The 72,089-nt window shown below is 42.1% G+C and overlaps 1 pseudogene; it reads left to right on the top strand.

Annotated features, from left to right (window-relative positions):
• Positions 1-25,416: 25,416 nt before the first annotated feature.
• On the top strand, positions 25,417-67,545 carry LOC127028053 (N-alpha-acetyltransferase 35, NatC auxiliary subunit-like; annotated as a pseudogene).
• Positions 67,546-72,089: the final 4,544 nt, after the last annotated feature.

The following is a 72,089-nucleotide window of genomic DNA, read 5'->3' as shown; positions in this document are numbered from 1 at the left end:
CCGATTGGCAGATCCTCTAGTGTTGACTAACCAGGTGGCCTTTGCTAGATGTGTATCCCAATGGTTGAAGGTCCCACCACCCATTGCTCTCAGTGTAGTCTTTAACAACCCATGGTATCGCTCGATTTTCCCGGAGGCTGGTGCATGGCAGGGGATGTGATACACCCACTCAGTGCCGTGCTCTTTGGCCCAGGTGTCTATGAGATTGTTCCAGAAATGAGTCCCCTTGTCTGACTCAATCCTTTCTGGGGTTCCATGTCGCCATGAGACTTGCTTCTCAAGGCCCAGGATAGTGTTCCGGGCGGTGGCATGGGGCACGGGATATGTTTCCAGCCAGCCGGTGGTTGCTTCCACCATTGTAAGCACATGGCGCTTGCCTTGACGGGTTTGTGGGAGTGTGATATAGTCAATCTGCCAGGCCTCCCCATATTTCTATTTCAGCCATCGTCCCCCATACCAAAGAGGCTTTAACGGCTTGGCTTGCTTAATTGCAGCGCATGTTTCACATTCATGGATAACCTGTGCGATAGTGTCCATGGTCAGGTCCACCCCTCGATCACAAGCCCATCTGTATGTTGCATCTCTTCCTTGATGGCCTGAGGTGTCGTGGGCCCACCGAGCCATGAATAATTCACCCTTATGCTGCCAATCCAGATCGACCTGAGCCCCTTCAATCCTAGCAGCCTTGTCTACCTGCTGGTTGTTTTGATGTTCTTCAGTGGCCCGGCTCTTGGGTACGTGGGCATCTACATGACGTACTTCCACAACCAGGTTCTCTAGCCGGGCAGCAATATCTTGCTACAATGGGGCAGCCCAGATGGGTTTACCCCTGCGTTGCCAGTTACTCTGCTTCCATTGCTGCAACCACCCCCACAGAGCATTTGCCACCATCCATGAGTCAGTATAGAGATAAAGTATTGGCCATTTTTCTCGTTCAGCAATGTCTAAAGCCAGCTGGATGGCTTTCACCTCTGCAAACTGACTCGATTCACCTTCTCCTTCTGCAGTTTCTGCAACTTGTCGTATAGGACTCCATACAGCCGCCTTCCACCTCCGATGCTTTCCCACAATGCGACAGGACCCATCAGTGAACAGGGCATATTGCCTCTCATTTTCTGGCAGTTTATTATACAGTGGGGCCTCTTCAGCATGCGTCACCTCCTCCTCTGGTGATATTCCAACATCTTTGCCTTCTGGCCAGTCCGTGATCACTTCCAGGATTCCTGGGCGACTGGGGTTTCCTATTCGACTTCATTGTGTGATCAGTGCAACCCACTTACTCCATGTAGCATCAGTTGCATGATGTGTACAAGGGACCTTCCCTTTAAACATCCAGCCCAGCACCGGCAGTCGGGGTGCTAAGAGGAGCTGTGTTTCAGTACCAACCACTTCTGAGGCAGCTCGAACTCCTTCATATGCTGCTAATATCTCCTTTTCAGTTGGAGTATAGCGGGCCTCAGATCCTCGATATCCCCGACTCCAAAACCCTAGGGGTCGACCTCGGGTCTCCCCTGGGGCTTTCTGCCAGAGACTCCAGGTAGGGCCATTCTCCCCGGCTGCGGTGTAGAGCACATTTTTAACATCTGGTCCTGCCCGGACTGGCCCAAGGGCTACTGCATGAACTATCTCCCGTTTAATCTGTTCAAAGGCTTGTTGTTGTTCAGGGCCCCATTTGAAATCGTTCTTCTTCCGGGTCACTTGATAGAGAGGGCTTACAATCAGACTCTAATTTGGAATATGCATTCTCCAAAAACCCACAACACCTAAGAAAGCTTGCGTTTCCTGTTTACTAGTCGGTGGAGACATAGCTGCTATTTTGTTGATCACATCCATTGGGATATGACGACGTCCATCTTGCCATTTTATTCCTAAAAACTGAATCTCCTGTGCAGGTCCCTTCACCTTACTCTGTTTTATGGCAAAACCAGCTTTCAGAAGGATTTGGATTATTTTCTCCCCTTTCTCAAAAACAACTTCTGCTGCTGTGTTGCCCCATACGATGATGTCATCAATGTCTTGCAGGTGTTCTGGAGCTTCACCCTGTTCCAGTGCAGTCTGGATCAGTCCATGGCAAATGGTGGGGCTGTGTTTCCACCCCTGGGGCAGTCGATTCCAGGTGTACTGGACGCCCCTCCAAGCGAAAGCAAACTGTGGCCGGCACTCTGCTGCCAAAGGGATTGAGAAAAATGCATTCGCGATATCACTTGTGGCGTACCACTTGGCTGCCTTTGACTCCAGTTCATATTGAAGTTCTAGCATGTCTGGCACAGCAGCACTCAGCGGTGGCGTGACTTCATTCAGGCCACGATAGTCTACTGTTAGTCTCCACTCTCCATTAGACTTTCGCACTGGCCATATGGGGCTGTTAAAGGGTGAGCGAGTCCTGCTGATCACTCCTTGGCTCTCCAGTCGACGAATCAGCGTATGGATGGGAATCAGGGAGTCTCGGTTGGTGCGATATTGCCGCCGGTGCACCATTGTGGTAGCGATCGGCACCTGTTATTCTTCAACCCTCAGCAACCCCACAACCGAAGGGTCCTCCGAGAGTCTGGGCAAGGTGGACAACTGTTCAATTGCCTCTGTCTCCAAGGCAGCTATACCAAAGGCCCACCGGTACCCCTTTGGGTCCTTGAAATACCCTCTCCTGAGATAATCTATGCCAAGGATGCATGGGGCCTCTGGGCCAGTCACAATGGGGTGTTTCTGCCATCCGTTCCCAGTTAGGCTCACTTCAGCCTCCAATACAGTTACCTGTTGGGATCCCCCTGTCACCCCAGAAATACAGATGGGTTCTGTCCCTTTATAGCTTGATGGCATTAGGGTACACTGTGCACCGGTATCCACTAGAGCCTTATACTCCTGTGGGTCTGATGTGCCAGGCCATCGGATCCACACAGTCCAGTAAACTCGGTTGTCCCTCTCCTCCGCCTGGCTGGAGGCAGGGCCCCTCTAGTCCTGGTCATAGGATTCTCCACTCACCTTTTGTAAAAATGGATTAGAATTCCTTCTCGTAGGATCAGGAGTAAGATCAGCCCTTCCACTCTGTCGGCCACTCCGCTCGCAGTGCTCACTGGAGGCTGAAGCAACTATTTTCCTGGAAGAGCCCACATGTGTGATTGTTTTTCCTCACAATTCATGTACCCGTGCATCTAGAACCAAGGTAGGTTTTCCATCCCACTTCTTCATGTCCTCTCCATGCTCACACAGGTAAAACCACAGGGTACCCCGTGGTGTGTACCTTCTCTCTCCTCTCTCTTGCCCAGAGGAATACCTACTCCTAATAGCTGAGATATTGGTCCGTACAGGTGGGCGGCCAAACTTATCCTCAAATCGCTGGAACTCTTGGGACCATTTCTCGGCTAGCGTGTCTGGCAGTTTCTCCACAGCCGCGACGAGGGAGGAAGTGAGACTTTCTTCGTATTGCCGAAGTCGGCCAGCCAATTCATCCACTGTTGGTCCCTCTTCTTCTTTCCAGTACATTACTGCCAATGCATTGGCAGACGACGATGGTGCGCTCCGTGTAAACTTCCGCCACATGGGTTGTGTGCAGTGGACTTCATCTGGATCTGTGGGTAACTGCACATTATCCAGGTCATAATAAACCATCTCCCACACGGCTAATTCCCTCAGGTACTGGATACCTTTCTCCATGGTGGTCCACTTGCCTGGTTGACATATGACATCTTCCTTGAAGGGGTACCTTTCCCTCACGCCTGACAGAAGTCACCTCCAGAGGCTGAGGGCTTGTGTCTTTTTTCCAATTGCCTTGCCCCCTTCCCTAGAAAGGGATCCCAGTTGTTCCTCTCATCATGGAATGACTTCTCTAAACAAATTTTCACCATGGATAGTAACATGGAAATACCTAGAGAGTGATTCCTGAGATGAAGATGCCAATATACATATGTAAGAACAAATTGATATTAAATAGCAATAAGTGGGATCAAATTGATTTAAAAACTAGGAGTTGTGGAATTAGGTTGCATAAAACATAAGAGTATGTTCCATCACAGTCAGCTATTCAATATTTTTAATATATACCCAATAAAATATATTTTTTAAATAGTCTTTTGGGTTCCCTTTAGGGCACCTTAACTTAGTAAAAGATACATCAATTGCTAAACTAATCAAGAGGTATAAAAATAAAACACTCATTGGCTTGATATTACAGGCAAAAAGCACTATGTAAGCAGTGCCTCTCTATCATTAAAATTGTTGAAGGCAAACAAGACAATGGTTAAAGGATATCTGGGAAATAATAGTTACATCTGTGAAAATAAGATTTTTTTTGCTTGCTATATGCTAGTTATAAGGAAAATCCTTTATGGTCCCTGTGGGGTTTTTTTGTTTGTTTTTCCCCCCCTCTAGTTTTCTTGTTATAATTGGGGACAATTATATATATACATTATATATATACATAATGGAGACAAACTTTTTAGCAGGGCCTGTTGCAATAGGACAAGGGGCAATGGTTTTAAACTAAAAGAGGGTAGATTCAGACTAGATATAAGGAAGAAATTTTTTACAATGAGGGTGGTGAAACACTGGCACAGGTTGCCCAGAGAGATGGTAGATGCCCCATCCCTGGAAACATTCAAGGTCAGGTTGGATGGGGCTCTGAGCAACCTGATCTAGTTGAAGATGTCCCTGCTCACTGCAGGGGGGGAGTTGGACTAGATGATCTTTAAAGGTCCCTTCCAACCCAAACTATTCTGTGATTCTATGAATTTCCCACTGTTGTGAATTCTATTTTGCGTCAAAATAGTTCCACTTTGTTTCCAGAGAGATTCACTCTCCAAATATATTTGAACTATGTGTTTATATTATTCTCTCAGAAATGTACACAGAGGTAGCCAATTCTTGAGCAACATGATAGCAGATGAAATTCAGTATTGACAACTGCAAAGTAATAATGGGACAACTTAAAATTCTCTAAGTGATATATTCCGAACTAATTGTATTCTGAACTAATTCACTTGAGCAGATGTCATTGTGGACAGCTGAATGAAAACATCTGCTCAGTGTACAGCAGTAATCAAAAAGGTAAGGAGGATGTTAACCTGTGCTGAAGAAAGGGATGGAAAACATAATTGCAAATATCGGTGTCGTGTACATAAGTGGTATGTCATTCCTTGAACACTGCATGGAATTTTCACATTCTGCCTAGCTAGTTGGGCTAGTCAACTAAAGAGTTCTGGGAGGGGGGCTGGTTTTTTGTTTGTTTTTAAATGGGGGGAATGGTGCATCAACTTTTAACTTTCACTGAACAATATGCCATCCTACAGGAATGAAATTTAGTATTGAACTGTGTGTGGGGGGCAGAATGAAGGACTTGTGTTCAGTTATATAAAATGGGGTAAATATTTTGATTTAGTGTAAAAACATCCAATTTTGTTTTTTCAAATCAAAGCTTTCTGTTCAGCAATAATTTTTAAAATATATCCTCTTCGGATCCCATTTTCAGAGAAAAATTAACATTAGACTTTTTTTTCCCCCAAAGAATAGAAATTCTGGATTTTGCTCAGTTGAGCCTTGTAGCATCTGGTATTAAACCATGTTGGAGATAGGATACTGGATTTCATGAACTGTACTTATGAACCAATGGGAGCAACCCTAACAAAATAGATATGCATATTAGTAGAAGAGAAACCTGGGCTGTGTCTCTACATTTTTCTTGCTTTGCATTTTAGATTTCTTTTAAGTTCATGACAGCCATTTGAAGTGATACGCTGCTGTATACAATAATTAGAGTATAAGTTACTTATAAAAATTAAATAGTAATCTTTTTGCTACTATTAAAATAGTACAATTGTGGTGGGTTGACCCTGGCTGGATGCCAGGTGCCCACCAAAGCCGCTCTATCACTCCTCCTCCTCAACTGGACAGGGGAGAGAAAATAAAACGAAAGGCTCGTGGGTCGAGATAAGGACAGGGAGATCACTCACCAATTACCGTCATGGGCAAAACAGACTCGACTTGGGGAAAAATTAATTTATTTTATTACTAGTCAGATCAGAGCAGGATAATGAGAAATAAAACCAAATCTTAAAACACCTTCCCCCCACCCCTCCCTTCTTCCCAGGCTTAACTTTACTCCTGATTCTCTATACCTCCTCCCCCCGAGCGGCGCAGGGGGACGGGGAAGGGGGTTTGGGTCAGTTCATCACACGTTGTTTCTGCCGCTCCTTCCTCCTCAGGGGGAGGACTCCTCACACTCTTCCCCTGCTCCAGCGTGGGGTCCCTCCCACGGGAGACAGTCCTCCACGAACTTCTCCAATGTGAGTCCTTCCCACGGGCTACAGTTCTTCACGAACTGCTCCAGCATGGGTCCTTTCCATGGGGTGCAGTCCTTCAGGAACAGACTGCTCCAGCGTGGGTCCCCCATGGGGTCACAAGTCCTGCCAGCAAACCTGCTCCAGCATGGGCTCCTCTCTCCACGGGGCCACGGGTCCACAGGTCCTGCCAGGAGCCTGCTCCAGCGCGAACTTCCCACGGGGTCCCAGCCTCCTTTGGGCATCCACCTGCTCTGACGTGGAGATCCTCCACGGGCTGCAGGTGGATATCTGCTCCACCATTAACCTCCATGGGCTACAGGGGGACAGCCTGCCTCACCATGGTCTTCCCCATGGGCTGCAGGGGAATCTCTGCTCCGGTGCCTGGAGCACCTCCTCCCCCTCCTTCTTCACTGATCTTGGTGTCTGCGGAGTTGTTTCTCTCACATCTTCTCACTCCTCTCTCTGTGGCTGCAACTGCAACTCCCCTGTAACTTCTTTTCCCTTTCTTAAATATGTTATCCCAGAGGTGCTACCACTGTTGCTGATGGGCTCGGCCTTGGCCAGCGGCGGGTCCGTCTTGGAACCCGCTGGCATTAACTTTATCGGACACTGTCGTGGTTTAACCCCAGCCGGCAACTAAGCACCACGCAGCCGCTCGCTCACTCCCCACACACACACTGGGATGGGAGAGAGAATCAGGAAAAAAAAACCTCGTGAGTTGAGATAAAGACAGTTTAATAGGACAGAAAGGAAGGAAAAACAATGATAATGATAATAATAATATGACAACAGTAATACTAAAAGAATTAAACTATACAAAGCAAGTGGTGCACAATGCAATTGCTCACCAGTCGTTGACTGATGCCCAGTTAGTTCCCAAGCAGCGATCTGCCCCTCCCAGCCAACTCCCCCAGTCTATATACTGGGCATGATGTCATATGGTATGGAATAGCTCTTTGGCCAGTTTGGGTCAGCTGTCCTGGCTGTGTCCCCTCCCAGCTTCTTGTGCCCCTCCAGCCTTCTTGCTGGCTGGGCAGGAGAAGCTGAATAATCCTTGAATTAGTATAAACACTACTTAGCAACAACTAAAAACATCAGTGTGTTATCAACATTCTTTTCCTACTAAATCCAAAACACAGCACTATACCAGCTACTAGGAAGAAAATTAACTCTGTCCTAGCTGAAACCAGGACAGACATAGGGGAAGCTTCTAGCAGCTTCTCACAGAAGCCACCCCTGTAGCCCCCCGCTACCAAAACCTTGCCACGCAAACCCAATACAACAATCAAAATCTTTTCTAATATAAGTTACCAGCTACTATTTTCCTTTTTGGTTTTTTTTGGCAGCCAGAAATGTGAATCACAGAATGGTTGAGATTGGAAGGGACCTCTGGAGGTCATCTTGTCCACCCTCCCTGCTCAAGCAGGGTCACCTAAAGCCAGTTACCCAGGACTATGTCCAGACAGTTTTGAATATCTCCAAGGAAGGAGACTCCACAGCCTCTCTGGGCAACCTGCTCCAGTGTTTGACCACTGTGAGGAACTGAGATATCTGTTAATTGTCTCAAAGCTTGGAACTGAGATAATTGTCTCAAAGCTTGGAACTGAGATATCTGTTAATTGTCTCAGAGCTTGCTTGTGTATGCTTGCCTGATAAAACATGGCGGAATTGCGAAACCTGACACATTTCAGCTTTCGAGGAAACTTGTATCAGGCACCACTGAGACAAGATACCCAGGCTGAGCCGACTGCCCTTATCAGGCACCACTGAAACAAGATACTCGGACTGGGCCGACTGCCTGCCAGGAATGTGCACTGTTTCTTGCCGATGGCCACGCGAAGGTCGCGTGATAAGCAAGACCTGAAGCGCGTGAACAGTGCATGAGATGTATGCGCATGTACCGGGCTGTGCTCTATAAAAGACTGTGAGAACAAAGCTGCGGGGTGCACCCACCACCGAAAAACTGAGGACCAACGGGACGCCACTGGATCCATGGTGGTGACTATCCTTTGCCTGTCTCTCTGAATGCTTGCTTAGTTTCCTCCTAATATTTCCTGCAGCTCCATTCTTCTGTACTCATTCAAATAAAAAACGGCCTGATTGGTGGCATTTGACCTCGTTTGTGTCTTAATCTCACTCTTGGGATCATTACGAACCTCTCCCGAGCCTGGAAACGGATCGGGACCCAACAACCACCCTCACAGTATAAAAGTGTTTCCTGATATTCAGATGGAACCTCCTGTGTTTCAGTTTGTGCCCATTGCCTCTGGTCCTGTCACTGGGCACCACTGAAAAGAGCCTGGCTCCATCCTCTTTGCACCCTCCTTTCAGATATTTATATACATTGATGAGATCCCTCCCTAAGCCTTCTCTTCTCCAGGCTAAACAGTCCCAGCTCTCTCAACCTTTCCTCATAGGAGAGATGCTCCAGTCCCTTCATCATCTTCATGGCCCTTCACTGGACTCTCTCCAGTATGTCCAGGTCTCTCTTGTACTGGGGAGCCCAGAACTGGACACAGTACTCCAGGTGTGGCCTCATCAGTGCTGAGTAGAGGGGAAGGATCACCTCTCCCGACCTGCTGGCAATGCTTTGCCTAATGCAGCCCCCAGGATACCATTAACCTTTTTTGCCATAAGGGCACACTGCTGGCTCATGTTCAACTTGGTGCCCACCAGGACCCCCAGGGCCTTTTCTGCAAAGCTGCTTTCCAGCTGGGTGGCCCCCAGCATATATTGGTGCATGGGGTTGTTATTCCCGAGATACAGGACTTCGTACTTCCCCTTGTTGAACTGTTCCTCTTGTTCCCCTTTGCACTTCCCCTCGTTGAACTTATTTCTATTTGAGATTAACACATAAGTCTCTACATTGTTTCATGTTCGTAAACAAATTGAGCTTGAGGAATAAAATATGGAAGTTGAGATATGGTTGTCATGACAATTAAATTAGCAGCAGTTCTTGTTGAACATAAGCAGTGGATGAGAGCTTGGGCCATATTCCACAGACTAATACATGAAAAATATTTTTCTTCTTTAGAGACAAAAGTCATTTATACATTGTATTTCATTACCTTGGCTGAGTTCCAGAATCTGGGTATAGTGATATCAGTGGATATTATTTAAAACATTAAATTGAACTGTTAAGAAAAAAAAATATGAAAGAATGAGATTACTAACTTAGACACCTCCATCTAAAAAAATGATTGTTTTCAATTTCATGGACAAGAAAATAAAGTTATAGAAGGGTCAAATGATTCACCCACTACGTCATAGCATAGCTGGTATAGAATCCAGTTGTCCTGTGTTATAAAAATGTGCCTGCCTATTCTCCCCTCAGTGGGGTATGCTAAATAGCCATACAAAACCTATGTAATCATTATTTTGATGTGTCTAAATATTTAGTGTAGGGGGGAATAGATTAATTCTCCACAGTGTTTAACTTGAAATTGGAATGGATATCAGAGGAACACAACGACGCATTAAATTATCATTAGAGGTATCATAATTATGTTTTCAATTATCAAGGGAAGACATAGATAGCAAAACTGGTAGACTGCTTTACTGTTTCAGCAAGTATATGATATTGGAAAAATGGACTTCAAGATATCATTGACTAGTTTTTGGCAGATCCAGAATGTATTTCTGAAGTGACAGTGACCATATGACCCACTGTACAGATGGAAATGCATGCAATTAAGCATTGTTCCAGTTAAATAAAACATGAAGGTAAATTGCCCCTCCCCAACTGTATCAGTAGATTTTGTCAGAGACAGTTGTGCTAATGGCCTATTCCTGCAAACTGTGAATGCCAACCTTTGAGTAATTTCCTAACTGACTTTTGTTTGCTCTGATTATAGCAAGAAGATAAATTTTAGTTGCAGGATGATATGCTCAGTAAGTTTGAGTTGCATTTAAACAAGTTTAAAATAATAGCATGTGGTGGAATTGATTTGATTTTTTCTGTTTCAACATCCCATGAATAATATTAAATTCTTTTCTATGGTTATACCACCTTTTTCATTAGCTATATGTAGAGCATGCAGCTCTGAAAAATTTCAGTGTATAAATAGTGTTGCTGAGAACCTAACTAAACCTCTAAGAGCCAGCAACAAAATGTGGAACTGTACCTTGCTGGTAAAAGAAGTGCATGTAAAAACTGAGACGTGATGGAGGGAGAGGGCTGAGGAGAAAGAGTGTGGTTCGAGATTTTGTTTGTTTTTTTCTACAATTTTGAATGCACCATTAGAATTTAGAATTGCTCAAGGGTTCTTTAGGCTAAGTGAAGCAGAAAAAGCGTCAGACTAAATGTACTTTTGTAAACACAAAAAGAAAGATCTCATCCTTGGGGAAGGGAAAGCCTGGTAGCCATTAGCCCACTGCATCAGTCAGTACTGATATTTGACTAAATAGGGCTTTGCAGTTAACCAAAACTATTACATTTTGCCTGAAACAGTGGCAGGATAGGAAAAAAATAAGTAAACATATATAGGTCATTAATATGAATGAGGCATTCTTTTTGCATGCGTTCATGAGCCATCCAGATAATTGAAAGCAAAAACTAAAGAAGATCTGTCTCTCTAAAGAAGATCTTTTTAAGATCTTATGTTACAGAGTTTTTTCTGACAGCCTGAAGCATTGCTGCTTCATATTTCGGGACAGCTAATGGGAAGCTTTTCTGAAAATGTACACATTGCTGTGCTCCAAAACCATGCAATTGTGCATTTAGTCCCTCCCCCCACCGATGTCACTTTTCTTTCCTGTTTGTTTCGCCGGACATGATGCTGTCCTCTGAATCCAATATTGCAGAAAATTGTTTTCAGCCAAACAGCAGCAGTTGTTAACTCACTGTTATCTCAATTCACTGTCAGAAGATCTAAATGCCTCTTCGGAGCCCGGTTGAGAGTATTTAAATGTTAGCTTTCAGAAGCAGGGTGTGTGGGATTGGGTTTTTTTTTTTTTGAGAGGGCAGGGGACAGAAATAAGAACAAATCTAAAAACAACTGCTCAGAGGAGATGGGCAAGGATGATGAGCTCAGGAAAGAATGTAAGAAATGACCACCAGTTATCATAAAGAAAGCTAAACTTAACACAAGGGGGGGCTGGAGGATAACCATTGTTTTAGATAAAGGGCTGTACCACTGGTTGATCAGGCTGTATAAACAGACTACCCTGAGATAATTAATAATGTCTTTCTGATCTAGTTAGAGCAGCGGGGGTGGGAGGAGTTTATATGTGGCTCAGCAAGTCGTGAGTGGTCGGCGAGTGGTGAGCAATTGCATTGTGCATCACTTGTTTTGTATATTCTAATTCTTTTATTATTATTATTGTCATTTTATTATTATTATTATCTTTATTATTATTTTCTTCCTTTCCATCCTATTAAACTGTCTTTATCTCAACCCACGAGTTTTACGTTTTTCCGATTCTCTCCCCCATCCCACTGGGTGGGGGGAGTGAGCGAGGGGCTGCGTGGTGCCTAGTTGCCGGCTGGGGTTAAACCATGACAGGCCACAATCCCTTCAGAGGTATACCTGCTGTGGCAGAGACATAACGACAGCCACAGATGCTTCGAGATGTACCTGCTCTGGTGTGGACTTATTCACAGCCACAGACACTTCGGGGTGTCCTGCTCCCGCGTGGACTCATCCACAGGTCACAGTCCCTTCAACTCGAGTTCACACCGGAGTTCCAGCCTGTCCAGTACAGCAGCACAGAAACAGCAGTGATGCCAGGGCCATCTACCAGCCCAGGCACACGGCCATTGCTGTTATCAAAATGTTCCCAGGCACAGCAGAGTAAGATGAGCAGCAGTACAGCAGTACAGCAAGCAGCGAAAGCAAAAAGCAGCCACTAACGAGCACTAGGCTCTAATATACAGTAAGGCAAGCAAGCCCCATGGCAAGCACAGGAGCCTGCCAATTAATAGCTAAACAGCAATAACAGCTATAAATTTGATCTAGCACATTCCAATCAAACCTGTCGTTATCTCGAACCCTTGGAGCCCCACGTTGGGTGCCAAAAAGGACTGTCATGGTTTAACCCCAGCTGGCAACTAAGCACCACACAGCCGCTCGCTCACTCCCTGTGTTGGGTTTGTGTAGCAGGGGAGGGGCTACAGGGGTGGCTCCTGTGAGAAGCTACTAGAAGCTTCCCCGGCTCCAACCCGGACCCGCCTCTGGCCAAGGCCGAACCAATCAGCAACAGTGGTAGCGCCTCTGGGATAGCATATCTGAGAAGGGGAAAATATTGCTAAAAAGAAGGGTGGAGGAAGATGGAGGAAGAAGAAGAGCTACAGTAAAAAAAGGAGAGGAAGAAGAAGATGGAAGAAGAGGAGCTACAGTGAAGAGAGGAGTGGGATGTGAGAGAAACAACCATGCACACACTGAGGTCAGTGAAGAAGGAGAGGGAGGAGGTGCACCGGAGCAGAGATTCCCCTGCAGCCCGTGGAGGGCCCCACTCCAGAGCAGGTGGCTGGGCCTGGAAAAGACCGTGAATCTGTGGGAGAGCCCACGCTGGAGCAGTTTGCAGAGGACTGCAGTGCGTGGAAAGGACTTGAGTTGGAGAAGCTCATGGAGGGCTGACCCCCGTGGGAGGGACCCCACGCTGGAGCAGGGGAAGAGTGGGAGTCCTCCTCCCCCTGAGGAGGAAGGAGCGGCAGAGACAATGTGGGAGGAACTGACCGCAACCCCCATTCCTGCCCCCCTGCACCGCTGAGGGGGAGGAGGTAGAGGAATCGGGAGTAAAGCTGAGCCCGGGAAGAAGGGAGGGGTGGGGGGAAGGTGTGTTTTTAAGATACGGTTCTATTTCTCATCATCCTACTCTGAGTTGGTTGTTAGCAAATTAAACTGATTTATTTTTCCCCCAAATCGAGTCTGTTTTGCCTGTGACCATAATTGGTGAGTGATCCCTCCCTGCCCTTGTCTCGACCCACGAGTTTTTCTGCTGTATTTTCTCCTCCCCATCCTGCCTGGGGGGAGGAGTGAGCGAGAGTCTCCGTGGTGCTTTGTTGCTGGCTGGGGTTAAACCACGACACTCCCCCTCAGCGGCATGGGGGGAAGAGAATTGGAAGGGTAAAAGTGAGAAAACGCGTGGGTTGAGATAAGAACAGTTTAATAATTGAAATAAAATATTAATAATAAATTGTAACGAAAAGGAAAATAACAAAGAGAGAGAAATAAAACCCAGGAAAGACAAGTGATGCAAATGAAAACAATTGCTCACCACCAACTTGTTGTCCCAAAAATCAGGCTTCTTTCACCCGGTGTGCAAAAAAGCCGATTAACACACAGAGTCGAGATATTTGTTTATTTCATGTCTGCGCAGAGATGGGTGCTAGGTGGTAACTCCACAAAGCTAGCACACCCGGTTAACACACGGTAAAGCATTTTATACCTTTCAAGCAACACTTATCAGTATTTTTACAGTTTCGCTTAGTTACTCTCGTTCCTATTGGTTCTCGCAAGCCTCATCTCCACTTAAAGTCGCAGCGTCCTCCTTTTTTACTGCGCATGTTCTGTGAGGAAGGGGCTTCTGTTGGTAGGGGGCTCTCCCTACCTAAGGGCGGGTTTTCTAGTATGTGAATTAGGATAGTTCACTCGCAGTTCAAGTAGCTCTTTGATTGCCCCTGTGCTTATCTTGGTATGTCTTTACCCACTGACTTATGGTGTCATCTTGTTTCTCTTCTCAAGGTCACGCCTCCTTAACTAAGTAGCATCCTTTGTTTTTGTTTCTCGCATATCTCCAACAATTCCCCCCTCTGAGACTTAGATAAATAGTTCTTATTTAAAATAAGTCTCACTTAGATATTTTCATTCTAAAATATCCATCTCTGGGAGATTTCAAAATGTTCCAAAACTGCTCATAGGTTCCTTCCCATTGACATATGTCTTGCTGGAATTTTTCCCTGTCCTTTATAGGGAAGTTTTCAAGTTTGAGGGATTTATCTCCCTCTGTCATGAGCGTGCATACCCTGGGCGATTGCATTAGAGCAATTTGCTTCATCATGTGCCAAACCTTAAAATACAGTATGATTATAAGCAGTAAACATGTTAGTGATAACAAGATCACACCAGGGTGTAGCACGAGATTAAGAATGCCTGTTGCCTTGGGTGACCATCCGAGGAGGGCTTCCCACCACCTATGTTCTCCATCTTTCTTCACCCGGTCCAAACCACGATGTATCTCTTCTGTGTCATGGTGAACGGTGATTGAAGCCCTTTGTCCCTCTTCTCGGGCACGTTCCAGCAACCGGTGTAGATCATTATGTTGTAACAATTTTTTCACCAGTGTGAGATCCATCCCAATGGGAGTAAGCAATAGATCCTTAACTAAAGTATAATTGGATTGTATTAGCTGATAAGTCGTAACTGGAGCTGAATAGTTGAAATCACATCCTATAATGTTAGTAAAGTTACAAATGCAAGTATTTGAGTGATTATTTATCCCGACAGTAATATTATCTACAACTATAAAATTACATAGAGTTCTTATACACACACATCCTTTCCCAATATATATGAGTACAGTTCCAGGGATTTCTTTCAGATGCATCTCAAAGTGACAAACATTTTGCCCAGTGTCAAGACAAATGTCTTGAGCTTTGATGGTATTACTTTCGCAAATAAATCCCTGTTGTTCCCGTACCACACATGCATCAACTTCAACAGTCTGCCATCTGTTATTGTCTCGTTGGGCCCATACTCTATGCTCTAATGGATAGAGTACAGTCCCATTGTGATTTAATCCTAACGCGATGATCGGGTAGATGGTTTTTACTGATGCATTCTGTATGGTTACAACAAAGGCTGTGGCTTTGTTATTGGTAGGATTGTGAGTGAAACTGCCCAGATACCACCATGACTGGAATTCTCTTTCAAATTCGGTTGCCTTTTCCCAGATTATTTCCCGAATTTCAGTAGGTAAGGTGCCATCTTCACCTTCTCTTACAATTGCTGCTATTGTATATTGCACCCACAGTTGAGCCTGGATGCAACTAAGAGCTAGAGAAATATTGTTTTGGGCTATACCAAGTGCATCTATGATTATTGGTGGTCCTTTTCATTAACCCTTTCCCATTGAGGCAATATATCAGACAACAGCCATTGATGAGTTCCTAAGGGAGGATCGCAATGGATGTTCTAATTTGTTTAGATCATGTGTGGCTGTACTAAGTTTGTTTGCAAGTACTTCAGCATCTATGCTGTTTAAGACTCCCAATCCTGTCCCTAGGATACCAGTTACATCTCTTTTTACTCGATTTGGAAGGGTAAGAGACTGCCCATGTAACCATGCTAACCATCCTGTATAGGACGTACTTATGAATGGTGAACAGGCTGGTTTAACTGCAGAGATATTAATCTGCATTGATAGTTCTACCCGTTTGAGGGACCATGATGGATTAAACAAAAGTCGTTGTTGTCCAACCCTTTTAATGACATGTGGTCCAACTCTAGCTATCTGGGGGGTTATTTCCTTTAGTAATATCCTAATTACTTCCCTAGCCCCATTGTTGCAACAAGGGAAAGTCTCAGGCCATCCGGAAAACGTATCTACTAGAACAAGTAGATACTTACATTGTCCACATTTTGGTAATTCAGAGAAATCTATTTGCCAGTATTCCCTAGGGGTTATTCCTCTTTTTTCATCACCTGCTGGCGGCTTTCTTTGTATTTTGGGATTATTTACACAAGTTCTGCATTTTTGGCCCTACAGCGTATCTCTCAACACCGCTTATCATAGCATTGGCTCCCATGTGAGTTTCTTCATGTAGTTTCTTGAGGAGAGCTTCCATCATTTCCTTTTAATTTCATCAAAACTACTCCGACACTCTGGAGTCCATTCTAACAACTTCCCACAAGGCCCTTTGTGGCTGCGTATAAGGGTTTGGTTGTAAGTCCAAAACTGGGGATCCATATCCGGCAGAATCCGGCTATTCCCAGAAAGTTTAGCAGGCTTACTGTGGCTTCCGTACAAGTCTGTTCTGTATCTGCTCCAATTAAGAGATCATCCACATACTGTAAGAGAGTAACATTATCATTATTAGTTCGCCATTGTTCTAATTCTTTGGCCAGCACTTCACCGAACAAAGTGGGACTATTTTTAAATCCCTGGGGAAGAACGGTCCAACACAGTCGTCCTTTCCTTCCAGTAGTCGGATTCTCCCATTCAAAAGCAAAGAGTGTTTGGATCTGTTCATCCACTGGAATGCAGAAGGCGGCATCTTTTAGGTCCAACACTGTAAAATAGGCATTGTTTTCGGGTACAGACGCTAACAAAGTATAAGGGTTGGACACCGTAGGATGTATGTCTTTGGTTATCCAATTTATAGCCCTCAAGTCCTGCACTAATTGGTAATCCTGGGAGTGAGGCTTTCTCACCAATAAAACCGGTGTATTGTATTCAGATTGACATTCTCTGAGCAGTCCATATTGAATAAAGGTATTTATTAGGGCTTCGAGGCCCTTGCGAGCTTCCAGCCTAATAGGATGTTGATGCACCCTTACTGGTTTTGCCCCCTCTTTTAGTTCTACTTTAATCGGACTCACTTTTTTTGCTTTACCTGGGGTTTTTTGAAGCCGATACCAGGGGAATTACCACATTTAATACAGCATCTGGAATATTCTCTTCAATTTCTTCCGGTGTTTCATCTGTCAGCAAGCAGATCTGAGCTCTCCAGGCGGTTTCAGGTGGGATATGGAGCTGTACAGCATTCTTAGAAAAGGTTACTTGTGCATTTAGTTTGCATAATAAATCTCGTCCCAGTAAAGGTAGGGGGCATTCTGGCATGTATAGAAACTCATGAATTAATTTAGCTCCCCCAGTTGTGCATTCCATTGGTTGTAAAAATGGCCTTACTGTTCTTTTTCCTGTTGCCCCAACAATAGGTATAGTTACTTTACTTAGAAGTCCTTTACAAGTGGTGACTACTGAATGAGTAGCCCCACTGTCAATTAAAAAAAATCTATGGTCTCGTTCCCCAGCTTAACTGGAACCAGGGGATCAGCTGGGAAGATTTTAATGTTCTCCCCCGGTCCCCTTCATTCATTGTCTGAATCTTCTAACAAGATTAGCATTTTCTGCATGATCCCGTTCCTTTGGCCCCTCTCGTTTCAGGCATTCATTCTTCCGGTGTCCCTCCTGTTTACAGACCGCACACTGATTTAGCCCTAAAGGGGTTCAGTTTTGCGGACCTCTTCCCTGCATTATTCCACCGCATCCTCCTCTTCCTCTACCTCTTCCTCTACCCTTCCCTCTGACATCATTTCCATTTATCGCTGCTGCCAGCAAAGATGCTTGCAACTTTATTTTGTTCTGTTTTTCTTTTCTTTCTCTCTCATCTCAATTGTTATAAACTTTATATGCTATTTCTATCAATTGTGAGATCGACATTCCCCCAGCTCCATCAACTTTCTGCAACTTTCTCCTTATATCCTGAGTCGACTACCCAATAAACAACATGTTGAACATCCTCTGATTTGCCTCATCATCCGGATTCAAGTCCATCCATTTTCTAGCTACCTCACATAGCCTTTCGTAAAAGGCTGATGGATTTTCCTCCGGACCCTGCCTTACCTCATAAAGCTTAGACACATTCTTCGGTTTAGGCACTCCATGCTGAACCCCATATAGTATCAGCTGCTGATACTGCTTCAGTTGAGCCCTCGTTCCCCCCCTATTAGGATCCCATTCTGGGTCCCTTTTAGTAGGTGGGAACTCCTCAGAATCTTCTTGCCTGTTTCTCCTTCCCCCTTCTTCCCTGGCCCTTTCAATCACCATTCTCTTTTCCTCTGCCGCAAAGAATGTATTTAGCAGAGCCTGTATATCTCCCCAATTGGGATTATGTGTTAACATTATAGTTTCTAATAGTCGATGTACTCCCTCAGGGTTTCCCTTATAGGATCCAACAGATTGTTTCCAATTTAACAGGTCAGAGGTAGCGAATGGAACATGTATAAAAACCGGCAGTCCTTCTGGTCCCACCGCCTGTCTCAGGGGAGCCTGTACAACTGGTTGAGCGTGCCCCCTAGTCCAACTGGAAATGGGGCTAAAATTCTCATTGCCCGATTGTAAATTAGGATCGATTGGCGATTGTCTGGCACTAGTTTTGTATAGAGGTGGGGCTGTCGGGACTAACAGTTGCACATCCTCCTGCTCTTCTCCCCCTGCAATCTTTCTATCATCACAGCCTATGCAACAACCGCTCTCCTTTTTCTCAGAAGCTGTATACATCACTAGGTCAGTCTTTAGCTTACATTTTTCCCGAATATCAGATTTTCTGTACAAAGTCATAAAGGCATCAACATAAGGTACTTCATCCCTTTTCCCCATCCGATGGCAAAACGACATCAATTGTCATATAGTATTATAGTTTACCGATCCATTTTCTGGCCAGACCTCATCATCACCCAATTTATAATTTGGCCACCATTGACTACAATATCTTTTCATTTTATCTTTAGTCATCGGGTCTCTCCCAAACTTATTCCAATTTTTCAAAATACACCCCAAAGGGCTACAGGGAGGAATCGTGGATTGGCTTGATCCCATTTTTACCGAATTACCTATTTGCCAGCTTTGACTCCCTTGGTCAGTAATTTCCACTCTGACCCCCCTTGGTCAGTATGCGCACTCAGTTCTGACCCCCCTGGTCAATTAAGGCAACCTTTGCCGAGCGTCTATGTGCGACTTTACCCTTAACCTTCCATGGGAGTCATTGAATTTGTAATTAAATTTTATACTCACCAATCCAAGGATTCATTCCCCTTTCACCCTGATACAAATATCTCTGGTTGGCGTTGCATCTTTGAGTCGCTTGTCGCACTGACTTCGGAGAGAATCTGGAGGAGTCCCCAATCAATAGGTCGGTGCACGCTGGAGCTCGGTCCGGTCTGGTCCGGTCCACTGTCAGGGACGGCAAGACAATCCGGGCAAGGCCTTATGGCCGTCCCATCTGGGTTGCCAAAATGTTGTCCCAAAAATCAGGCTTCTTTCACCCGGTGTGCAAAAAAGCCGGTTAACACACAGAGTCGAGATATTTGTTTATTTCATGTCTGCGCAGAGATGGGTGCTAGGTGGTAACTCCACAAAGCTAGCACACCCGGTTAACACACGGTAAAGCATTTTATACCTTTCGAGCAACACTTATCAGTACTTTTACAGTTTCGCTGAGTTACTCTCGTTCCTATTGGTTCTCGCAAGCCTCATCTCCACTCCTTCTCGCAGTGTCCTCCTTTTTTACTGCGCATGTTCTGTGAGGAAGGGGCTTCTGTTGGTAGGGGGCTCTCCCTACCTAAGGGCGGGTTTTCTAGTATGTGAATTAGGATAGTTCACTCAAAGTTCAAGTAGCTCTTTGATTGCCCCTGTGCTTATCTTGGTATGTCTTTACCCACTGACTTATGGTGTCATCTTGTTTCTCTTCTCAAGGTCATGCCTTGTTAACTAAGTAGCATCCTTTGTTTTTGTTTCTCACATTCACCTTGTCTGATATTGTTGGAGATATGTTTCACTTAGTCTTTTGAGAACTTCCATAGTTTCCATGATCTACATCCATTTTATTTATTCTACAGGAAAACAACCGAGATTGGTATGGAATAAAACCAGAGAGGAACAAAACCAGGAATTACTTGGAAAAACTCAGACCTGAACTCTGCAGCTCATCCTTACAATTTAGCAAGGACTTTGAAGAGATGTCACCACATAGCTATCTAGTGGTTTAGTATTTCTCTTATAAGTACTCTTTATGATAAACATTCAAATAGCATATTAACAATCATTTTCACAATAAGACTGAAGTTCCTATTGCAAGAGTTGCTATATTACTGCAGTAGGAATAAACAGAACTAAAATGTTACACAATCATTTAAATACTGATGCCTGTAAATGTGGAATTTTCCACTTACTAGAATTGTTGTGGCTGGACCAAATTGGATTTTTACTGTTTTGGGGAAGTCAGGAAGGCTCTAAGATAAGAGGCTCCTAAATAATGTCACTAGGACGGTTCAACCTTAGAGAAAATAGTTACGCAGAACCATAACGATAAAGAAATTTTAAAACAAGCGCCTCAACCAAAACAGACTACCCTTGAAGGACATGATATACATGATCTCAGAACTGAGTATGCGCAAAAGCAGAGGTCAGCCAGCAGACACAGTGAGGAAGAGTATCTCCTTCATCCAGAGACCCCTGATGACCACCCGGAGACATAAACAGACATGTGCAAGAGACATTTGCATATGATAATGAGTTCCCGGAAATCTGGTGAATATGTATAATGAGTTCCTGGAAATCTGATGAATATGTATGTAGAGCTTGCATATAAAATATGCAATTAACCTGACCGGACACACACAATAGGAGGAGATATCCCCTGTGTGTCCAGTGCTGCAATAAAGAATACCTGCTTAATAGTCCCTAGACTATTGAGTCTTTGATTTCAGCCTTTCATGGCAACAATACAAAAATAAGCCCAGTACACAGCCATTAGCTATTGTAAGCACATAGTTAGAAGAGAATCTTATAAAAGAATTTGAAAGGAAAAAAGGCGATTTCATAAATTACTGAAAGAATAATTCTCCAGACAACCACCCAAAGAAACAAGAAAGAACAAAACTGCTTGGAGCAGCAGTAGGTTGACAAGCATTGACACTGGCACTTAAGCCTTTTTATCTTCATAGTCTCCATGTGATTTCCACGTACATCCTTGAAAGCTACTATTTTTCTCCTATAGGTTTTACCAATGGGACATGTGTACTTACAGTCACCAGTTATCCAGTTTTCTGTATCAATCGTTTTCCCTTTCTATGGGTAACAGTGCTTTTCCACACTGCATACACTTCAGTTTTACCTGTTTGAATTACACTGGTCAACCTATAAAGATGGTCAGAAAAAAAGCCACTTTAAATATTAGAAGACTCTTCTCCAAACATGAGATGTCCATCAACACTGCATAAAACTTCTACACTGTGAATGCCTCTCATTTTTCTTCAGAGAAGGCAGGTATGAAAAAGGAGTCAATGAATTCAGTGTCCATGTTGGATTACTAGTTTCCTTAGTATAAACTGAGTATTAACAGGAAATGATGTTATATGGGGGATCACTGTTGTTTATTTGATTACTTCATTCCCAGTCATAAATTTCAAGATGAAAACTTTATAACAGTCCCCATTGCTCTTATGAAAGATATGGTATAGTAAAAACAAAGGTGCTGTTGTTGACAGAATCACAGAATGGTTGAGGTTGGAAGGGACCTCTGGAGGTCATCTGGTCCAACCTCCCTGCTCAAGCAGGGCCACCTAGAGCCAGTTACCCAGGACTACATCCAGACAGTTTTGAATATCTCCAAGGAAGGAGACTCCACAACCTCTCTGGGCAACCTGTGCCCAGTGCTCAGTCACTCTCACAGTAAAGAAATGTTTCCTGATGTTCAGACAGAACCTCCTGTGTTTCGCCTCTGGTCCTGTCACTGGGCACCACTGAAAAGCGCCTGGCTCTGTCATCTTTGCACCCTCCCTTCAGGTATTTATATACATTGATGAGATCCCCCCTGAGCCTTCTCTTCTCTTTTTGTCCTTTCTTAAATATATTTTCAGAGGCACCAACCACCTTTGCTGATTGGCTCAGCTTTGTTCTATGGTGGGTCCATTGCAGAGCTGGCTGTGTCCAGCACAGGGCAGCCCCTGACCTCTCTTCACAGAGGCCACCCCTGCAGCCCCCTTGCTACCAAACCCTTGCCATGTATACTGAGTACAGGTAGCTAGATGATCATTACAGATTATTATATGTTTTATAGTCCTTCCCTCTTGAAGAAATTAAAGATGCAGTTCTCTAGAAATTCAGCATTCTTTCTACAGAGCAGAGTGCTGGTCCAGGCACCACTGTTTTCCATATCAGAGGAAAGTAGACATAACCAGTTTTTATTTACAGCTGTTTAACCACCATCAGGTTTCATCAATATGTTAGCTAGGTTCAATAACAATGACTTACTTTTTTCACTATAACCTTAAGATCATTAGAAGATATCTATTACATAGAGTTGTATATCTTCCTAGGAATTAAGTAACTATAGCACAGCTGTGAACCACCAGACATGTCAACAGCACTTGAACTAAATAATTTTTTCATATAAAGTAGATGCTGTCACTAGTTTAACAAGAGCTCACGCAGAATTTTCTACTTTTGTTTGTGACAAACGCTCTGTATTTGGAGCACGTTCTTCAAAATAGAAAGGGTGATGAAGTCAGTACTTCCATTTTAAATCTAACTACTTCCTCATAACTTTGGAGGCAAAAGCTACTTAAGCTAGTCAATTCAGTTGGCAATGCATATTAACAGCTGTCTTTTACGCTGGTGGTTTGTCAGAAACACTGAAAGCATTCAGTTTGTGCATTCTGAAAGAACAATAAAGATTGAATCCACTGTAAATGGCACTAAAAGTGTGGTTCCCTAAGACATCTTATTAAAAGTGTCAGCTAGTTTCCCACTTGCAAAAAAGAGCATCAACATATCTGAGCAAACTCCACAGAGAAACATAGTTACATAATCTGACAAATGTTTCATTAAAATGGGGAGGGCAAAAGGAATGAGAAGAAACATCAAACAGAAAAACTGCCTCAAGTCTGTTTTCAATTTGGCAAATTGCTAGAACTACCAACATTACTGTACCACATTGTCTACTGACCAACTCAGCCCACTACCACCAAATCCAGAAGTCACCATATACCCTCACAAAACTCTAATTCATATCAGGATACAAACAACCAGAAAATGAAAGACAAGATACTGAATTGCAGGGCTGAGAGGGCCTATCAGAGATCCCTACAAAGACAAAAAACACAGCATCACTAGCAGTGGTTGACTTAAACAGTCCCCAAAGAAGGAGATTCTCTGGTTTCATTAAGAAACATTTTATATGTACTCTACTAGCCAGAAGACCTTTCCCCATATCTAACCTACAATCCTGTAGCTACTAGTTGAGCCAGTTTCTTTGTAACCTCACTGGGGAGACAGAGAGGGCAGATCTCTCCTGCCCTCTTCAAAGCAGCCTTCACATGATAGAAGACATCAGATCCCTCCTCAGTCATCATTTTCCTAGCCTGAGCCAGTGTGTCCTCAGGCCCCCTGGTTTGGGGGGTAAGAGGACTCTCACCGTTCTCCTCTGGGTCCCCCTGGCCTTTCCTACAACCAGTGCCCAGAGCCACTGTGCTCTGCACTCAGGGCAACCTTGCCAGCACCAAGCATAGCAGAGTCATTGCTGCAGGGGCTTAGTCCCCCTCAGACTCAGGCACAACCCCAGACACCATAGCGACCCGCAGCAACGACAGCAGTCGCAAGGCACCGTTGCCCTCTGCTTTTCTCGTGATAATTCCAGCTCTCACGCTACGCACTACCCCCAACTGCAGAACAGTACCAGAGGCGCGCGCATGCGCATTTTTTGAACTAGGGGGGCCTCTCTCCTAAAGAGGGGGAAGGAGGCGTAGAAGGGATTTGTGGCGCGTGCGCCTGATCCTCAGGTTAGGTTCGGGTTCTTGGGCTGGTGTTGGCGGCAGATCTGCACCTACGTCGCGGCGGTAGCAGTCCAGCCATACTCCGAGGGCAGGAGGAAGTCGGCCTGCTGTGTGGAGACCGAGGTGATGGGTTGGGTGAAGACGTGTTGGGCTGTTTCTCAAGTGGAAGAATCCTGTGGTGTGTGCGCGCGCGTTCCTTGCCTCGCGTCGGGGAGAAGGGAGAGTCGCGTCTCCGCCGCTGGTAGCAGCGCGATCTGCCTCCCTCGGTCTTACCTTGCCTTACTGGGGCTCCAGGTAGAGCGAGCCTCATAAAGGGAGTCAGGGTGCCTAGAAGCCTTCGGCGGCGGCCGGCGTGCTGGTGCTCTGCGGTGGGGCAGACGGGTGTCGTGCTGGCCCCTCCTTTGCGGTGGGGTGGAGGCGCCGCCCGGCCCGTCAGCAGGCGGCCCTGGCACGGTACTGTGCCCGGCTCCAGGGTGTAGGGGGAAGGCTATATGGCTACTCCCGGTCCTTTAAATACGGCCTGGTGAGTTGCGAGGCGGTCGTGCCGTGTGTGTGTGCTGCGGCGCTCCCGGAGTCGAAGGCAATGCTGGGAAGTGGGGACAGGTGATTGCGGGAAGGGGGAAGTTCGAGAGGGTCTACCTTTGCTGGCTTTAATTTTAAGAAAAGATAGCGTACTTTAGTTCTAGACTTTTTTTTTTTTAATTAGTTTTCTACGTATTTCCTTGTCCCAGCTTGTTGAGACTGGAAGTTTTTGTGGTCATTTGAGAACTATTGAAGTATAGACACGAGAGGAAGGGAAACTAAGTATTACTTAGGTGAAGGGACTTCTAGTCTCGTTGTTCAAAATCTGATTTCCCCCTGCTCCCCTTTTGGTTTTGTCAATTGCTGTATGCCTGGGAGGCTTAATGTAATGGAGGCCTTTGATTAAAGGTATTTAAAGCTCTTGGGCCTCATCGATATGTCTTGCAGGATCAACAAAAATAAGATGATAGTTGATGCTGATATTTCAAAGGCAAAGCATAAAATTCTTCAGGGCTGCTCCATACGCTGTGAAAGCATAAAATCAGCTTGAAATAATCAGTGTAGTTAGCTTAAAAACTATATTTCAGACTGAAGTTGCTTAATATTGCTGTGGTAATCCTGGTGTTGCTTTATGCTGAAGGAGTTGGAGGAAATGTACTCATTTTCAAAATTTTGTTTTGATATGCTTTGGGCTCATAACAACCTTGTGTGTGGTCAGTTTTATAGCTCCATCTTTTTAATGTAGTGTAAAACACCCCCCCCACCCCACAAAAAAAAAAATTGTGATATCTACATCTGTTGTAAGGGAGGGTTTTTTTGAGGTTGTTTCCTGTTTTATTTCTGTGTTGACTGTGCACTTTTTTTAATGGTTCTCTATTGCTAAAGTTTTGCTGTCCTTGGCTTTTGAGGGTTCGTAGCCAAGAACCTAGTTGTAGGAAAACTGAATAAGAAAATATTTTAAAAAAAATCTTTTAGGAATAAGTTTTTTGGGCTGGTTGTACTTAACAATAGCTGTTTAAATGAAATCAGATAAGTTTGTTTCCCTTTCCTCATTATTACAACCCTTTCTGTAACTTGTTCATAATGTGCAGTGTCTTTTGATATGGATTTAAAGGTGCAATATCATGATTATGAAAGCTTCAGTAGAAGATGATGATTCAGGATGGGAACTTGGTATACCTGACAAGATGGAAAAGAGTAATACAAGCTAGGTAGATATAACCCAGGATTTTGAAGAGTCTTGTAGAGGTGAGTTGTACTACTTGTGTTCTGAAGAAAAATTGGAATCTTTTGGAGGACTAAGCATAGTTCTTGAGATCTTTTAGGCAATAGTTTGACCCTGGTTCAAGCTCCACATGAATGGACCAAATTGATTCTGGGTTTGCCTGTATTAAACTTGGGAATGTCAAAAGAACCATGCCTTGCTTCCCCTTCCAAATTATAGAAATATATATATATTTCATTCCATTTTTCTCTTTGCAAAGATTTCTCCCCTTCTCTTCTGCTAAACAGAAACCTTGTTCACTTAGGACCCAATGATTTGTTAATTTAATTGGTCAGTGCATCATTTTTAGTCTTTGAAATGAGACTGAGCTTCTGAGATGTAATGCATTCCAGTCACTTGGAAACAGTTGCTCTTCTTTAAACAGTGTCTTTACTAATTAATATTATTATTAGATATTACTTAGTGTTAGTTTACTCTGATAGTGACTTTATTTTTTAACTGATTTTTATGACTATGTTAGGGGAAAAATAAATATAAACCTGCAACTTACTACACACAATAAGTTAGACAATGATAAACACAATTTCCATATACTACCAAAGGATTTCCTTAAATTAATGATATAGGGCTTGTATACCCATGAAGTACAAGTAAAGGCTCCATGCAAAAATAATGAGGGAAAACAAGCCTTTCAATAAACACCTCCCCTGGAGAGAAAAAAAAAAAAAAAAATTAGATGTCTACTTAAAGGAGCCTGAAAACTACTGTCCTGTGTTTCAGGCTATTCAGAAGCTATTGTTTGGTAATTTTAAAACCCCTTCAACTGCTGGAATAAGAGAGGAATGAGGAAAGACTGTGAAGAACTGTTTTCTTAGCCTTTCAGTCTTGAAAGCACTTTATAAGTGAAAGCAAATAAAGGTGTAGTAGAAATGTCTCTGGTCTGCTTTGCACATCTTGTTCTCTTCTAGCATGAGACAACTTGGTGAGTGATAGAACTATCTTGGAAAAATTGCTTTAGAAGGATAATGGTAACTTATCCTGTTCTGTTCCTTTGTAGAACTGAAGTTGGGAGAGCTGCTTCATGACAAGCTGTAAGTATGCTATTGGGATAGTTCTGGTTCTTTATATAGAATTAGTGCATATGTATTAATGTTTACTAATGAACAAGTCATGCAGTACCAAATAAGCTTTTTTAAACTTCTACTTTAAATAAAATAGTTGAAATAATTTGGAATAACATTCATCCTTAGCAGTACATACATGATGCATCTGTATGAATGCTAAATGTTTTTTTTGTGGTGCCAGTATAACATTACCTTTGCAGTTAATAGATTTAATACAAGCACTAGAATTTCATAGTGTATCTAATCATCAGTTGTGTTGACACTGCTGAACTGTTTTACGTGATCTTACTTTTACACACAAAGGCTAGAAAGACTTTAAGGTTTTCATTCAGTTACCTTAAATGTCACCAGCAAGTTTAGGATAAACAGTCCACGTGGCTTAACATAACTCTAAAATGTAATGCCAAAATGGAAACTGAGTGCTCTACAAATCAAGAAAAGTATACTTAAAAAGCACGTGCTAAGATTTTGCTGATTTTTTTAATTATTTTTTTTAGATACTTTAATCTTGCTTCATTTTAAAAATAAAATAACTTGTTTAGCCACATGGGTATGTTCATCTGCAAAAAGAAGAAATGTTGACTTAAGACTAATAGCTCAGAAAACAGAACCACATTGTTAAATGCAAACTTGCTTAAAAACACTGGTGCAAGGATGTCACCAAGTAATTATTAGTCATGTTGCATAATCTCTAAAAAGATGCTATGTCTTATGCGGTTTATAGATAAAAGCATGCACAGATCTAGTAGCGGGGTATTTGGCTAAGAAGCGTTCTTCAGCTTAAAAAACAAACCTATGAATTTTTTCTCTTACTTTTAGGCATATCTTTTCTTAGATGCTTGTTGAGAGAACCTCAGACTCCTGAAAACCATGACCTCTCAAGATCAATAATAATGTTTACAAGTCTTAGTTTATTGTTTATAGTAAGAATACAGTGTACTCAGGTTGTCATCATATGTTCTTCTACATTTGTTGATACAAAAAAATTCATAAACCAAATTATTAAATTTGGAACTCTTTGTATTGGTGTCCTTAGTTTTGGTCTTTTTGAAGCCATGTCTGCAATTGAAATGATGGATCCCAAGATGGATGCTGGTATGCTTGGAAAACAAGTTAATAGAAAGGCTCTTAACTTTGAGCAAGCTATCAAGGTTCGTGTGACTTCCCTGGTTTTGCCTTTTCATTGTCTGTGTTTAAAAAAAAAAGTTTATACTTAATTGTGCTTAACTGCAATTTGATTAATAAACATTCTTAATATTTACATAAAATGGATTTATTTTTTTTAATAGCTAAGTAAGAAATAGTCTGTGGTGTTTGCTGCCTTAGTATCCTTGGAATTACTAGGTTACAAACTCTTCTAGTGAAAAGTACTGTAAAATTGTTAGATTATTAATACTTCAAATCCATTTCAGAAATGATGCTATAAGTTGTCCCATGCTTCTCTAAAATGTGTCTTTTATATGAAAATGTTTAGGTTAGCCCCCCTTTCAGCTGAAGGGAAACCAGCTTCTCTACAAAAGCTGTAAATTAACGCTTTTTAATGTGACTGACAGTTCATTAGCATTGAGCAGAAGCCAACTAATTTAACAAAATTATAGGATAACCATTGACAGTAGTGATTAACTTCTGATGCATGGTCAAAATGAACTGGTGAAGAGAGGTTGAAAGACTCTCCATCTGTTACTTTGGGGAAAAAATAGTATACTCAGGAAAAAAAAATCTTTTTTTGGAATGGATTAAGAGAGAAGCCTTTGTAAAATAATAGCTGTTTAATTCTTGATGCAGATTTGCATATGTTGAGCAAATTAATATTAAAGTAGGGTAGCTGCCTTCTTGGTCCTGACCTTGAAGGCAGTAAAACTCTGTACAAGTGTCTGCAATGTAAAAAGTTGCCTTCAAAGAATGGGACCTATGTATTATTTAATGTTTGATAGTTATTATGACTATACATGATGTTTTGTGATTTAATACAGTTTCTAATTTGAGTAGCCTATAAAAGTCTCTCTTTGAATAGTCCTGTTTTGGTCAATGTTCAGCACCATGATGCAAAAGCAAATTTTTTCAGAATTCTTGAGACAGATTATGAAGCTGATCAATAAAGCTAATGCTGTACAAATGTTCTGAAGTCTTAAATCAAACTTTAACTTCTTTCTTGGCTATACAAATAATAATTGGCATTTTGCCTATTAGCCCTCTTTTGTGTGTGTTTGTTTCTTTTCTAAGGATGGCACCATTAAAGTAAAGGATCTCACTTCACCTGAGCTGATAGGAATAATGGATACATGTTTTAGTAGTTTGGTAAGAATTTCACTGCTCTTAAGGTTGAATGTTTATGCTTTCAAAATGTTATCCCTTAATCCAGTTTAAAAAAAACAACCAAAAAAAACCCAATTAAAAAAAAACCTCAAGGAAAAATGATCCACTGAGAAAGAATCCACAGAAAATACATACTTCATATTTTAATTTGCATTTATAGGATATTATAAGATGCTGTAATTTTGAGTTTGTTTTGTTTTTTTAATTCTAAGAAATCATCATGGGAAAAATGGTAGCATTTTTGAATAATGTAAAAAGGTTATAGAACTCTTTTTTTTTTTTTGTATGATATCTGATTGCCTTTTGTATGTTAGGGTTTATCTGTGTGGGAAAGTGAGTGCATAGTAACCTACAGCAATCCATTTCTCATTTTTGTACAGCCAATCTTCACTTTGAGCTGGCAGGGACATTTTGAAGAAAGGAAGTAACTAAATCCATTTAGAAAGGAAATAGCTAAATTGTCAGTTATTTGCGAATTGTGGTGCTTTGTGGGGTGTTATTTTTGGGTTTTGGGTTGTTTGGTTTTTTGTTATCATTTACCGAGGAAATTGATATATATGAAATATGTTTGGATACTCTTTAACATGACATCCATAAAATTTACTTCAATTTGTAAAACATCATTTAGTTTATTTGCAAAAAGCCATATAAAGGTCACTGTATTTGATATGGTATAACATAATTCTTCTTCTTCCCTCTAAAAATATGTTGGGTGTTTTTTTGGTGTCTTTTTTTTGACTGGTCACTTTAAAAATCTGATCCTTCTGTGTTTCATGATATTTCAAGATGGAAGCCATGTTTTAAATTACTGAAACTTTCCCTGTAGTTCATAGCAGCATGACAGTAATAGAGGGGACTGTGAAAAGAAGCTATGAAGTTGTAGAAAAGAACATGCAGAATATTGCTGAATTGTTTCATAGCCACATGCATTTTTGATTCTTTATTTGTATAGAGGAAGCTTACAGATCTGATGGTCTGCTAACTTAATGTCACGTCTATGCCACAAAAATTGGAGCTGAACTTTGTGGAGGAGGCTTACCCAATGTGAATTTGATAGTGTTTAGGGTTTAGTAACTTACTGACTTCCACAGACAGCAAATGGAGAACAGTTAAAGGGCAAGAGACCTTTGGCCCTTTTCTGTAGATGGAAGGTTGCCATGATACAGACTTCCTTAAAGACTCACTGAAGCAGGGCAAGATGGAAAAAGAATGGGGATATAAAAATGAGAACTTGGCTCTCATAAGTAAAGTATTTAATTTTCTTTTTCCTAGATAATATGGTTAGAGGGACATTCCTTGGCACAGACAGTATTCACTTGCCTTTATAGTCATAATCCAGACTTCATAGAAGATCCTGCTATGAAGGCTTTTGCTCTGGGGATCCTAAAAATCTGCGATATTGCCAGAGAAAAAGTGAACAAAGCAACTGTTTTTTGAGGAGGTATGTTTCAGTGTATATCCTACACTTAAATTTGTAACACTATGTAGGCTCCTTAACACACAAAAGTATATTACAGGAACTTATTACTGTTTGATTTGCAGGGTACTGCAGGAGAAGCAGTGCATCCTCTTAAACTATTAAACTTGATCTCTTAAAATGCAGTTTTCTTTGAAGATGTTGCATGCTCTTTTCTGTATTTTGCAAAATATTTGAGCAACTTTAAAATATTTTAATTGGGAAACTGCAAATCTTGTTGCTAACTACTTGAAAATAGACTTTTTGTGAGGTTTTCTTTTTTAACTTTGGATTTTCTACTTTAGATACACATGATTATATTTTGTCTAAAACATCCTCTTGATGGAATGAGAATCTGGTTTTCTGTGACCTTGGACGTGTCACTCCTCACTGATTCTATATCTAAAATTGATTAAATAGTACTTTTCATCAATAGTTCTTGAAACATTTTGATAGGGCAATGCTAGATAAGAATTATGATATAAGTCTTGAAGTGCCTACTGGCATTAAGGATTTAGGCAGAAAATAATTGCCCCAAGTTGGATTTATGCAGGAAAGTTACCCAAACCATGGGTGTGTTCAGTTTTATTCTGCATAGCTGAACTTCTATCTTATGCTTGGTGTAGTTTTAACTCCCCCAAGCCCGCCCCCCCCCCCTTCTTTAAACTGTAACAATTACTGTTTATATTTCATAAACATGCTTTTCCAACTTTTAGGAAGATTTTCAGTCAATTACTTATGGATTTAAGATGGCCAACAGTGTGACAGATCTTAGAGTTACAGGTGCAATTTGTGTGTGTCTGTCCATTAGTCTTTCTCTTTTGAGCGTGTTGGTTACTTTTAACCAAATCTGATGAATCAGTAGGAATCTCAGGTGTTAAGTTTTCTCTTAGTCTTATGAAAACTGATGGCTTGGTAAAAAGAGACCAAATTATTTTTCTTGGAAGAAAAGAGTTCAGCTGTTTTTTCTGGGGTTTTTTGTTTGCTTGCTGCTTTGTTTTTAAATGCCTAAGAAACAGAAAAGGGACTTAAAAGATGTGACAGCCAGGTGGTTTGGGTTTTTCCTTAGGAAGCTTAGGATCATCCAGGACTGAGATGGATACAAGCCATTGGTGAGTGTCTTGCTTTAATTGTGCTTCTCTGCTTTGTGATTTGTTGTGATCTGAACAGATTGCTTTTGAGGAAAAAGCAATCCCATAGTTCTAAAGCTAGGGATGTATATGTTATTACATATATACATATTTACATTAGCTTGCACCATTTTTTGATACATATTCAAGCTTTCCATTAACTTATTTTTAGAAATTATTAGAACACTTTTTAGCTTTTGATTCAGTCAATCTGTACTCATATGTGTGTTTGGTTTGGTGGTGTTTTTATATATATATATTAAAAAAAAAATATATATATATATATAAAAATCTAGTCTTTGGCTAACAGATATTTAAAGCACTTCAAAACTTGATTTACCCTGAAAACTTTTGCCACTAGTTGTGCAGGTGTACCTAGGAATGCTTCTCATCTTATAATTGTATTGTAACTTTTCCAGGTATGCTAAAAGATGTAGAAGATGACATGCAAAGAAGAGTGAAGGTATTTGTCACCTTTTCACCTTTGCCTTGCCCATTGTATTTGAAGTGTGCTTAACATTTGGGGGGTGGGGGGTGAAAAATGCAGGGTTCTTTCTGTCAAATGATGGTGGTGGTAGGGTGTTTTTGTTGTTGTGTGGAGGTTTTTTGGGGGGGGTGTGGCTTGGGTTTCTTTTTGGGAGGTGGGTGTTTTGTTTGGGGGTGGTGATTTTGGAGTGTGTTTGGTTTTGGGGTTTTAAGAATTGCCATAATGGTTTGTGTAAGATGCTGGTAGTCTGCCTTCTAACTAATGATGTTGATCTCTTCAGACTTTTCTAAAGTGATTAATAGTTGTTTTATTAGTAATAGGTGGAATGATGATTGAGTAGATAACACTGGACTGGGACACAGAAAGCATATATTTAACTTCTGCCTTCTATGCAAATATATTGTGTGATTGTAAACTGCAGCAAAGGAAGATTAAGTGATTTCTTTACTATGTAAAATGTTCATACAATTTACTTGCCTGTTCTCAGAGTGGACTGGAATAGGTTTCATTATTATAGGAAAATTTCAGGTCGTTCAAGTACCTAGATGATAAATTAAGAGGCTTTGAAGAGGAACTGATTTTTAGGGATACTTCATAGACAGATGTTCTGGAGAAGAGGAAAAGGTGTGGTCGTGGGCGTTTTTTGGGGTTTGGTGGTGGGCTGTTTGTTTGTTTTGTACCAGTAGCTTCCCTTTTGTAACTTTTAGTAAGTTATTTCAAATTCCTTGATTTCTTTAGAGCACTCGAAGTTGACAAGGAGAAGAGAGAGATCCAGAAGTTGAACTTGAAGTAATGAAACTTTTGCAATTTTTTCCTGGATTTCATTAATTAGTACATCATTACTTTAATTGGTGGTTCCCAGCTGGTGAGAAATGTCATGAATGTCGCCACTGCTGCTGTATCGGAGCTGCTCTAAACTTTAGTGCCCTGAGCAAAGCCTGGGCTAGTAGGTTGGCTTTTATGCTCTGAAGGGGCAGGAGTTCTGGATCGATCCCAACGGCAGAACAGTGATGCTGCTGCAGTGCTGCCACTTATCCACCTACCTCAAGAAAAAGTCATTAACAAAGTTGAAGGTCTTACCTATCCTGTCCTTTCTTCCAGCAGTTCCTTCCCAGCAGCTTTTACTGCTGCTGGCAACCTCCCTTTCTAGGGAGAAAGTAGGAAGAGAAGGTGGAAGCGGTGTAGCTGCTTCTAGAGTGGTAATTGTTGACTTCACAGGGTGTGGGTTTCCTCTCTCAATAACGTATTTTCTTCAAAAATTACTTTTAATATAGATCTTCAGCAAAAAAGAGAGAAAATCAGTTTGGTTTTAATAGTTTGTGGCAGTTCACTTCAGCTGAGATTCCAATGGCATTGGCATAGGACATACCTATCTAGCCAGTGGTTATGCTTTACTCAAAATATGTCTTTGTTTTTTGTATTTTTGTTAGTGCTTTTCTGACAGCAGTACAGATATCTTTAACTTATGTGGCCCAGTTTTCTTCAGAATCAGAGTAGACAATATATTTTTAGAGAGCATTTGATAAGTCTATAAAAGCCTTTTTTACTAAGTTTCAGGGTTTAACTTGTATTGCTTACTAATGTGAGAAATGTGAATGTAATTCGTGTGAGTAAAAACAGAATAGAAGAGGGAGGATTGGTTCATGTAGATATGAAGACATAGTTGAGTGAAAGCACCATTGTTTTAATGCAACTGCGGACCCTGAGGGGGAAGATTGTGTAATCGCAAACTGCAGAAGTTCCTTTATCTATGGGGTTGTAAGTTTCTAAGTGGTACAAGCTTAAAACCGGTTGGGGGATGATTGATTACCAGAAGGAATGACAGAAGACACGCGCTGCACGAGATAAGAAGGCGAAGAGTTCAACCTTAAAAATCTGTATAAAGGTCGCTGAGGAAGACTCTTACTTCATCCCAAGACCCCCGCCCAAGACCACCAAGAGGCAGTGCGCATGCGAAAGGGACTTGCAAAACTCATTTTAATACGAAGCGAAGGACAATTTGCATATCGCATCACCCTGTTAAATATGTAAGAGTATAGGCTATAAACGCTATATGCTGCTGTCTGTAGGTGTGCGTGTTGGTAGAGCCCAGGCTCCCCGCGCACCCAGCGCTGTTTGCTTGCCTTTATTCGCTAATAAACCAAGTTCCTGTTAATGTATTATTTCGGGACTCGGTCATTTATCACACTAATCTGCCATTTGGTGTTTTGTTTGTGTGGTGTGGTTTTTTGTTGTTTGTGTTGGGGTCTTTGTTTTTGGGGAGTGTCTTGGTTTTTTTGTTTGTTTTTTGTTTGTTTGTGTGGTGTGTTTGTCTTGGGTTTTTTATCATTATTACAGCATCGACAGTGTTTAGCAGTGTTCAGCAGAGTCAAGTTTACCCGGGTACTACTGACTGTTCTTATAGCATTTACCAAAAAAGAGGTATATTCATTTGATGCTTCTGTCCTCACATTGCAATTCTGTGAAATATTTATTTTTTTTTCTAAGGCAAAACAATTATTCTGTAGACTTGAATTGATGTTGCTGCACATAAATGGTTGAGTAAGGCCTTATAATAGCTGTCATCCAGTTTTCTTTCAGTTTTTAAGAAAATGTATGGAAGGACAGTAGATGACATCAGTATGGCTGGGGGGGGAGAGGATTATGGAACACTTAAAGAAAAAAATACTGACTTTTGTATTGTTTTCACATGTGCAAGTAAAACTTTTATTTCTGAAGTTCTGTCTCTCTTTTTTTTTTTTTTTTTTTTTTTGCTGAGTTACCCACATGAAAAGAAAAGCTAAAGATTCCCTAGAGATGGAGAAAATACTACCCAATATCAGGTATTGAATTTGTATCTAGACTTCATTCTTCGAAGGAGAGGAACATAACAGCTCTAAATGCGGTTTACCAGCTCTTTTGAATCTGAGATTTCCATAAGTGTTGGGGAGGGGAGGGGAATGACTGACTGCTTTTTTTTTAGGGCAAAGAGGTAGGATCACATGAGTGGGACAAGACAAAACTTGCTGTTTAAATGGCTTTTTCTTTATACAAGGGCAAATAACTGTATCTTGCTTACTGTTTTATTTCAGTTCTCATAAAGAAACAAAGTTGCTTGCTGCCTTAGACTTCCTCACGCTCATATTTTGCTGTTGGAACAGCTATGTACTGAACAGTTTAAAAGACATTGATTAAGGTGCAAGTCAGCTCTAAATATCATTGATAGGCCTCAGTGTTGAAGAAAAAGGGATTGAGTACTTGAAGAACTGTATTCTGAGTGTAACCATTTGTAACATAAAAATCAAAATGTGACATGGAGGTGAACTACATTGATCTATGACCAAATTCCCATTTGTTTTACCTGATTTTGCACAGATCAACTAATAGCAGTTATCTTAGTTTAGCTAGAGTCTGATTACTTGTGTTGTAAGTTACTTATTTTGCAGGCTACTTTGATTTGATTTAGATTTGCTTAGCAGCCTATTCTTGTAGTAGACCTGTGAGACTTATAATAAATTATGCAGAGCTTAACTGCAGCAGACTGGTCTTGTTCAGCTTTTATTGCATCTTCAGGGGTTTTAAAAACTTTTTTTTTCCTCCCCCTCCTTAAAGACTTGTTTTGATTTTACTTCAGATGTTAAATATTTGAAGTTCTATCGGGGCTGCTAATCTAGTATTTTTTTTTTAAAACAGAATTTTCATTTTTACAGAAAGCAATTTTAAACAGTACCCAGTTATGGTAACAGACTTCTGTTTATATGACATCAGAAAATTCAGCATGTCAGCAGATCATAAATCAAGATTTCTATTTGACTTCTGGGATTTTCTAATGTTATGTAGTTAGTTGGTTTCCCTTGATAGGGTATGTTCCTTCTATATTCTCAATTCTGCTTTTTGTAATGATGAGAGATTTTTTTTTTTTTCTTCCCATTTAGAGTACTTCATTTGGCAGAAGAGTATTTTCTTTTGGTTTTGGAGAGTTGGGAAAATAAAAATGTGGAGAACTTGCAGATAGTATATTACTAGATTTTCAGTTATAATTGCTGTTAAGGCTTATCTAATTTAAAAAAAATTATTATATATGTATAGACATATAAAGTAAAAGAACACTATCACACAAAAATCTGTTTGTTCAAAACTGGTTGTGTACAAATACTAGAATCCTGATATAATACTTTTCTGATACTAAAATCAGTTCTGTAGTTAAAATATATCCATAACATTGTCGTGGTTTAACCCCAGTCAGCAACTCAGCACCACGCAGCCGCTTCCCCCTCCCCCTCCCAGTGGGGTGAGGAGGAGGAAAGCAAAGGAAAAAAAAAAGTAAAACTCGTGGGTTGAGATAAGAACAGTTTAATAACTAAAGTAAAATATAATACTAACAATAGTAATAATGAAATATAATAATAATAGTAATGAAAAGGAATGCAACAAAAGAAGGGGGGGGGGAAGGAAAAAAAAACCAGTGATGCACAATGCAATTGCTCACCACCCGCTGACCGATGCCCAGTTAGTTCCCGAACCGCGATCCGCGCCTTCCGGGCAGCTCCCCCCTGTTTATATACTGGGCATGACGTTCCATGGTATGGAATACCCCCTTGGCTAGTTCAAGTCAGCTGCCCCGGCTCTGCTCCCCCCCAGCTCCCCGCACACCTGCTTGCTGGCAGAGCATGGGAAACTGAAAAGTCCTTGGCTTAAGATAAGCGCTCCTTAGCAACAACTAAGACATCAGCGTGTTATCAACATCATTCTCACACTAAATCCAAAACACAGCACTGTACCAGCTACTAAAAAGAAAGTTAACTCTGTCCCAGCCGAAACCAGGACAAACATGAATAACAGTTCTCTGCATTTCAGATGAGTGCAGTTGCAGAAGCTCAGAAACTGACTCAAGCAGCTGACCTGCTTTCTGCCATCCACAGTTCATTACATCATGATATCCAGGCACAGAATGATACCACTAAAGGAGGTATCAAACTTCATTTCTTAAATGTACTTTCTTGATTAAACCTTATCTAAGTGTATTTTAAAAAAAAAATAAAAAATCACTGTATACTTTGAACTAGTAATACTTTTTATGCAAGCTGTTACAGATTTGCATTGTTTGATCTTAATTTTATTTCTCTAAAAGCTGGTTCTCCCGAAAGCAGTATGGTCACTTCAAAGCCAGAGATGTGAAGTTCTAAGTACATTGCACTCCAAATCAGTGTGGTGATTTTTTTTTTCCAATTGAGTGATTAATGTGACCAGAAACTAACTGTCAGTTAAAGAAGTAGTTTTGTTTGGTGTGTGTATGTTTGTTTTGTGTTGGTTGTGTGGGTTTTTGTTGATTTTGTTTGTTTGGTTTTGTGTTGTGTTGTGTTTTGTGGGTGTGTTGTGGTTTTTGGTTAGTTGGTTTTTTTTGGGGTGTGTGGGTGTGTTTTTTGGTGTGTGTGGGTGTGTGTGGTTTTTTGGTTTGTGTTTTTTTTTTTTTTTTTTTAGATCATCCTATAATGATGGGCTTTGAGCCCCTTGTTAATCAGAGATTGCTGCCACCAACTTTCCCTCTATGCAAAAATTATTAGAAGGGAAGAAATGGTCAATTATTTCTCCAAACTAATAGACAGAACAAAAACTGTATGTGAAATAGTCAACTAATTTTCACTGTATATTGGTAAGCATGAATACTTCTTATTTATATTTCTTATTTGTAGCCAAACATAAAATTTTAAAATCTGAATAGGGATAAAGTTAAGCACCTGCTTATGTCCTTCCCTGAATAAGGGATGCTGCTCTCAGTTAGGGCCTATGTTTATTAGAAGAGACTTAAATGTTTGAAATATCTTCTATCACATACACTCTGACTGACAAGAGTGCCATGGTTACATCAGGTGAAGTTCAAAGAGCAAGCAAAAAATCTTGTTTTGAACATATTTTCTGTTACATTAATAAAGTCAGTGTTTGCATGAAGCATCTGGTAGCAGTTAAATATTGCAGTTCTATTATGTGCCTGGTTCAGTTTTGTTGTGACCATAACAGTTTCACAGTATATTCTTCCATATTATCATCCTTCTAATTGTTGCATCTGAAAAAGAAAATTCAGAAACCTGATGTTCTGTTCAGTAAAGGATAATTGCAGAAAAAAAAGCTTTATAATATGTTTTGTTTTGCACAAATTATGCTTATTTTCTTACAATTTGTACAAGCTATGCTCTGTGTGTATATATAGATATATTGGCACAGTTGTGTATATAATGTGTGTATAAAATATATAAATATTTCATTTTTCCTAAATGTAAATTAGGATTTCTTCTATGAATTTAGTGAGCAATCACCATGCGTTCTTTCAAGATCTCTGTTACAGGCAAGTCCTAATTTATGTCCGAGTAAAATACTTACACTTTCAATATAAATACGAAATATGCATTCATATTCTAGTTGCAAATGTTTAAATTATTTGCATATCATTGAATAATACAAATTGGAAAAAAAAAGTTGATCGTTAAGTATCAGGTAATGGAGGCTTACATTGATCTACTTTTTTTTTAACACTTTAAATGTTGTTTAGATTGTGTTAATACACACTAATTAAAACAGTGTTAAACTTGTTTCTCTGCCATAAAGTTGAGCCTGTATAGACATTTTCATACTGTTCTCAATATACAGGCTGCTTCTATTGCTACATCAGTAACTGATGGTTAGTGTAGAACTGAATGCTACTTTACTTCTCACTGCCTCACTTAACTCTGAATTAAAGAATATATTATATAGTTTCAAGGTAAATGCTGCTTTATAGGAGGCTTTGAATAGGGTATCCCTGGAGGTTAGAACTTTGTTTCCCTTTGATCCTGATTAGACCATGTATTGAGCTGATGAAAAATAACTGTTGGCAAGTAAAATGTTGTCATAGCATGTGCATGTTCTGACTTCCCGCTACATGTGGGGTTTGCAATCCTATGGGTGCCTGGCAGCAGAACTTTTTTTTCTAACTGCTGAAGAACCATGCAAGAAAGGGACACTGCACTTGTGGAGGAAAGTGGAACAAGCATCAAACATGGCCAGTGAAAGCAGCAGTATCTATGGGGTTAGAAGGTCTGTGTTAATCTGGGGTGGTTTTTGGTTTTTGGGGGTTTTTTGGTTGGTTGGTTTTTTGTGTGTGTGTTGGGGTTTTTTTTTTTGTTTTTTTTTTTTTTTTCCAGATCTGCCTCTATGAAGTTTCCCTGGAGGCAGATAGTCTGATTTCTTTTAATCTTCAGAAGCATCTGTCTGATTAATCATCTTAGAAGTCCAAAAAATAAAATAATTTTGCATGCACTCTTATGCAAGTAATAGAGCTGTGTTATGGGAATACCACACAAATGACTGATCTCAGTATGCCCCATTCCAGAGTCTGCGACCTTGTACCTAGTTGAACCATATTAATTTTTAAAGTGATCTCATGTGTTTCTGAAGTAGTTATAGGTACTGTAAGAGCTTTCTATTAGTAATTTATAAAGCATTAACCTAAAGCATATTTCTAAAAACACATTTTCACTTTCAGACAATTTTTCTAGTAGATAACAAGGTGTTTAGTGCTCACCGCATGCAAGACGTGGTTAAAGATGCTTTAAGATCTTTTGTCAGTCCTCCAGTACTTTCTCCAAAGTAAGTAAAACTTGAGTTGGCTTGCATGTGTTTACATATCTAATGAAAAATATTTCTGTTTACAAAAGTGAGGACAGATATATAAAGAGCATATACATTTTCTGTTTATTAGTGCTTATGTATGAAGGAGTCAATTGCTGTTGCTGCACTCATGTTTCTTTTTTAATTTTGTGCTACATAGACTAGTGACACTTATACATATGTATATGTGGATATTTTCCTTTTAGGTGTTGCCTTTATAATAATCACCAGGCTAAGGACTACATCGATTCCTTTGTGACACATTGCATTCAGGTAAGTGTTCATTCCAATTACAGCATATTTATGCATATATGAGCACTTTCAAGATTTGATTACCTTTTGAAAATAAGACCAGTTTTATTTATTAGATACCAAACATAAAGGCAAAATTGCATAACTTGGCTATCTTAAAATGTTTATACTTTTTAAAAAGCCAGTAAACTAATGCTGTTTGTTCCCTGTGTTATAGTCCCAGATTTTTCACTAACAAATATCACTTTATTAGGAATCTGCAGTCACTACCTCTGTTATAGGGTAGTTTGTTATTGCAAAACAAATGCATAGCACTAATAAAAACACAATTATCTTTACCTTCTCTCCATTAAAACTTTTTTTAAAAAATAAATAATTAAAAAAAGTTGAATTATTAAATGCTGCACACTGAAAATCTAATAAAATGGATGCAAGTATAAGAATTCTCTCTTCCCCCAAGTATTCTGTCCTGATCAGATTCCTCACTGGATAGTCACTCAATCTAATGTTGACTTGTGTACAGAGAAGCAGGCTCTTGTATCACTCGGAGAGCTTGCCTGTTAGCATGCACTCCCTAAGGAACCCATCTCCTAATAAGCTGTATGAATCAGGTGCCTAAATAAACATTGTAGTACTCTTTCTGTAGTCTCAGTTGTGTTGAAAATGTAAAACTACACTTTCTTTCAGCCATTTTGTAGTCTGATTCAAATCCATGGACACAATAGAGCTTGTCAGAGAGATAAACTGAGTCACATTCTTGAGGAATTTGCCACTCTCCAGGATGAGGTAATGTCCTAGGCAGGAGGCCAGCAAACCCTTCGTTCCATTATATGTTCTTACCATAGTGGAGCACGTAGTATTAGATTCTAGATGAATGAAGCAACTCCTCTGTTTGTCCTCCCTAAAATCTTTAGGGCAAGGATTCCTAAAATGCAGACCAGGAAGTCTATAGGATGCATCCAAGGATGACTTGTTACATCTATTGAGCTATTGCATTTCTAGATTAATTTTGTTGAGTAAGTAGACTGGGAATCCTGCTGTGGTGTCTGTAATCCAATGCTAATTCCATTCCTTGTGCTCTGTCCTTGTAACTGTCAATCTGTATAATGTAAGCAGAGAGGTGAATGAGCCTTCTTTACAAAACACTTGTATGTAGCTGTAAATCTGAGTTTTTACTTTTTTTTTTAATTGCTATATGTTATAGCAATTTATATTGTAAAGTAACTCTTAAATATGTGCTCCAACTGTTTTTGAATGTTGCTCTGGAATGGGTGTTGAAAGAACAGGGAGAAAGGTACACTTCCACTTGCTGGAAATGTATTTCTCTGGCAGTAAGGGTATGAAATAAGAAAATACTTTCCAAGTTGTGCATGATAAGTAGAACATTAGAGGAACTTAGGTGTGTGGAGGAGGGTGTTGGTTTTGTGTGCTCCAGGTTTGGTTGAGAGTTTGTTGCAGTGCTGCAGCCAAGAGACACTGTGAGGGTTGGGGGAGGGAACACACATGAATGACCCATCCCCTCTGTAACAGGTTTTATGGGTGATGTGTTCAGGACTATTGACAATATTCCAACTGTGGGAGACTTCATATCTTCCATACAGTTACTTTTTGAGACTGAAGAGGTCTTACCAATACTTTAGCTTCTCTGGTGGGCCACAGTATGATTCTTATTTTACCAAGCCTGTAAATTTTTATTTATTTTTTAATCTACGTGCAATGGAAAAAAGGTTATATGTTGCTGCTGTAGTAAAATGCATAACATCTTGTTAGGGTTTTTGAGGTTTCCAGTACTCACGTGACTGCTATCGGACAATACTTTTTAAAATGAAAGATTTCAATAAAGCTAATGCTATTGCTGGTCAATAAAATTATCTTCCTATATTACTGTATAGAATATTTGTTCAGCTGAATTGATTTCTAGTCATATGAATAACCTGTAGTAATTGATTCAGATTTGTGACAGTTCTAGGCTATAAAGGGTGACAATATCTGGAAAAAAATAATTTTGTCTTTTTTAATCTGGAGCATGGGTTTACTTAACAGAAATAGAATACAAATTGGGTCAGATCTTATTTTTGGCAGAACTTGAATGCCGTCTCAGCCATATGTTCTTTTCTGTCTGTTACTGAATAATTGATTTTGCGTTCTTTTTTTTTTTTTTTTTTTGGTAGGCGGGGAAAGTAGATGCAGCACTTCATAGTATGTTACTGAAGCAGGAACCACAAAGGCAACATTTGGCTTGCTTGGGCACCTGGGTCCTTTATCATAACCTTCGTATTATGATACAGTATCTTCTGAGTGGCTTTGAGTTGGAACTTTACAGTATGCATGAATATTACTACATATATTGGTAAGAGGATGTTTTATTGAAAGCTATTGGGGAAGGGGTGTTCCCACAGAGCTCTAGTTGCAAATATTTAGAAGAGGGACTGCAACTACTTATTTCTAATCTCAAACTTGCTCAACACATTATTTAGTCAAAATACATTCTTTTTCACTTTAATTTATTTTTCATAATAGATGGCTTGGTCCAAAAGAGAAATAACTTTAGATGGTTCACTTCTAATTCAGCATTCAAAAAATCAGTGTTGAATTTTTCTATGTTAAAGTGCTTCTGTACCTGTAGGGATTGATTCACCATCCTCTGCAGGGCCCTTTGCAGACAGGATAGCAAACACGGAATAATGAGCAGGAGGCCACAAATAGCACACAATAAAATTAGCCCAATCTTTATCAAACCTTTAAGCCAACCACTAATTCCTCAGCCACTAAAAAGACTTTCTATCCAACCCCATCCATCATCAACTTGCAGCTTTTTAACTCCCTCTTTTCAATTGTTGAATGCTACGGTGAATAGATTCCGAGTGATCGGAGAGATTCATACAACACATACCGTCAAGGTCTTCACACCCGTGCCCCTGTGCTAAAAGCAGAAATATAAATGTGCTGATTACCATTAAAATAAATCAAATACTTTCTACCAAAATATACAATGTGCAGTAATATATCCACAGCAGTGCTTACAGACTAGACATATAGACACCTGCGGCCTAGCGAGGCCTGATACACCACTCCTTACTGTCCCAAGCAAGTCATTTCCCATCAAAACAGTTTGTGCTGTCACTCAAAATGTCTTCTGATGTCTCGGCAGGCCCTTCAGGGTCTTTTGCGGTTGTCTGTTGTTTGCCTGGTACCGGCAGCTTTGTGAGCGCTGGCCGTACACACCGAGCTGGAACCCAGCGGGGCCCGTGATCTGTCAAAACACAAGCATACCCTCTCCCCCATGTTATTAATGTAAATGGACCTTCCCATTTACCATTTAGTAGGGATTTCACCATGACAGGTACATTTTTATCTCGTAATGTTTGCTGTGATGCCTCCCCTAAAGAGTGAAAATGGCAGAGCATCGCCGGTGTCTCAGTATGAGGGGTAAAGGACAGATGATTCAACACATATATTGCTTTTGCTAAGCGTGTCTGCGGGGAGTCTCCAACGGTTCCCCCTTTTTGTTTTAACAACATGGTTTTGAGCACACTAACTGTGGGTACTGCTGTCGAATTGGCGTCAGTGCAGTGGCAACATATTGCTGGCTAATGGTGGGTGAATTTTTCATTCCCTGTGGCAGTACTGTCCAATGATATCTTTGCATAGGTTCCTTACAGTTCTCCGTGGGTACTGAAAAGGCAAATCTAGATGCATCTTCCACTGCTAAGGGTATGGTAAAAAAACCCAATCCTTTAAATCGATGATAATAATATTCCAATTCGCGGGGATCATTGCGGGAGATGGCATACCCGGTTGCAGTGAACCCATGTCTTCAATTACTGCATTGATTCGTCGCAGATCATGTAGCAGACGCCACTTCCCACTTTTCTTTTTAATGACAAACACTGGGGTATTCCATGGGCTAGTTGTCAGACATTCACTGCTGCCGCAAAGGCCCCAGCAAGGGCTTCAGTTTGGTGCGAGATAGAGCCAACTCTATTGCAGACCTCGATCATCTGTATGATACCGGCCCCTTGTGATAGGGTTTGTAATACTCGTTTACAGTCTACATTAGCGTTTTCAACTGCTAGCTTAAGTAACAGGGCTTCCTTTGCCTCGGTGTTATCAATCTGCTTATCGAGAGCGTCTCTCAAGCGATCAATAAATTGCATGTAAGGCTCGTTCGTTTGTTGCATAATACGGGTAAAAAAAAAATTTTTTTTTTTTTTTTTTTGCGGGAGAATAATTTTTCTGCTTTCCCTGTCTCTGGTACTTTAACCATGGCTTGATAAGCTAATCGGGCAGTCAAACGCAAAATCGCGGGGTCAAGTCGTGCCTGTAATTGCAGATCATCTAACAGTGGCCGCCCTAGCAGCTGGGGTAAGCCTGCTCCATGTAATGGATCATTCGGCTGCTTGTCTAAATTCGCAAGTGCTTCCTGGGCACACAGATCCTGCCACCGTTGTGCAAATAACAGTTTCTGAGTTGGCGTTAAAATCATGGCAGCTAATTGGCATATATCATAAGGAGTAAGCAATTGTCCTGTAAAAACATTTTCTAACAGACTCTGCGAAAAGGGGGCAGAAAGTCCATAGCTCACAACGGTTTTCCGCAACTCCTTGATTAAGTCCCAATGGAACGGTTGCCACTCATTTGGTCCTCGTTCCCGCACCAGGACAGGAAAGGACCAACTCACTGCCTCAAGGTCGCCTGCCTTAATCGCCTCCTCCCTTAGCCTTGCCCACCGATCTTTAGGATCAAAGTCCATGCCGTCCGATGTCGTCTCTTTCGGCAGGGCGGGAGGGGATGGCTACAGGTGCTGGCGTAAAACCGGGCAATTGTCCAGATGCATCCACAAGCTTACACTGCTCACCCTCCGGAGGTACTGAGGCAGCCTGTAAATCTTGGGATTTAGGTCTGACAGTGGAAGCAGTTTTTTCTCCCCCTACACTCGCTGTCATTTCTTCGGGGGGGGGGGGGGGGTCTGGGGAGCTATAGCACTCGCGGCGGCAGCGGCAGCTTTTTTATCTGCCTTAATCTGGCGTAAATTATCTGTCACTACACGCCAAGTGGTCATAATTTGAGCTGCCGTAAGGTCACCTCGTGAGGCTGCTTCCCAGATTAGCGTGCCGGCTTTCTCCCAATTATCTACATCAAATACTTCATGCAACTGAGTGGGAGCTCCGTGCACTTTAAGCCACACTAACAACATTTTCATAGTCTGTTCCTCACATTTGATTCCCCGCTTAGCTAACAATTGCAATAACAGCTGCAAAATGGACGCTTCTTCTACAGACATGTGCGCCCCCATTTTAAAAAATGCTCCAGTTGCTCACCTTTATTTGGTGACTGAGACCCGGGTCGTTCAGCTCCTCCACTGATGTATTCGTCCAACTGGAGTCCCTACTGACGTACGTTCCACGCTTTAGTCTTGCCCCACGTTGGGTGCCATTTGTAGGGATTGATTCACGGACTCTGGTGTGGGTAAAACCAAAGACCTTTATTGTTTACAAATTTGTGCTTATATAGATTCATTAGCTGTCCACGCGCTCAGGCTTGTTCCTTGATTAGTTAATACTTTCTGTTCACGTGCCGCAGCTAAGCTTCTGATTGGTGCTGTCGAGCAAGACACGTCTTCTGGCTTCGGTCCCATATCTGTGTTCCAAATTATTTCAGTCTTCAGCTTCTTTTCTGCGCGCCTGCTTCATCACTTACTTACTCCCTCATTCTATGTCTTTCAAGGCTATGTCTAATTGTTCAAGGTTGCTCGCAACACTCCCTGCGAATCCCACATGTACCTTCTTTTCTTTTTATGAAGCTACTAATAAACTACTAGGTAAGCTGTCATCAATTGTATTTGAAAGATTAGACCAGCTTAAAAAACTTCAATTTCAGTGCATCTCTTTTCCTTATGTACCAAAAGCTTAACTTCACTGTACTTCAAATAATGTTTCTACATTGTTTCATCAGTGGATTAAACATTGAGTGGGAAAAACAATATTGCCAGAAGATGGCAAGTTTATAAATAATTTTAAATGTCCATATTTCCCCACACCATTTTATTAAAATCACTCTTCATCAGAACTGTCTTCTCAAATGTTTTTCTCCTTCCTGTGAGTGAAGAACAAAAAAGAGGGAAATCTGCAAATGAAACTTACATCATCATTTCTCATAACTTTTTTCTGAATTATGATTGTGTATGAAGCATTATTTCTTAACGTGCTTCAGATTTGTAATTTTTCTACTCCTTTATTCCCTTTCCTTTTAGTTTTAAGTCAGGCTAGATATTTATTGCAGGACCTACTGCCACTCAGTAGGAAATCTCTCTTAGAGAATTCTTAAATTTTTCTCTTGGATCCACATGCAATTCTCTAATACTTAATGTTCCTGTGGGCTTGGCACTTTGATGTGATAATTCATGGTTTACTAATGATTAAAATAGATCAATAGTAACCTTGTTTCCCAAAACAGTAACTCATAACAAAACTAGAAACATAGAATTAAGATATACCTCTTTAAAAAAAAAAAAAAAAATGCTTGTTTTACTTGGGGGGGAGGAATTCTAGAAAAATTTGATCCTATTATGGGTTTTGAAAAAGTAAGAAGCTTGCATACCTTGCTGTCTAGGGTTGACTGTGTATGGAGTCTGTTGTTTTTTTTGTTTAAAACCAAAAAACCCACCAAATAAACAAAAATAATCCATGGAATGGGGAATAATTGGATAATTGGTTGATGTATGGGCTGGATGAGCAGACAGTGAGGTGGATTGAAAAGTGGCTGAATGGCTGGGCCCAGAGGGTGGTGATCAGTGGCACGGTCTAGTTGGAGGCCAGTAACTAGCGGTGGTAACACAAGGGTCAATATTGGGTCCAGTCCTGTTAAACATTTTTATTAATGATCTGGATGATGGGGCAGAGTGTACCCTCAGCCAGTTAGCTGATGACAACAAACTGGGAGAAGTGGCTGATACACCAGGGGGTTGTGCTGCCATCCAGAGGGAGGGACCTCAACAGGCTGGAGAAATGGCTGCAGTTCAACAAAGGGGAAGTGCAAAGTCCTGCACACATGGAGAGGAACAACCCCATGTGCCAGTACATGCTGGGGGCCACCCAGCTGGAAAGCAGCTTTGCAGAAAATGACCTGGGGAGGCTGGTGGACACCAGGTTGAACATGAGCCAGCAGTGTGCCCTTATGGCAAAAAAGGTTAATGGTATCCTGGGGGCTGCATTAGGCAAAGCATTGCCAGCAGGTCGGGAGAGGTGATCCTTCCCCTCTACTCAGCACTGATGAGGCCACACCTGGAGTACTGTGTCCAGTTCTGGGCTCCCCAGTACAAGAGAGACCTGGACATACTGGAGAGAGTCCGGTGAAGGGCCATGAAGATGATGAAGGGACTGGAGCATCTCTCCTATGAGGAAAGGTTGAGAGAGCTGGGACTGTTTAGCCTGGAGAAGAGAAGGCTTAGGGAGGGATCTCATCAATGTATATAAATATCTGAAGGGAGAGTGCAAAGAGGATGGAGCCAGGCTCTTTTTTTCAGTGGTGCCCAGTGATAGGATCAGAGGTAATGGGCACAAAGTGAAACACAGGAGGTTCCGTCTGAACATCAGGAAAGACTTTTTTCCAGTGAGGGTGGTCAAACACTGGAGCAGGTTGCCCAGAGAGGCTGTGAGTCTCCCTCCTTAGAGATATTCAAAAGCCATCTGGACATAGTCCTGGGCAACTGGCTCTAGTTGGCCCTGCTTGAGCAGGAGGATTGGACCAGATGACATCCAGAGGTCTCTTCCAACCTTAACCATTCTGTGATTTTTAGCCATCCACATCCTTCAAAAAGAGAGATTCAAATGCCCTGAATGAAAGTTGCCCCTTATCATTAGCTCTTTGAGTAAAAACTTGCATTGAGTGAGCATGTGTGCATTATGAATAAGTTTTTTGCTCTGTAACAGCTGTGTACTGTTTCTGCTATAGGTATCTATCAGAGTTTCTCTATGCCTGGTTGATGTCAACACTGAGCCGTACTGACAGCTCTCAAATGGCAGAAGAAAGAATAATGGAGGAACAACAGAAAGGCCGTAGTAGTAAGAAAGCAAAGAAAAAAGGTATCTGAGGTGTGGAGTGTAACTTGGACTTCTCTCCCATGCATCTATGCAGAATTAAGAACTAATTTTTCAAAGTAAATGGAGTCAATACTGGTGTGGGTAGGAAAAATGTCCTAAAGTTTACATAGACTGAAAGTAAAACATTTCAACTAAAGATGTCTTAGTCTCTGCATAAGAATTTTCCCTCTTTTTGTGTGTTGGGGTTTGGTTTTTTGTTTTAAAATAGGTCTTTCAAAAAAAAAAAAACCCAAACTAATTTATGTTCACAGCTCCACCAGTTGTATTGTTGGATGCTGTGAGATGTAATTAACAGGCCCAGAGCAATTGCCTCTGAAAAATACTGCTATTTACAGTCTAGAATTCCTGTGGAAGCATGGTTTGTCTGACTGTAGTTAGATCCAAAGATTAAACTTTCAGCATATTTCTGTAATTTCTCTTTGGCTCCAGAAGGTGTTTAAGCATGTTTCTTAGTCTTACAATGGTGAATTGCTCCCTTTGAATTCAGTGGTAGTACTGTGCAAAAGCCTCCTTTTTAGGTATCTCACACCTTCTTTGGTGTATATGTGTCGTGGTTTACCCCCAGTCAGCAACTAAGCACCACGCAGCTGCTTGCTCGCTCCTCCCCCCTCCCAGTGGGATGGGGAGGAGAATTGAAAAAAAGTAAAACTCATGGGTTGAGATAAGAACAGTTTAATAACTACAGTAAAATAAAATATAATACTAACTAAAAATAATATAATAATAATTGTAATCAAAAGGAATATAACAAAAAAAGGAAAAAAAAAGAAATAAAACCCAAGGGGCAAAAACTAGTGATGCACAATGCAATTGCTCACCACCCGCTGACCGATGCCAGAGCAACGATCCGCCCCTCCCAGCCAACTCCCCCCTGTTTATATACTGGGCATGACGTTCCATGGTATGGAATAGCCCTTTGGCTAGTTGGGGTCAGCTGCCCCGGCTCTGCTCCCTCCCAGCTTCTTGCACACCTGCTTGCTGGCAGAGCATGGGAAACTGGAAAGTCCTCGGCTTAAGATAAGCGCTCCTTAGCAACAATTAAAACATCAGTGTGTTATCAACATTATTCTCACACTAAATCCAAAACACAGCATCGTACCAGCTACTAAGAAGAAAGTTATCTCTATCCCAGCTGAAACCAGGACAGTATGTATAAGATAAAATGAGAATTTCCCTTCCTGCATCATGGCAGATCAGCTCTGTTTTCAGAGCTGTAAAGCTGTGACCAAAAAGACTGCCAAAACCAATGTTTAAATTGCATTTGATACAAATTTGCCATGTTGAAGAGGCTGCTAAGACTGTGACATGTCAATGTTACCTTAGCATTAACATTGCAAACAAATGAACTGCATGCAGAAGCTGTACTACTTTGCTATTCCTTCTTTTTTGTATGTTTATCTTTGTCATCCCTTCAAGGGGAACAAACAATTATATATGTACAGCTCTAGATAATTTCAACTAAATTATCTCTAAAATTTCAGAAAATTACTACCATATTCTATACTATCTTAAAAAGGTGCCAAATGTGGGGGCATTTTGGCACTAATTAAACACTGGAAGATAAAGGGGAGCTTAAAGGAATATTAGGATAAAAATCTTCCTTGTTATAATGCTTTAACCTTCTAGTCTTAAATGTTTGGTTTTTTAAAACAAACAAACAAAACCCCTAAAACCCCAAACAAAACAAAAAAAATGCTGAATTAAGCAAATGGGCCTCTCAACTAAAAGTTCTAAACTTAAGATTATTGCTTAGTGTTGTATAGTGGCAAGACATGTTAATACTCTTGACTGTCTGGACCAGTCTATTTCATCGAAGATTGTGGTGTTCATGTAATTGTTATTAAGTATGTTTTGAGATATTGTGCTTAATAGGGAGTCAGGTGAGCAGACACGCATGTCCATGCTTTTTTATGCTTCAGGTTTTTTCCTGAATTCTGGTGATATTTTACAACTAAATAACTTTCTAAAAAAAAAAAAAAGAAATGTTTTTATCTGTAGTTATGTGCATTTATGTTGAATAAAACAAAACAATCTTTTTATGTGAAATTTGCAGTTCGCCCTCTCAATAGGGAGATCACCATGAGCTAAGCATACCAAAATATGTGTGCCGGGATGTACAAGGTAACTTATTTGTGCTTGCTGAACTCAACAATGACTTCAAATTTTTTAATAGGAATCAAGTGTACATTGCATGCCCTCTTGTTTGTATTGGGAGTGAAAACGAAGTTTAAGTTTGGTAAACTCTCTATTTCCATTATAGCTAAATCATGACTTTCATCTTGCACACAGTAAAATATAATATAAAGCTAAGATTTTTTTCATTATATTCTCTTTTCCTCTCTTTTCCTCTTTAGACAATGATCGCATTTGACATAGATGGCAAAGTAAGAAAACCTAAGTTTGAACTGGATAGCGAACAAGTTTGATACGAGCACAGGTTTGCTCCATTCAACAGTTATCACGCCACCCCCAGTGCACTACTTGCAGTTTAAAGTGAGTAGTCTTAAAACATGATGCCACTCATGCTTTTATAAAAAAATCATTCCACCTATTTTAGACACTGTTGTCATAGTAAAAAGGGCCTCTTAACACTTCCAAGTTCATATTAAGGCGTAAGTCATCACGGCAAGGACTTCTAGCTTTAGTTGCATGTTTGTATATCATCAGGAAAATATATTGCTTTGAATTCTTATGAAAATTAGACTCTTATGTTTAAAAGTTGGACTGCTGTGGCAGTTTGAGATACTTGTGTTGGTTTGCATGAAAATAAAGTCCATTGACAGACTCTTTGGTTGTGGTGTATGTAGCACAATGTTTTTATTAGTGCAGCAAGCAAACAGGAAAATGAAATAAATACAAAAGTAACTTGGAGTGTTAAATCACAGAAGTGTTGGTTGGAAGGGACATGTGGAGGGTTATCTCATCCAGTCTCTTCCTTGAAGTAGTGTTACAGATCAGGTCAACTGTGGTTTTGTCTAACCTTATCCATTTACTTTTTTTGTTCTGGTTACTCTTTGAATAACCTCATTCAGTGCTGCACTATTCTTCTTTTCTCCTAGTGTCCAGTCTGAATCTCCCAATCCACAATTTGTGGCCATTTCCCACTAGTTATATTGTCTGCCACCATCAAGAAGTTTTTGTCTTCTGACAACTTTGTGACTGCCTTTCAAGTAGTTATAGGCTGCTATTAGATTACCTGTTAGCATCCTTCTCAAACTAACCAAGTCCAGGTCTGTTAACCTCTCCTCATGGGTCATGTGCTCTAGGCCTCTAGCCATCTCCATAGCTCTCCAATTTCTCAACATCCTTCTTGAACTGAGGGGACCCAAAACTGGATGCAGCATTTCAGTTACAGCACAAGTACCAAGTACAGGGGAACAATAACCTCTCTCGATCTGCTGGCAAAACTCGTGCTCATGTAGTCCTGTATGAGGTCTGTCTGATTTGTAATAAGAGTGAATGAATATGTGAAGAATGAATGAATACGTGCTGTTGGCTTGTATTCAACTTGGCGTTCTCTGTTAACTCTACTGCTCAGCCAGTCAGTTACCAACCTCTATTAATATGTGGGGTTTATTCTGCCTCAGGTGTAGAAATTTTGACATTTCCTTGTTGAACTTGGATTGCTGGTGGCTGATCTTTAAGTTTCTGAAGGTCTCTCTGGACTGAAGCTGTACTATTTTGTATGTCAACTGCTCCCCCTAATTTAGTGTCATGAACAGTTATAGTAGAAATTAGACTATCCTTGCTTCTTCCCTGTCACTGAAATTTTCATCTCTGATATTATTTAAAACAAACAAAACCCCACCAAAACAAACAAAAAAAACCCCCTAAGTATTAAAATTTTATATAAAATGAAGTTTTGAAAAGTGTTCAGTATATTGCTTGCTATAAATGTGCATTGAGTAATTATACAATATCATCTTTTTTCCTGCTTTGTTCTTACCTATAGTTTCACTCCTTACTGCATGACACTATTAGAGCAAATAAATGGCAAGTTGTTCAGAACAGTTTCCAGAGTATGAGAAGTTCATTGCATTTTGTGGAGCTATAAAATAATCATTAAATGGTGTATTGTAGCTTGATATTTACAATTTTCAATAAATATTTTTAACTTTACTACTTATTCTTAAAATAGTTGACATAACATTTTTTCTTGAATACAGTAATTTGTTTTCAATTTAAGGTGATAAAAATACAATTTGTTGGCAATTGATTTTAATAAAGACTTTTTTTTTTTTGTAACATGCTAGGAAATGTCTGATTTAAATAAGTACAGCCCCCCTCCTCAGTGTATTGGGTCTGGCTGAGATGGAGTTAATTTTCCCCATAGCAGCCCTCATAGTGCTGTGCTCTGTATTGGTAGCTAGAAAGGTGTGGATAACACACCAGGGTTTTGGCTACTGCTGAGCAGTGCTCCCACAGCATCAAGGCTGCCTCTCCAACATTGCCCCCTCACCAGTAGGCTGGGGGTGGGCAAGATCTTGGGAGGGGACACAGCCAGGACAGCTGACCCAAACTGACCAAAGGGATATTCCATACCATATGACGTCTGCTCAGCATAAAAGCTAGGAGAAGGAGGAGGAAGGGGGGGCATTCGTTTGTTTACATTTGTCTTCCGGAGCAACCACTACGCGTACTGAAGCCCTGCTTCCCGGGAAGTGGCCGGACATCGCCTGCTGATGGGAAGTAGAGAATAAAATCTTTTGTTTTCCTTTGCTTTCGTGCGTGACCTTTGCTTCTGCTTTATTAAACTGCCCTTATCTCGACCTACGAGCCTTTTGTTTTATTTTCTCCCCCTGTCCAGCTGAGGAGGGGAGTGACAGAGCGGCTTTGGTGGGCACCTGGCATCCAGCCAGGGTCAACCCACCACAGTCCTTTTTGGCGCCCAATGTGGGGCTCGACAACGGCAGCTTTGTATTAAGCGTGCTATAGCTACAGTAGTTATTAAGTGGCAAGCTCCTGTGCGGGTCACGGAGTTTGTTGGCTGCACTGCTTATCTCTTTATTTTGCTGAGCTTGGGAACATGTTAATAGAAATAATGGCTATGATGTGCTTTGCCCTGGCATTGATGGCCTTGCTGTGCTGGGGGAGCTATCTTGTGGAGAGGATGAGGGAATACATCTCCCTCTCCCTACCCGGGACCGATGTGGATGGTTTTAGTATGCAAGCTCCCGAGGTCCTTGTTCACCCTTATGTGAGCTGTTTAATACTACTAATTAATACTGTTGGCATATTATGGGTTTTGTGGAATCTGGTGTCGCCCTGGTGTAAGAGAAGACAACTTTTGGGTGAGGCAATACTGAAATGTGCCCTGAGGCGGCCAGTCCCTGGGTGGCAGGGTGTGTGGAAGGATTTGGGCAGATTCCTAGAACGGTTATCACCTCCCATAGCCTGGGACTTTACACCTGAACAGGCAAGCAACCCTGGCAAACTGACGCGCCACCTGATAGAAGGGTGCCTTGCCTACCCCAATGAAAACCAGCAGCTTCTAGCACTGTACTGGGGCCTGGCCTGTGCCTATAAACCACAGTTCAGTACTCTCAGAGGATTACAGTTGAGGCAGGGACCCAAACTGCATCTGAGAACACCATGGTTGAGATAGGCACCTGTCCTGGTTTCGGCTGGGACAGAGTTAACTTTCTTTTTAGTAGCTGGTACAGTGCTGTGTTTTGGATTTAGTGTGAGAATGATGTTGATAACACGCTGATGGTTTAGTTGTTGCTAAGTAGCGCTTATCTTAAGCCAAGGACTTTTCAGTTTCCCATGCTCTGCCAGCAAGCAGGTGTGCAAGAAGCTGGGAGGGAGCACAGCCAGGGCAGCTGACCCGAACTAGCCAAAGGGGTATTCCATACCATGGAACGTCATGCCCAGTATATAAACAGGGGGGAGCTGGCCGGGAGGCGTGGATTGCGGTTCGGGAACTAACTGAGCATCGGTCAGCGGGTGGTGAGCAATTGCATTGTGCATCACTGTTTTTTTTTCCTTCCCCCCCCCCCCTTCTTTTTGTTGCATTCCTTTTCATTACTATTATTATTATATTTCATTATTAGTACTGTCAGTATTATATTTTACTTTAGTTATTAAACTGTTCTTATCTCAACCCACGAGTTTTACTTTTTTTTCCTTTGCTTTCCTCCTCCTCACCCCACTGGGAGGGGGAGGGGGAAACAGCTGCGTGGTGCTGAGCTGCTGGCTGGGGTTAAACCACGACAGCCTTTTTGGTGCCCAACGTGGGGCACGAAGGGTTGAGATAACGACAGATCTGATCAGAGTGTGTTAAAACAAACTTGTTATAAGTATTCATTGTATTGGTTTGATAGTCACTGGTTACAATGTGGGTTCGTTTGCTCTCAAGTTTGGTGTGGTGGTTCTTGAAGTTGCGTTATGTAATGCCCTACTTGCAGTATATGCTCCCTGTTGTGCTGTTTATCATCTGTGGGAACCGGGCTAGAGTTATCACGTTGTTGTTGTTTGTAACACTGGTTTATGATATGATAGAAGTGCAAGCCGTGAAACTAATCGGGTGTTTGTACTCGGCATTGTTGTCACCTCTGTACTTCGGGAGCCACCTCTGGGAGACTATTAATAATTGTACCTTTTACCTTTTCTCCTCTGGGAACCAATCTGTGGAGGAGAGATCTCCGTATTTCGGGTGCTATCTCCTAGAGAATATTAATAACTGCACTTTTTACCTTTTCTCCTCGGGGAGCCAACCTATTGGGGAGACATCTTCCCACATCTTCCTTTTCTTTGCCAGGTTAATTGCAATAGCATTGAAGGAGTTTGTAAATTTTGAATCTCCTTGGGATGTTGAACTTAGTATGGTCGTACTGCTAGGAATCAGCCTGTTCCTGAATGTGGTTCAGGTCTTGTCTAGGGTTAAACAACTATTTCAAAATACCACCCAGAGATCAGCTCCCATGACTGCAGCTACTCCAACTCTGGCGACAGGCACTGCGGCCACTGAAACTCTGGCGACAGGCACTGCGGCTACTCAAACCCCAGCGACAGGCACTGTGGCTACTCAAACTCTGGCGACAGCTACTGCAGCTACTCTAATCCCTATGACAAGCACTGTGGCTACTCAAACCCCAGCAACAGGCACTGTGGCAACTCAAACCTCGGCGATGGGTGATGCAGCTGAACTAGAGAATCAACCGGTGCCAATATCAATCGCCCCTATACAGAAGAAGAAATATACAAAAAAATCAGTTCGCTTAGCGAAGGATGAAGGTGAACCAGGGTCATCACGAGAACAGGAGGAAGAGGCAGAACTGGAGATAATCACCCGGTCACTATCCCCGAGTGAGCTGCGAGATATGCGAAAAGACTTCAGCCGTCATCCAGGCGAGCACATTATCACCTGGCTGCTCTGATGCTGGGATAATGGGGCAAGTAGCTTGGAATTAGAGGGTAAGGAGGCCAAGCAGCTGGGATCCCTTTCTAGGGAAGGGGGCATTGACAAGGCGATTGGAAAAAAGACACAAGCCCTCAGCCTCTGGAGGTGACTTCTGTCAGGTGTGAGGGAAAGGTATCCCTTCAAGGAAGATGTTATATGTCACCCAGGCAAGTGGACCACCATGGAGAAAGGTATCCAGTACCTGAGGGAATTAGCCGTGCGGGAGATGGTTTATTATGACCCAGACGATGGGCAGTTACCCACAGATCCAGATGAAGTCCAATGTGCACGACCCATGTGGCAGAAGTTTGTACGAAGTGCACCATCATCGTATGCCAGTGCATTGGCAGTAGCGGACTGGAAAGACAAGGAGGGACCAACAGTGGATGAATTGGCTCGCCGACTTCGGCAATACGAAGAAAGTCTCACCTCCTCCCTCGTCGCGGCTGTGGAGAAACTGCCAGACATACTAGCCGAGAAATGGTCCCAAGAGTTCCAGCGATTTGAGGATAAGTTCTGCCTCCCACCTGTACGAGCCAATACCTCAGCTATTAGGAGAAGGTATTCTGGGCAAGAGAGAGGAGAGAGAAGGTATATACCACGGGGTATCCTGTGGTTTTACCTGCTTGACCACGGAGAGGATATGAGAAAGTGGGATGGAAAACCTACCTCAGTCCTAGATGCACGGGTACGGGAATTGCGAGGAAAAACAACTACAAATGAGGGCTCTTCCAGGAAAATGGTTGCTTCAGCCTCCAGTGAGCACTGCGAGCGGTGTGGCCGACAGAGTGGAAGGGCTGATCTTACTCCTGATTCTATGAAAAGGAATTCTAATCCATTTTTACAAGTGAGTGGAGAATCCTATGACCAGTACTAGAGGGGCCCTGCCTCCAGCCAAGTGGAGGAGAGGGACAACCGGGTTTACTGGACTGTGTGGATCCGATGGCCTGGCACATCAGATCCACAGGAGTATAAGGCTCTAGTAGACACCGGTGCACAGTGTACTCTAATGCCATCAAGCTATAAAGGGGTAGAAGCTATTTGTATTTCTGGGGTGACAGGGGGATCCCAACAGCTCACTGTATTGGAGGCTGAAATAAGCCTAACTGGGAATGAGTGGCAGAAACACCCCATTGTGACTGGCCCAGAGGCCCCATGCATTCTTGCATAGATTATCTCAGGAGAGGTATTTCAAGGACCCAAAGGGGTACCGGTGGGCCTTTGGTATAGCTGCCTTGGAGACAGAGGGAATTGAACAGTTGTCCACCTTGCCCGGACTCTCTAAGGACCCTTCGGTTGTGGGGTTGCTGAGGGTCGAAGAACAACAGGTGCCGATCGCTACCACAACAGTGCACCGGCAGCAATATCGCACCAACCGAGACTCCCTGATTCCCATCCATAAGCTGATTCCTCGACTGGAGAGCCAAGGGGTGATCAGCAGGACTCGCTCACCCTTTAACAGCCCCATATGGCCAGTGCGAAAGTCTAATGGAGAGTGGAGACTAACAGTAGGCTATCGTGGCCTGAATGAAGTCACGCCACCGCTGAGTGCTGCCTGTGCCAGACATGCTAGAACTTCAATATGAACTGGAGTCAAAGGCAGCCAAGTGGTACGCCACAAGTGATATCGCTAATGCATTTTTCTCAATCCCTTTGGCAGCAGAGTGCCGGCCACAGTTTGCTTTCGCTTGGAGGGGCGTCCAGTACACCTGGAATCGACTGCCCCAGGGGTGGAAACACAGCCCCACCATTTGCCATGGCCTGATCCAGACTGCACTGGAACAGGGTGAAGCTCCAGAACACCTGCAGGACATTGATGACATCATCGTATGGGGCAACACAGCAGCAGAAGTTGTTTTTGAGAAAGGGGAGAAAATAATCCAAATTCTTCTGAAGGCCGGTTTTGCCATAAAACAGAGTAAGGTGAAGGGACCTGCACAGGAGATTCAGTTTTTAGGAATAAAATGGCAAGATGGACGTCGTCACATCCCAATGGATGTGATCAACAAAATAGCAGCTATGTCTCCACTGACTAGTAAACAGGAAACGCAAGCTTTCTTAGGGGTTGTGGGTTTTTGGAGAATGCATATTCCAAATTATAGTATGATTGTAAGCCCTCTCTATCAAGTGACCCGGAAGAACGATTTCAAATGGGGCCCTGAACAACAACAAGCCTTTGAACAGATTAAACGGGAGATAGTTCATGCAGTAGCCCTTGGGCCAGTCCGGGCAGGACCAGATGTGAAAAATGTGCTCTACACCGCAGCCGGGGAGAATGGCCCTACCTGGAGTCTCTGGCAGAAAGCCCCAGGGAGACCCGAGGTCGACCCCTAGGGTTTTGGAGTCGGGGATATCGAGGATCTGAGGCCCGCTATACTCCAACTGAAAAGGAGATATTAGCAGCATATGAAGGAGTTCGAGCTGCCTCAGAAGTGGTTGGTACTGAAACACAGCTCCTCTTAGCACCCCGACTGCCGGTGCTGGGCTGGATGTTCAAAGGGAAGGTCCCTTCTACACATCATGCAACTGATGCTACATGGAGTAAGTGGGTTGCACTGATCACACAATGAAGTCGAATAGGAAACCTTAGTCGCCCAGGAATCCTGGAAGTGATCACAGACTGGCCAGAAAGCAAAGATTTTGGAATATCGCCAGAGGAGGAGGTGATGCATGCTGAAGAGGCCCCACTGTATAATGAACTGCCAGAAAATGAGAGGCAATATGCCCTGTTCACTGATGGGTCCTGTCGCATTGTGGGAAAGCATCGGAGGTGGAAGGCGGCTGTATGGAGTCCTATACGAGAAGTTGCAGAAACTGCAGAAGGAGAAGGTGAATCGAGTCAGTTTGCAGAGGTGAAAGCCATCCAGCTGGCTTTAGACATTGCTGAACGAGAAAAATGGCCAATACTTTATCTCTATACTGACTCATGGATGGTGGCAAATGCTCTGTGGGGGTGGTTGCAGCAATGGAAGCGGAGTAACTGGCAACGCAGGGGTAAACCCATCTGGGCTGCCCCATTGTGGCAAGATATTGCTGCCCGGCTAGAGAACTTGGTTGTGGAAGTACGTCATGTAGATGCTCATGTACCTAAGAGCCGGGCCACTGAGGAACATCAAAACAATCAACAGGTAGACAAGGCTGCTAGGATTGAAGGGGCTCAGGTGGATCTGGATTGGCAGCATAAGGGTGAATTATTTATGGCTGGTGGGCCCACGACACCTCAGGCCATCAGGGAAGAGATGCAACATATAGATGGGCTCGTGATCGAGGGGTGGACCTGACCATGGACACTATCACACAGGTCATCCATGAATGTGAAACATGCGCTGCAATCAAGCAAGCCAAGCGGTTTAAAGCCTCTGTGGTATGGGGACGATGGCTGAAATAGAAATATGGGGAGGCCTGGCAGATTGACTATATCACACTCCCACAAACCCGCCAAGGCAAGCGCCACGTGCTTACAATGGTGGAAGCAACCACCGGCTGGCTGGAAACATATCCCGTGCCCCATGCCACCGCCCGGAACACTATCCTGGGCCCTGAGAAGCAAGTCATATGGCGACATGGAACCCCAGAAAGAATTGAGTCAGACAACGGGACTCATTCCGGAACAATCTCATAGACACCTGGGCCAAAGAGCACGGCACTGAGTGGGTGTATCACATCCCCTGTCATGCACCAGTCTCCGGGAAAATCGAGCGATACCATGGGTTGTTAAAGACCACATTGAGAGCAATGGGTGGTGGGACCTTCAAACATTGGGATACACATCTAGCAAAGGCCACCTGGTTAGTCAACACTAGAGGATCTGCCAATCGGGCTGGCCCTGCCCAATCAGAACTTTTACGTACTGTAGAAGGGGATAAAGTCCCTGTAGTGCACATGAAGAATATGCTAGGGAAGACAGTCTGGGTTACTCCTGCCTCAGGCAAAGGCAAACCCATTCGTGGGATTGCTTTTGCTCAAGGACCTGTGTGTACTTGGTGGGTGATGTGGAAGGATGGGGAAGTCCAATGTGTGCCTCAAGGGGATTTGATTTTAGGTGAGAACAGCCAATAGATTAAATTGTATGCTATTTAATTGCTATATAATCCTGCCACTGTATGTCATCATTATTATAATTATTATGTGCTATATTAATGGTATTATAGTAAGAATTACTTAGATTAATGAAGAATGAACTTTGACAAAACTGAGTGAAGTGCAGTAGTGATGGAACCAGGACTGACTTCAGCATGCAACAATCCGACACCACACACCATCCTCCTGCTGCGCCCAATGTCACCTGCCTGCCACATCACACCGAAGCCCAATCCTGTTCTGCCGACTGAGCGGACTTTGCACCATCCCTCCTGCCCAGACAGACTGTTATGACAGATGGAGCCCAAAGTCATGGACTGAATGAACTCAACAGACATTTGATAGAGATGGCCCATAGATCGTGGGAATGATATCTATACATATATATTAAAAGACAGGAAAGGTGATGGTGATTAATTGGAAATGTATCAGAAAGTGTGGGATCTGGGCATAACGTAAATGGTATAGAATAAGGGGTGGATATTGTCCTGGTTTCGGCTGGGACAGAGTTAACTCTCTTCTTAGTAGCTGGTACAGTGCTGGGTTTTGGATTTAGTGTGAGAATGATGTTGATAACACGCTGATGTCTTAGTTGTTGCTAAGGAGCGCTTATCTTAAGCCAAGGACTTTTCAGTTTCCCATGCTCTGCCAGCAAGCAGGTGTGCAAGAAGCTGGGAGGGAGCACAGCCAGGGCAGCTGACCTGAACTAGCCAAAGGGCTATTCCATACCATGGAACGTCATGCCCAGTATATAACAGGGGGGAGCTGGCCAGGAGGGGCGGATCGCGGTTCGGGAACTAACTGGGCATCGGTCAGCGGGTGGTGAGCAATTGCATTGTGCATCACTGGTTTTTTTTCCTCCCCCCCCCTTCTTTTTGTTGCATTCCTTTTCATTACTATTATTATTATATTTCATTATTACTATTGTTAGTATTATATTTTACTTTTAGTTATTAAACTGTTCTTATCTCAACCCACGAGTTTTTACTTTTTTTTCCTTTGCTTTCCTCCTCCTCACCCAACTGGGAGGGGGAGGGGGAAACGGCTGCGTGGTGCTGAGTTGCTGACTGGGGTTAAAACCACGACAGCACCCCAAACAACAACTACAGTAATTGCCCCAGTAGTGAATAAGAAATAGTGGACAAGAGAGAACAATGGGTCCATCCCTCGATTAGTAAGGGAGGAGAAGAAGAGGAAAGGTTTGCTCAGAAGCTGGTCCTTCCAGCAAAGAAAACGGAGAGAAGGAATGAGGAACTTAGCCAGGAAAGCAGAAACTACCCGGTCTCTGACCTCATCAGAACTCTGAGAAATGCAGAAAGATTGCAACCGCCAGCCAGGCGAGCGGATTGCTGCCTGGCTGCTCCGATGCTGGATATGCGGGGCCGACAGTCAGCAATTGGAAGGTAAGGAAGCCCAACAGCTGGGATCTCTTGCTAGAAACCGGTGGGATTGAGAGAGGAATGGAAAAAGAGGCAGCAATTTGCAGTCTCTGGAGACGGCTCCTCTCAAGTGTGAGGGCAAGATATCCATTCAAGGAAGATCTTGTGAACTCCCCAGGAAAGTGGACTACTGCAGATGAAGGCATCCAGTACCTGAGAGAATTAGCAGTGCTGGAAGTCATCTACAGTGATCTAGACGATGATGAGGTCTCCAAAGATCCAGAGGATGTCCTGTGCACACGGGCCATGTGGAGGAAGGTGATTCAAAGTGCTCCAGCCTCATATTCTAACAGCTTGGCAGCGATGTATTGCCCAGATATGGATACACCAACTGTGGAGAAGTGTCTTCTTGGCTCCAAAACTTTGAAGAAAATCTCTGTACCTCCTCATCCCTACAGAACAGCGCCTGGCTGTTAGGGGCGCCCCAAGGAAAGTCAGTCCCCTCCTGCCCCGGTCAGAAGGAAAGGGAGCCCCAGGGAGCATGCCGCGTGGCGCGCTCTGGTTCTTCCTGTGTGACCAGGGGAGGACATGAGGAAGTGGGATGGTGAACCCACCTTTAAGCTGGAAGCCCGTGTACGTGAACTGAGAGGGAAGACTGCTGTTAAGAAGGGGCCACCCAAGAAGGCTGTCAGCGTAGTTGCTGTAGAGACACAAGAAGGCAATTGGCGATCTCCCAGACACAGAACACAGGACTGAGATCACCTCCCTTGATTCTGGTGAGGGGACTTCTGGTTCTGCACTGCAAGGGTCAGACAGTGAATACTCTGACCAGAACAAGAATAGAGGGTCCTGCCTTCGGCCAGGAGGAGGAAAGGGATGACCGGGTATACTGGACTGTGTGGATCCGATGGCCTGGCACATCAGACCCCACAGGAGTATAAGGCTTTGGTAGGACACGGGTGCACAGTGTACACTGGTGCCATCAGGGTATGGGGCACAGAACCCATCTGGATCTCCGGAGTGACAGGGGGATGCCAAGAATTGTCTGTATTGGAGGCTGAGGTGAGCTTAACAGGGGACAAGTGGGAAAAGCACCCATTGTGACCGGCCCAGAGGCCCTTGTATCCTTGGCATAGACTACCTCAGGAGAGGGTACTTCAAGGACCCAAAGGGGTACCGATGGGTTTTTGGTGTAGCTACTGTGAACAGAGAGAGATCAAACAGCATCATCTACCCTGCCTGGCCTCTCGGAAATCCCTTCATTGTGGGATTGCTGCGAGTTGAAGAACAGCAGGTGCCAATTGCTACCAGGATGGTGCACCGGCAGCAATATCACACAAACGAGACTCCCCGACACCCATCCATGAGCTGATTCATCAACTGGAGAGCCAAGAAGAGTGAACAGCAAGACTCACTCACCTTCAATAGTCCCATATGGCCAGTGCAAAAGTCTGACGGAGGGTGGAGGTTAACAGTTAGACTATCGTGGTCTGAACGAAGTGACACCACACTGAGTGCTGCTGTACCAGACATGTTAGAGCTCCAATATGAACTGCAGTCGAAGGCAAGCCAAGTGGTACGCTACAATTGACATTGGCCAATGCATTTTTTCAATTCCTTTGGCAGCAGAGTGCAGGCCACATTGCTTTCACGTGGAGGGGTGTCCAATACACCTGGAATCGACTGCCCCAGGGGTGGAAGCACAGCCCTACCATTTGTCATGGACTAATCCAGACTGCACTGGAACAGGGTGATGCCCACTGAAGAACATGGAAACAATGAACAGGTAGACAAGGCTGCCAAAATTGAAGTATATCTCAGGTGGACCTGGACTGGGAGTGTAAGGGTGAGCTATTTGTAGCTCGATGGCCACGAAACATCGGGACATCTAGGGAGACATGCAACATACAGATGGGCTCGTGATCAAGGGGTGGACCTGACCATGGAGGCCTCACACAGGTCACCCATGAATGTGAAACATGTGCTGCAATCAAGCGAGCCACATGAGTAAAGTCTCCCTGGAACAGAGGGCGGTGGCTGGGTTTCGATATGGCGAGGCCTGGCAAATTGACTACTTTGGACCACTGCCACGAACACGCCAAGGCAAAGCGCTACATATTCACCACATGGTGGAAGCAACTACTGGCTGGTAGAAACATACCTGTAAACCATGCCACTGCCCGAAACACCATTCTTAGGCTTGAAAGGCAAATTTTGTGGTGACATGGATACTCCAGAAAGAATTGAATCAGACAATGGGACTCATTTCCGGAATAACCTCCTAAACTCCTGGGCAAAAACATGGCATTGAGGGTGTATCACATCCCCTATCACCCACAAGCCTCTGGAAAGACTGAGAGATATAATGACTGTTAAAGACTATTTGAGAGCGCTGGGCAATGGGGCATGGAAGCACTGGGATACAAATTTAGCAGAAGCCACTTGGCTGGTTAACCCAGAGGATCTGCTAACCGTCCTGGTTCCTGCCCAAACAAAACCCCTCATACTGTGGGAGGAGATAAGGTCCCTGTAGAGCACATAGGGAAGTGGCTGGGGGAAGGTGGTGTGGATTGCCCTCCCATGGGGAAAAGGCAAACCCATTCGTGGGATTGTCTTTGCTCAAGGACCTGGGTGTACTTGGTGGGTAATGCAGAGGATGGGGAGACCCGGTGTGTGCCTCAAGGAGATTTAACCTTGGGGGAAAAATAATCTGTGATGTGAGTTGTATTGTTGTAGGAAGTAATGCAGCAGGAATGACCTGAACCGACGAAGAGTGAGTTTCGCAAGAAACAAGACGAGTGCAACCATGACCCAAACCAAGCCGGTGTTGGTGCCCAACAATCAAAATACTGCTTCTCCTGTCCTGAACACCCATCTTGACAGATGGGGCCCAAGTCATAGCCTCTTTGTGAACATCTGGAGGAGTGCAAGAAGCTATGAATGGGAGAGTAATAGCGCTCTGTTAAAGGACAGAGGATAGTAGTTAATGAAGAATGTGTAATCTGTATGTTGGGTAAAAGATGGTTTAAGTATGTAGTTTAAGTCGTAAGTGTTGCGTAAGAAGGGATTTCAGTAATGAGAATTAAATATGATGGGATGGTTAGAAGATATATGTATATGTATGTGTATATTAAATTATGTGGGAACTGAGCATGACGCAAATGGTACGCGAATAAGGGGTGGAGATTGTATTGGGTCTAGCTGGGATGGAGTTAATTTTCCCACAGCAGCCCTCATAGTGCTGTGCTCTGTATTGGCAGCTAGAAAGGTTTGATAACACACCAGGGTTTTGGCTACTGCTGAGCAGTGCTCCCACCAGCATCAAGGCTGTCTCTCCAACATTGCCCCTCACCAGTAGGCTGGGGTGGGCAAGATCTTGGGAGGGGACACAGCCAGGACAGCTGACCCAAACTGACCAAGGGATATTCCATACCATATGACGTCTGCTCAGCAATAAAGCTAGGAAGACAGGGGAGGGAGGGGGGCATTCTTTGTTTACATTTGTCTTCCGGAGCAACCACTACGCGTACTGAAGCCCTGCTTCCCGGAAGTGGCCGGACATCGCCTGCTGATGGAGTAGAGAATAAAATCTTTTGTTTTCCTTTGCTTTCGCGTGCGACCTTTGCTTCTGATTTGTTAAACTGCCCTTATCTCAACCTACGAGCCTTTCACTTTATTTTCTCCCCCTGTCCAGCTGAGGAGGGGAGTGATAGAGCGGCTTTGGTGGGCACCTGGCATCCGGCCAGGGTCAACCCACTACACTCAGTCATCAGATCTCTTACGTGCAGCTAGCAAACACTTTTTAGCAAGCTAAAATGATTCTTGAGAATATTCCTAATCCAGATCATGAGGTAAGACTGAAATATTGGAAAAAGGAGTAGATGCTAATAATGGAATATAAGTGTATTTGTCTTGGCTGGATCTGCTTGAGATCCAAAATGTCTGTACTCTGTCAAAATGCTGAGCAAAGCTGAGTGTTTCAAGTAAGGTATGGAAAGAGATGGGTGGTGGCAGCTTATACAGGGTGGTTTGTCTAATGTTTGATAACTAAATCTGGATTGTGCTCACTGTTCCAGAATCTTTTCCTGCTGAGCATCTTAAGTGTAGATGGCAACTTAGTTCTTCTTGTATGCTGCTTCCTGTCCCCGTTCTACAGTCACATGCCCATTACGGAAAGAGTTATGATTTCAACAGGTGACATATGCCTGTCCTACTTACCTGTAACCTGGTAATTCACTCGTTCTCCTGAGAGATGGGGGGGGAATAGGCTTGAATGTCACCAGGCTGAAAAGAGCATTTGAATTTGGCCTTGTTTTCTGTAGCAATTTTCTCTGCACTAGGCTGTAAACATGGGTAGAAATTTCTCTTCTTGTCCATAGCCTAAAACAAAGCATCTCTGACTTTTTTTGGAGCAAAGAAGAGGACACTGATTCTGTCACATCTGAGCAGGTTAACAACAGTTATAGGATTAGGTCATCCTGAGAATTAAGGAATCCCTGCCGTTCTCTGGATACCTAGTGGTACTTAGGCAAGTGCTAGGTGGTTGTAGTGAGTTGACCTTGGCTGGCTGCCAGACACCCACTCAGCTCTCTCTCACTCCCCCCCCCTCAACAGAGATAGGGGGAGAAAATAGGATGGAAAAAGCTTGTGGGTTGAGATAAAGACAGGGAGATCACTTAACAATTACTGTCACAGGCAAAACAGACTCAACTTGGGGAAATGAATTTAATTTATTGCCAGTTAAAATAGAATTGGATGGTGAGAAACAAAGACAAACACTAAACCACCTTCCACTCACCCTGCCCCCCCCTTTTTTTTTTCCCTCCCCGCCCCCCGGCTCAACTTCACTCTCCATTCTGACTCATCTACTTCCCCTTCTCCCAGCAGCACAGGAGGATGGAGGAGTCACGTTCAGTTCATAACAGTTCCTCTGTCACTCCTTCCTCCTTGCACTTTTTTCCTGCTCCAGGTTGGATTCTCACAGGCTATAGCTCCTGTCAGGAGAACCTGCTCCAGCATAGGCTCTCCACAGGCTTCAGTTCCTTCAGGGAATATCCACCTGCTCCGCTGTGGTCTCTTCCAGGGGCTACAGGAGAATATCTCCTCTGGCACCTGGAGCCCCCCCCTCCCCCTCCTCCCCCTCCCCTCCCCCTCCCCTCCCCCTCCTCCCCTCCCCCTCCCCTCCCCCTCCCCCTCCCCCTCCCCCCCCCCTTGGTGTTTGCAGGGTTGTTTTTCACACTTCCTCCCACCCTTGCATTTTTGCCCTTTCTTAAATATGTTATCACAGAGGCACCACCAGCTTTGCTGATTGGCTCAGCTTTGGCCTGTGGTGGGTCTGTTTTGGAGCCAGCTGAAACTGGCTCTGTCAGGCACAAGGCAGCCCTGACCTCTTCTCAGAGGCCACCCCTGGAGACCCCCACTACAAAAACCTTGCCACATACATCCAATACATTGGTTGAGGCTAATAGGGTAATTAGGGGTAGTTTGAGTGTGCCCAGAGCACTTCCAAGTAAAAGGCCATCTTTTTGGTACTTGAGTTGCTTATTCTCATAAGGTTTGCATCAGTATTGGGGTAGATGCTTAGAGTCTGTCTAACCTTAATTGAACAAGTGCCTCAGAACCTGCCATATTTTATCAGTCTTTGAACATAACCATGGAAAGCAGTGGTTTCTATGGTCTGTTGAATAAAAAAGCAACTATTGAAATACACGTCCCCTTCATTAAACTTCACTAATCCAACTGATATACTTAAAAGTGAATCCAAAATGCCTTCGCCTCTGTCAAAATAAACTGAGAGGACTGCTGTTTCCTGTTTAGGTCAGTCGAATTCTAAAAGTTGCTAAACCCAATATTGTAGTCGTGAAACTGCTGGCAGGAGGTCACAAAAAAGACTCTAAGGTAAGAAAATTACAATTAAATTGAATGTAAAATATAGTATTATGTGCAGTGTTATCACAAATGTTATAGCTGAATTAATAGATTCAGGCTATAATTATTCCAGCTCTTATAAGAATTGAGGAAGTGGCCTAATCAATTTTTTCCTATTTTGCTTTTTTAAACATAGAATTAAAAAAAATTGGAAGTAGTCTGTTGCAGTTATTTAAATAAGGAAAGCTTTCCTTCTTTAAGTGTCTTGGAAAAAAATAAATTAATTGGGAAGCTTGTGTGGGATGACATGTACAAACATGGGTAGTCTTCAAGAGTGGGAAGGAGAGAAGTACTTGGTAGCAGTGTATCAGCAGCTTGCGTCAACACAACAGGGAGAGTGCTGGCTTGGAGGATCAGCAGGTGCCACATGGGTCGGGGAGGAAAGGGCATTGCATGCTTCAAGCTTAAGGGAGGGTAGGCACAGAAGAAGGAAGGAGCACCCTGAAATAAGAGACACACTGGTGCTCTCAAACTTTGTGCCCATCACTAATGGAGAATGACAGGCAGATCTAGAACTGGGTTGGAATATTTTTTGGATATGATTTAAAGAGCTGGGATTATTTTTTTTTTCAATTTCTTGCTGTTTAAAAGCCTTTCTCCTATCTGTAGGGTATCCCTCAATTCAGGTATTAAATTCAGTAGTACCTCAGTGTAATGTTTTAAACCTTCTTCTAGGTTCCTCCAGAATTTGACTTCTTCCCTCACAAATATTTTCCAGTTGTGAGCTTGTTTGAAAGAAGAGATTATTGGTAGGTACCTGAAGCATAATCTATACATCAGATACCAGCTGTGGGATGGAATATCTAGTGCTGTACTCAGACTGAAAGGGATCTCTGGGATAAAAGTAGTTACATGGAATCTCTCTAGTCTGCTGCCTTTATACAACCTGAATGACAACTGCTGTTTTAAAGTGGTTTGTATAATGTTCTACGGGTGAAAGTGATCTTAATCAATTGTGTTGTTGAAGAATGTTGTACCTTATTTGATTTTTATTACAGATTTAATCATAAATCAGTTATGAATGAATTCTGACTGAAAATAGTGTTTTAAGATTTAATAAGTCTTGACTGAATAAAAAAATGTAATAGCGCATTATGAACCGATAGGCACATCTGAGTTACTGAAATTCTGCTTTGAATAAAGCCACTTGGAAAAAGTGTTAATTTCCATGCCTAAATTGGATCAAACTTGCTCATTTTGCAAGTAGAAAGATTTGGGTTTTCTTGGGAAGTCCTCCAAGCTAAAACAATCTTTATAGAAATTAAGGCCAGATGACAACTAGACTGTTTCATTTAGCTCCTATTGCACTGAATTCAGTGTTGCTGGGGTTGTTCCTCTGTGTGTGTGGTGGTTTTTTCTTTTCTTTTTTTTTTTCTTTCTTTTCTTCTCCTTCTGAAGTCAATTGTCTAGGAGGTATTTCTGTCTTGAATAGAGACATCCTTGAAGACAGGAGGAAATGGAGTCAGTTATTTCTGGTTGCAGTTTATTCCTTTTATCTTAATTCTTCATGGTACTGGAGAATCTGCTAGCTACACTAGAATAGTCTTGAGCAACGCAGGAACAGAAGACACTAGCAATGTATTTTAACTACTCTGCAACTTTATTTCAATCCTGTTGCAACTTTGTCATTACAAAGGAGGGATTGCTCATATGCTCAGTAAGCTGTTGTATGACCATCACTCTCTAGATTTGACTGTAATGCTGCTGCTGGGATCCTACTAGCTTCTTTACTGCAATGGTTTATATAGGTAGAAGTACCAAACAGGAGGAGCTCCCAAACCTACCCTTTCCTTCTCAGAAGAAAGTTCTTGCTCCTGTCCTCTTCTGGATCTGAAATAACAGAGGTAGGCTCTTATGTTGAGCAACTTTCTACTACAAGAGGACAAAATTGTTTAAAAACAAAATAAAAAAAATTGATTTGTTCCTTGATGAGCCATGCTACCTAGTCTTACCTGGACCTAAAAGCAAGGCCTCCAGGTTTGACTGTGTTTGAGAGAGACAATTCTTCCTTCCAGTGCAAAATAGTTTCCTCCATAGTGATGAGCTTGTAACTTCCTTTTGGCCATGCAGGACATTGGTTCATCTTTCTCCTAACATTTGTAGCATAGAGTAATACTGGTTTAACTCCCTCACCTAGCAGCAGCATGGGCATGCTAGAGCAGGAAAACAATAAAGAAACCATGAAGTGGAACACTTCACTTGACTATTAACAACTTGTAGCTTCTTGGAATAAGCATTACTACTGCCCTCAAGACATGATTTTTCTGTTACGGAGGTTGCATAGCATTTTACAAGTTTGCTTATCTTGATTCATACACTTGAATGCTTCTATATCAATTCCATAGGAGTGGAAATCCTGGAAATGTAGTTTTAAAGATGGCAAACTGGTATTAGTGCAGGGCACTGAGAATTCATCTGCCTTACTGCTTTCTTGTAAGCTATCACAAAAATCTTTCTTTCCTCGCTTCAGAATCTTGAACTACATGACAGTGGCTCAAGGACAGCCTTCTGTATTTCTCCAAAGGAAGCAGCAAGTAAAAGAGAAGCCAAGTTCTACATCATACCACATTTATAGAACTAAAAACATAGAAAAGACATATTTCCATTTTGATTAACATGGAAAGTGGATCAACTTGTACAAAACAAGGTAATACACAGTACAGAAGATGATTTTTATTTTTAAAATGCTTATCTAATCAATATCAGGCTTTGTTTTAAAAACATCAAGAACAAGTGTTAATTTAACCCTGAGATGATTACAGTCAAGAAGCTTTCTCTCATGCAAGTAAAAGTTTTAGCGATAAACAGTGCTATGTAAGCCACAGTTCCAAGTGAGTCTCCTATTTTTGTTCAACTAAAAGTCCTTTAATTTTAAAATTGTATATAGTAGAGTTATAGGCGCCTTGTCTACTAGAAATCCACCACCCTAGTTATATTCCTGTAGCACTTGAAGCCATTGAAATCAAGGTTGTATTCCTTTATGCTTTTTAACATTGCTTTTACATAGGCTTTCAGACACCTAGTGTCAGAGGTATAACAACTGTGCTGTGTATAAAGGGGATCTTACGGAAAGGACGCCATTTAACTGGCTAGAGAGGATCCTGTCAGGTTTGGGTATTGTACAGAAGTACAGCCAGCAAGATTTGTTTTAAAAGAATTCTATGACAATATATTAGTTACCTTTTAAGGATTTTCTTTTTGTGTGGGATTTTACAGTTTAAAGTTAAAGCCCATTAATTCAACTTGAATACATTGCTTCACTGTATATTTGTATTGTTAGAATGTATGCTCTTTAACAATCACTATTAAACTTCAGATTAACTTTACCTCAGCTAATAGTTTACAGATTGTCTGAAGTTGATGCCCATTTTACTTTGAATGTGTAAATATTTTGATGTTAAAACATACCTTGGGTTGCAGAAAAATTACTTAAAAGGACCAGTAAACAAACTTTCTGAATGCTTGTCTTTTAGAAGAGATGTTCATATCTCCTCCTTTTCTCTCTTGCTTACAAACATTTGTTTTCCCTGCTATATTGACTATAGTAGCCCAGCACAGTTAAATTGGACTTGAAAGGTAGAAAAAAACCCACTGTAACCAGATTAACTTGGTAACAGAGGTTGATGCTTTTCTTAGAACAATTAAAGTTACACATGGCAAATCTGTCAGTGATTAACTGTTTGCGGATTTAGGCATAATAGGTACTGTTTAACTTGAGCCCTACCTTTTATTGTGTGGTGGGTTAACCTTGGCTGGTTGCCAGATGCCCACCAAGCTGCTCTCTCACTCCCTCTCCTTAACAGAACAAGGGGAGAAAATAAGATGGAAAGGCTCATGGGCTGAGATAAAGACAGGGAGATCACTCACCAATTAGTGTCATGGGCAAAACAAATGTGACTTGGAGAAAATTAAATTAATTTATTGCCAATTAAAAGAAAGACTCAGTGATGCATAAATCATAATAAAATAAAGTGCATTAAGAGAGAGCTCTGACAAATGTATGTTTTCTTAAATGAAATTTCTGGTTGGAAAGTTATTTATGTCTGTCTTCTTCCACCATGTCTTCATGGAAGGTAGTTCATATTTGCAAAGGTTGTTCTAAACATGGATGTCTGTCTTAAGAACAGACACAAATATGATCTTTAAAATAGTTGGTAACACAATACAATTAAGACTTGGTTTGTTTTTTTGCACTGTGGCATGCATGCTGCTGTCAGCAGCATCAAATAGTAGGAACCAACACTCCATATTATCTCTGCTGAGGCATTTACAGGTGAGCACTGACAAATACTAAAGAGTAACTGAGTAATGGTAGGGATAAACTTGATCCCATAGAAACTGTCCCTCATCAGGATTTAACTTATAGTCCATAGTGATTTGAAAACTCCTATTTGCAGCAGATGCTGGCTCAAGGCAAGCAGTTGGATTCCTAAGTGGCTTAGTGTAGTAGAGGGTATTTCTAACTTTAGAAACAAGTTTACTTGTGATAGTTCATATTCAACAAGTTGCAGAAAAGACAAAGACTACAGAACATTAGCAATATATGTTGTGCATAACATAGTTGTAGCTGTTGTGAAATGCTTCACCTGTAGGAGACGCAAAATGTCTGGTAAATGGCATAGTCTAGTTTACTTTCTTCAGAAGTCCAGTAGAGATTACTTGCTTCAAAACAACTGTATTTGCTAAGCATTTGCCTTTCTGTGTTTTAGCAGAAGATAACAGCTCGATGGAATAAAGGGTAGATGTAATGCACCATTTCGGAAGGCGTGTCTCATCAGAAGTTCAGGAGTCAATTTGACAAAATTTTTACACTCTGAAGTTGTGCAAATTAGTGATAACTGAGCCACACCATGCTTTTCAAAAAACTTTCCTGTACAATTATGTTAATCTCTTACTGAGAAGATACTGTTATCATTGATCTTTTGTTTACCTAAAAGCTAAGAACACAACCAGGACACTGATTTGAGAGGGCTGTTAGTACTGAATAGTACGGTGAAACTGCAGATGTTCCCCTTCCCTAACACATGTTAAAAAGTAGCTTCAGTAATGCTATGCAGAAAATAAGTCACACTGTCAAAACTGGAGAAAGCTCAAAGAGCAAACAAATAGTTAGCTGCATCTGCTATAGGATGCATTTAAAATATCTTAAATTTTTTAGCATTTTGGTACAATTTTTTTTTTCTTTTTACTTTGCAAGTTATTTTCAATGCCTACAAGTGCTGCTTGCTTGCCTGTTTCAAAACTCAGTTCATTCTCATCTAAATTGTTGTCAACATCTTTGTCCTGGTTCAGT

The sequence above is a fragment of the Gymnogyps californianus genome, unplaced genomic scaffold (genome assembly GCF_018139145.2).
Source record: "Gymnogyps californianus isolate 813 unplaced genomic scaffold, ASM1813914v2 HiC_scaffold_152, whole genome shotgun sequence".
NCBI classification, from domain to species: domain Eukaryota; kingdom Metazoa; phylum Chordata; class Aves; order Accipitriformes; family Cathartidae; genus Gymnogyps; species Gymnogyps californianus.
This window is presented reverse-complemented; position numbering and strand designations above follow the sequence as displayed.